This window comes from Phaethon aethereus (assembly GCF_964289735.1).
Source record: "Phaethon aethereus genome assembly, chromosome: 9".
NCBI classification, from domain to species: domain Eukaryota; kingdom Metazoa; phylum Chordata; class Aves; order Phaethontiformes; family Phaethontidae; genus Phaethon; species Phaethon aethereus.
In genome coordinates, this window is record NC_138585.1 from 9,197,092 (window position 1) to 9,268,995 (window position 71,904).

General features: G+C 42.1%; 2 protein-coding genes across 2 annotated transcripts; both read left to right on the forward strand.

Moving 5' to 3' along the window:
* Positions 1-9,183: 9,183 nt before the first annotated feature.
* Positions 9,184-41,640, forward strand: ACSL3 (acyl-CoA synthetase long chain family member 3; the record flags this gene model as incomplete). Its single annotated transcript, XM_082003617.1, has 14 exons — positions 9,184-9,546; positions 15,987-16,164; positions 23,299-23,408; positions 24,672-24,810; positions 26,658-26,808; positions 28,453-28,576; positions 28,854-28,925; positions 29,431-29,570; positions 30,300-30,472; positions 31,581-31,655; positions 32,707-32,898; positions 34,168-34,282; positions 38,988-39,145; positions 41,477-41,640. The coding sequence occupies exons 1-14, from the start codon at positions 9,196-9,198 to the stop codon at positions 41,638-41,640; spliced, it is 2,142 nt and encodes a 713-aa protein (XP_081859743.1). The 5' UTR covers positions 9,184-9,195.
* Positions 41,641-69,528: 27,888 nt separating this feature from the next.
* KCNE4 (potassium voltage-gated channel subfamily E regulatory subunit 4) lies at positions 69,529-70,092 on the forward strand (the record flags this gene model as incomplete). The annotated part of the gene is made up of 1 exon (XM_082003618.1): positions 69,529-70,092. The coding sequence occupies one exon, from the start codon at positions 69,529-69,531 to the stop codon at positions 70,018-70,020; it is 492 nt and encodes a 163-aa protein (XP_081859744.1). The 3' UTR covers positions 70,021-70,092.
* Between the last annotated feature and the right edge of the window lie 1,812 nt (positions 70,093-71,904).

Here is a 71,904-nt window from a genome sequence, read left to right on the forward strand (position 1 = left end):
CTCTTCAGTTTAGTTCTGTGCCATGACATTTGTTTCCCTGGTGTCTGCCACTACTAGGTGTCATTTCACACCCCCCCTTGGTGTAAATGGGCCTACTAAGAGGAAAAGAAAATGTTAATGTTTTGCAAACTGTTCTAGATAATAAAACTATTTCCTTTGTCTCAAGATTTAGTTAATATAGTAGAAAGTCTCTCCTTAGGGTCAAGGACCTCTTTGGTTCATGTAGTTCCTATCGTTATAGTATCTTGGTGTCTAACAAGTGCATAATAATATATTTATCCTAGTAACATGCCTTCTGGCTGCCTCCTAAGGAAATACGAGTATTATTTTACAACGGTAGCATTGATATGTGAAGGACATAAATCAAACTCTTTTGTATGTATAATAATGTTTAATAGCCTACATCCAAAGTTTAAAGGTATTTAGGCTATAGCATTTGAAATCAGCAAGGGTGAGCGCCAAAAAAAGTAGGTAGTGAGATCATTAGTGGTGAGAGCAGAAGGTTAATCCTCTGGACCACAGCTCTTCTCTGATCCCGCAGTGTGCTGGTGACGACCAAGTCACAAGGCTGTTTGCGTGTAGGTCTATGCTGATCGTGGTTCCCCCGCAGCTGAGTGGAGGGTTGATTTACAGCATGACTGCCAGGCTCCTTCCCTCTCCTCCAGCTGTGTGTTCCCTCTTTACAGTGGCATTAACGCCTATCTATTCATGGTTACCCAGTTTGAGGTAGCAGAAGAATAACTTCTTTTGTAGTGCTAATTTTCTGTTGATTTAGGTGCCTGCGTTGACTCACCCTAGGCTCAAGTGAGTACCAAAGTTGATACAAAGGAAAATCCACCCTTCTGCCCTGAGAAGGAGAGGGTTTAAACTGGATCAGCAAGCTAATCTGACTCGTTCCTAGTCACACAGGCACTCGTGTGTTGATACACTGGAGGGAAAGAGCTGGCGATGAACAGTCTGTTTTTATTAGCAGCCCAGCCTTAAACCTGCTTGAGCCAAACTTGAAACCATACCCTCAGGCCGTGCACTTCATGAGCAGCTTGGCCCAGTGGTCTGTTAAACACTTACCTTGGATACTGGTTTGTTCCAGGCCGTGATGTGTCCTTCCTAAAGGTCTGCGTGTGCTCTCGTGTCCTTTCCAGAAACACGCTCGTGCACAGAAGCGCCCGAGTTGCCATAGGGGCTGGAGTTGGTTGTGGATGTGCTTATGGTGAAGCCTCATGGGAGGCGAGTTGTGTGAGCAGGAGCGGGAGTGCTGGGGTGGCTCCGGCAACCTGCCTGCGTGCACTTGTGGTCCCCGGCAGAGCGGCTGGGAGCGCTGAAGGAGCCGAGTATTCACCGAAGGCTGTGCGAGAGGTGGGTCGCAGCTGGAGGCTACAGGGGCATCTGAACAAGGTAGCTGAAGATTACCCTAGATGTGCTTGCAGAGAGTAGTTACGCTCCCCAGGTCCAGAAAAATCTGCCTCCTTCTGAGAGAAAAAGCCATAATCGGTAGTAATTTTGGTCTCCCACCATACCTCTTTCTGCGCAAGCTAATAGCGGTTCACAACATATGTAGCGGCAAGGAGGGCGAAGTCCAGGGAGAGACAGATTATCGCTTGCTCAGGACTTGGAGTGAGAAATCAAGGACTGGTGATGTGGGTATTAATTGCATTCTGGGTCTGCCTCCTTGAAGAAGTTTCATGAAAACCTCTGGCTGAGTGTAGGTCAAACTGTAACAGCCATGCAGCCCCGTTCTCCTAGATCTTTCTTTAGCAAAGGCTATTTTAATAACTGTGACATCCCTGCGCGGTCAGGTAGAGCTGTTGAGGCTGGTACTGCTGCTGGGTTTGTTTCTGGTGGATGGTGGTGACCGAAGGGTTGCTGCACTGAGCAGTTTTCTTTTCCTCCCTGTTGCAAGCAGACGTCCTTTTGGACAGAGCTACAGATCTGTTCCCAACTTGACTTAATAGAGGCGGTCCATTTTGGAACAGGGTTTCAGGTCTGCCTGGTGAAGGGTTTTGTGGATGTTTGAGAGGCACGTGGAATGTCTCCCTTGCTCTAAAAGTGATGCTGAGACCCAGGCAGCAGCCTGGAGAAGGGTGGCATGGAGGTGCAGGGAGGCTGGAAAGTAAGCAAGCAGGGGTCAAGGACAGTGTTTGCACTTGCGTGGAAACCACCGGGCCTGGGGGAGAGGGGACCACCAGGGTGGCTTGGAGGGAGCTGGTCCCTGGGGAGCGACGCAGGTCCCGCGAGCAGTCCCGGGGCGGCAGCACTTGGGGGATGCGGGAGGTCGGGGGGAGAGGCTTGATGTGGGGGGTGAGCCGGGGAGCTGAGGTGGGTCCTTGCACTCACTCTGTTGTCACTTCAAATTCAGGAAAGCATGCTGAGCACCAGCTCTTCTCTAGGCACCCAAGACATCCATTTCCACCATTCTCTAGGGCTTGTTGGGATTTCCGTCCTCTCCATTTCAGGAAGTGTGTTAGATGAGTATATGTTTAGGATTCTTTCCTCAGCACCTTTCATTACCTCAGGCTCTACCTTGCTTCATAGTCAAGGGATTTTCCTTGTGAAGCATAGGCTGTTGCTTCTGTGTACATTTGGTTTTCTTTTCTGTTTTTATATAGATGAGCACATGAGTATTTATAAATGAAAAACAGGAATTTGGGTTTTTTAGAGATCTTTTTGTACAAGAAAAGCTCACTTGCTGAATGCTAGCAAAGAAACGTTTTCACTGGCAGCATTAATAGCAAATTCCAGACATAGTAAAAAATCTGCTTCCTTAGCGTTGTTAATGTTGCTTTTTAAGTCCAGATGTAAATTAGTAGAGACTATTTTCTGATACAGTTAAAATTCTATATTGTGGGCTTTGTTATATTGTCTTGTGTACTTGCCTTGTTAGCTTGTGTAGTGAAGATATCTGGCAATACATGAAGATACTTGGTTATTTTGTCCAGTAAAGCCTAACCCTGTAAATAACCTTTTAATCCTTTCTGTGGATGTTAACAAATCAGTTTCTTCTTGCAAGATTCACTGATAAGAGAAATCTCATGTATGTTCCTGCGCCTATAAATTGTTGAGGGAAATGTTTTTTTGAAAGGATATCTTGGGATCTCTGCGTTTGAGTTTGCTTTTGTTTAGTTAGTACACGTGAAATCATGGGAGTCAAGAAATGGGGCAGTGAGCACCCTGGGTCCTTACTTAAAGCAGCAAATAGTCAGACCACTGAAACTGTCCCAAAAAGTGGGATCGTGTACCTGGTGTGCAATGCTCCAGTATACACACAGAGCAGAGGTATTTTATTTATAGCATATTTGTGCAGATACGGGTGCTGGGGTGGTATTCCACAAAGCTAGCACACCACACAAAGGAATTGCCACCTATTTATCCCGTTACGGGATTAGTGAAAACAATAGAGAACCTCCCAAATTTATAGTCATTGGCTAGTAACGACCACATTGATTATTATTGGTTACACATATTTCAATTATCACGCACGCTCCTAGAAAGAGGGGGGGGTAATTCGCATAGTCCCTCAATTGAGTCGGTGGCCGCACTCTCCCCCTGCTGCCCTTACCCCAGTTACTGTGGATTCTGCTCATCTCATGACAGTTAACGTTTTTCATGAGTAAAAGAACAACTCAGTCTTCATGGCTTACTGCTTAAGTACAACTACTTCATCTTGACCACCAAATCTGGGTTCATTAACCTTTTTTAATTGTGATGTCTCCTGCTGAGCTGCCCCCCTACAGTCTTTGATTTGTCTTCGACAGAAGTGTTTCCTGGAAAAGATTATCCGCGTAAGAACTGGATAGCTGTGTAAATAATAATGTTTGCAGACAGGTAATAGGTATGAAATGTTTACATTTGCTGCATATTTTAAATGCGAATTGCTGGCACAGGTTTTTAAGTAAGAATTCTTTCTGCAAAGAGCAATAAATAAAACCTTGATGTAAAGTAGAGCGGAGTCAATAATTTGATTACTATTTTATGTAGTCTTTTTATACAGAGTCCAGGAATATTTATTACTCAGGCTGAAATACAGATATACAAAGATAGGTAAATTTTTTTCCACCCCAAATGGTAGAACCACTGTTATACTGTCAGGGGGGCAAGTAGCATGAGGTATTGAATTTAACTAATGCTCTTCCAGCCACCTTGATTATACTGGCCTTGAGTGCGAACCATGACTATGTTGTGTGTTACAGTTGGCTTTATTTTAACTTAGACGTAGTGGGCCTAGACTCTCCGAGGTGATACAGTGGAGTATTAGATGAGCAAAAGTTTTATTTGTTATAAAAGACAAGTGAAAGAACAGAGGATGTGTTTTATAACTGCCATATTTAATGGTGATTTTTCCATTTTTAGATTTCACGCAGTTGCCTGTGACAGCTCCTGTTGAGTAAACTGAGACGGGAACATCTTGTATCGGCTGTTGTACCTGTACCTGCCACGATGAGAAGTTGCATAAGGTTTCTTTTTCTTGTTAATTCATACTTTTATTGTAGAGTGATTATTATAAGCAGGTCAGTTAGTAAACACATTCCTTTAAGGATTTTTTTTCCTCATTTAGGAAGAGTATTCTTCTAAAACTAAAGAGTATAACAGTATTAGTGTAAGTAGTATATCAGGCCAAATCACTGATTATGTATTAAGCAGGATCAGTCCTGAAAACTGCTGTTTTACTTCTCCAGACTCATGAATGTGCTGGTTACTTCCTCTCTTTGCTGTTGAAAAGAGTTTATAACTTTCTACTTTGTGGTCTTACTCTTTCCTGTTTGGCGATTATTTCATGAAACAGAATTACATATAAACTGAACAGCTATTATGTGTGTGCAGAAACATTTGCTTGCACAGTTTTTTTATAAGTTGTATTCTTGCATAAAATAGCAGCTCTTTCCTCCAGGATTTAATCTGCCAACCTTTCCTGCATCACTAGTCAGGTTTTGAACACTGATTCCTCAAAAACCTCAGCGGGGTTATGGGAAACCAGAATGGATGCATGTTCTATAAGAACCTGAGTGTTTACAGCTAATCTGCAGACTGAACCACTGAGCTGAGATATTTTCATGTGTCATTTATTTGTATTTGTCAGTCATTAAGCAGCAGTTACCCAAGAACAAAATTCCAGTATTGTAAAGGCAGTGGACTTTGTCACAGTGTCATAGTTTGACTAACACTTTGAAAACTGCTTAGGATCCTGTTGTCCTCTGCTTTCAATTCCCTGTCCCAGAATGTTGGGTTTACTTACCCTCTTTTTATGGTCAAAAGCAGTCATATACTTCCAAAATTAAGAAGGTGACCGCAAATTGTATTTCAATGAAATCTTAAAGCCCCAGTATAGTATTCACTAAGTTTTTCAGAGGGTACTTTTTGTTTGGTACTTTCTTAAAGGCAGAGTATTAAAGAGCAAACAGTGCATCCCTTTCAGACCTTCCAATTTTGACATAACCTTGAAAGTTTCCCTAAAACTTTTCACTTTCAGATTAGTTCTGCAAATTGATTATTAACTATGTATTTTCATTTTGAGTTTTTAAAATACCATACATTAAATGTTCAAAATAGCAATTGTTACAGAGAAAAATGCACGTGCAAACATTGTATCTTAATTAAAACAATCTTTTTCTTTTACAATGTTGTTCAAATGTTTTGGGAGGTTAAACAACCTTTTATTAAAAAAAACCAAAAATTGTACTGTCATGTTCAGCTGCATTGGTTTTGCTTGTAGTAAAAGATAATTGTCTTACTGCTAGCACTCCAGTCTCAAGTTAGGGGTAAGTTTTGCTTCTAGATTGTCATCAAAATGATTTTTTTTTTTTTTTATGGGATGCTTAGTGGTCTGTTTAGCTGACTTCGATGTTCTTCTGCTGGAAATGGCAATGGTAAATCTGTTGGATGAAGGCATTTTAAACTGCATCTCCTTTGCTTACCTGGAATTTTTCTCTTCAGCTACATAGCAAACAAATAAATGAAATGATGAGTTAAAATGCATCTTTTGTATTCTTCAGCTATACAAGGAGAGAGGTGGAGCCTTTACACTGCCACTGAGCCACACAATCCTTTGTGCCGTGGCTCAGCTCTCTTTAGAACCACACCCTACAAAGATACTGGAACTTACCCTTCTACTGACAATAGTAGAATATATTTTTCTTGCTTATTCAAGAAGGGACTGCACTTCTCCTGCTCCCAGTTACAATGGTAATTACAATTGTAATTACAGTTAGTTAGAAGCATAGATAATCCTGTAAATATCACAGTCTGAAATCAATTGCCAAATTGTTAGACTTATCTCCTAATTATAAGATTCTAAATAAAGAAAAATGGAGTCTTATTTGGCCTTTAAGGCAAGAAAATACATTTGCAAAAGATACTTTTTTATCCTCAAAAAATTATATTTTAAGTGAAAAAATATTTTTGTATGTTTTAATTTTTAAAAGAAGCTGTATGAAGTAAATGATGTGTAATAGCCTCACTTTACTGAAGGAGGAACTGAAATAATTAGCAATTTACTCAGAGTAACAGATGAACATCAGAGTAGAGTTCTAGAGCTGGACGTTTACTTTTCTGAACCAAGGTGACATTCCAAAATATTTCCCCTTAGTCTGTCATGTTGGAGTGTTCCTTATATCCTTTCTTGCAATGCAGCCTTTATGAAATAGTGGGAATAGCACGATTTATGATTTGCAACTCAAAGCAAACATTTCCAGGTTTGGGGGTTATGTGCAAGGCTTCAGGTAAGAGAGAAGAGAGCTTCACATGAGACCTTGGCGTGGTTATTTTAGAAATGGTGGAAAAGGTTCCTTCCTTCTTCTGAGGTAGGAATAAAACTGTTGGGATAACTACAAAATCAAATGGGAAGCTGCTATTCTAGAAGGGCTCAGTGCCTCTCTAACCAAGGAAAGTTATGAAACCCAGAGAGAATATTTTTGGTCAGGCTTAACTGGTTGTCAGACAGAATTTTTGGGGGGAACAATTTTCCAGAAGGTATTAAATCAGTTGCCTTAATTTTTTCTAGTAACAGTGTTTGATTAAACTCCGTTTTTACTCTGTAGGCACAGAGAAGTTCTCCATCTTTATAAGGAGGAAAAAAAAAAGTGCCCGCCCCCCCAGTTGGGCCAGACAAAATCATAATACAACTTACAACTTCTTGAAAAATGGGTAAACTTCTATTGTGTGAGCTCTGGATTCAGCTTTAAAACATCATGTTCTATGCTGCTATCAACAACAGCATAATTTTTCTGGACAGCAGTAGCTTGTTGGCTGGTACATGATTATTTCCATTAAGTAGCCTTCAGTGGCAGCCTAAGAACATAAGTCTTTTAAACGATTACTGAATTTGCCCTTTAGCCTATTTAAGTTTTGGGTTTTTAAATTTGTCATTGCTTTTTGCCTTTGATCTGAAAATTAAAATATATATTCTTCCTTTTTTAATTTTATTTTTTTAGCTTTTTTTTTTTTTTTAGTTTTTAAATCCCTTTCTCCCTCTGCTGCTTGATCCAGTAAGTCCCTACTGTGAAGAGCTCCTGTAGTTTATTTGAATATATGTCTTTGTGTGCTTTGCAGAATAGACCTTGATGTTGCTTGGTTCCTTCAAACTGCTTGTAACGATGCAGTATTAACTATGAGGTTACAGCAGCTTGTTAGGGAAGAAGTTAGTGGTGCAGTCTTGTTGCTTGGAGTTTTAAGCAATTGTGTGGTTGAGAAAGATGGAATTAATCTCGTCCTACAAATGAAGGATATTGGGTTGATCTGTTCCCAAAAGGACCTACAAATCTAAGATTCATGAAGCAAGGTTTCTTTCCATTACTACTAAAGGATCTTATATGATTTAAACATTACTTTTTCAACTAAAATTTCTTTTCATTAGGGTTTTCAAAGTGTCAGTGAACGTAAGACAGCAGCAAAGAATAATGTGGTATTGGCACTGTATTTCATGAATGAAAATGTACTTAACTCAGAAAGAATTATCAAAGTTGTGCATCTTATGTCCGCGTCTTTATTAGTTGCTTGATTTATGGTGTTGCTTTTAAAACAGTTGTATCAATATTAACTTTGGTAAATTAACTGAGTGAAGTGTATTTATAGTTCATTTTGCTTTTATGTGCAAAATACTGATTTTTATAACTGGTACCTCATTCAGTGTTGCAGAAATTCACCTTCAGCCATTATGATGAGTGTCCCCGTTTTCCATAACTTTTTTAATTATTTTGTTAATTTTTTTGGATCTTTTGGATGGCATAATTTCTTGCCTCCACAGTAGAATACATTAGAAAGTTGCATCATTGTACTCTTTAGATATGATCAATGATGCTTTAAAAAAAGTCAAAGTGAACATCCTGGCATCATTAGGGACCCTGGAAAAAGTTACACATCTCTTCATAGCGCTGTTGCTAGGTTTTTGGGGACATTTCTAAGCCATTTTCCAGTATTCACTGAATGTTAGTTAACGCACTGTCCTGTCTATTTACATAACAAGTGTGCCAGCTGCATACTGGTTCTGAGGCTGAAATCCTGGGACTGATGGAAAGTCCCTGGGAATTAAAGAACCATCAAAGCTCCATCGCATGCAGGGCCTTCATGGAGGAGGGTTACAGCTTCCTCCTCTTATGTCGGTGTCCCGGTCTGTATGATGTTTGGAAAGCGTTTCAGCATTCCTAGTGGCTGGGGTTCCCATGTACAGGAGCGGTGGCATTACTTCTGTTCTCAGGGCTTGCGTGGGGGTTAATGGTTCACAGTCAAAGGCCGTGAAGGTTGCTAGCGGAGGCACGCATGTAGGTATTCTGATGGGGTTGGAGAGAATCTTTGAAACTGTATAATCATATAACATTCACAGATAAATACGTGCCACTCACACGTCATTTAGTTAAAAACCCAGGTCCTTAATTCCTTAGATTCTGTGTTTGAGTGTCGTAGTGTCCAAAGAAATAAAAATACTGTTAAGTACTGCAGTCTGTTAAATGGGGATGGAGGAGTTTTTCCTCGTGTATCAGTGTCTTGTTTTGCTTGTGCTAGGGGTTAAGACTTCTAGCCTAATTTCTGCATAAAAAGACCTACTGGGATATGGATTGTAATAATATGTTTGAAAATACCACCTCCCCCGCCAACAGTGGGAGTTTACCACTAACCTTTTCTTTTCTCTTTTCAGATCTCTTTGGATCCCTGTCTAATAGATCCATGTTTCTGAACTCTTCCTTGTAACCTTCACAAGCAGCCAAAATGAAGTTGAAGCATAACATCAACCCTGTTCTTCTACAGTTTATAAACTTTATAATCTTGGTGTACTCCTTTGTGACGTACATTCCGTGGTACATATTTTCAGGGTCAAGGCAGGCTATAGCAAAAGCCAAGCAGGTTAAAGCTAGACCTGTGAATAACAAGCCTGGGGGTGCATACAGATCTGTTAACAGTATACATTGCTTAGCTTCAGTTTTATATCCTGGGTGTGATACACTCGACAAAGTTTTTAAATATGCTAAAACTAAATATAAGGACAAAAAACTCTTGGGAACACGTGAAATCCTAAAAGAGGAAGATGAAATCCAGCCATCAGGAAAAGTTTTTAAGAAGGTAAGTCTTTTGCAGTCTGCCTTCATGAATTTTTTCAAAGTGTGTTTAGTTTCTTTTGCAATGCTTCTAATCCAGTAAAGCAAATTGGGGGGGGGGGGGGAAGTTTCTCTACTTAGATTAAGTAGTTGTGAAAAGAGTTAAATTATCCAATTCCCAATCTTTCATTACTCAGCCTTTAAAACAAATCTAAACCTTCTTGCATTCTTGAGTAGATGTCCTTTTTTATGATTTCAGCCAAAGAAAAAAACAAATGTGTTTTAGGTATTTGTTTTTAATATTCAGCGGATGATGAACCTGACTTTAAAGTTTTCATTTTAGGTGAATTAAAAAGAAGCCTCCTTTTGTCTTATTATGAACTATAATCAGATAAATATAGAAAAATTACTAGATGCCTATACTCAGATGTGCCCTTCTGGTAAACTTAATTGTAACTTAAGCATTTACTGTTTTGCTCTGTGAATTAAGGGCTTAAATGAAATTTTTGTTTGGAAAAGGATTGTACAGACTTTGATAGAAAAAGAAATAAATAAAAGACACTTCCTACTAATCTCCTTTAAGGTGAGCTACTTCTCTGCTAGTCTGTAATCGTGATGTGTGTGTGAGATGCAATTTCAATATAAAACTTGTTTCAAGGGAGTGACTTTTTATAGTCTTTTAAGTTCAAGCCTGTATTTTCAGTTGCTGCTTTATATTTGTTCAGAGGCATTTAAAAATGCAGTTTTGACTGAAGAAGCAAGTCAAGATACCATTAACAGGATTCGCGGATATGTGTTAAAGGTCTGCACTTCTATATTAGAAGTTGTTAACTACATGCTATAAAGACAATTTTTAGTTAAGAATAGTTTTCTTCCAGAAGAAAAATTTATCTCTTCATATACTAAAGGATTCTTTAAATGCTGTTAGTTTTAATTCTGATGTAGGAGTGTAATGTTTGAAGTAGGATTTGGTTAATATCACATGGCAAAGTTTAGTTCTGTTAAAATCTTTATAGAAGCTTTAATTGTTAGTGAAATTTCCTGCCAGCTATGGAGTTAATTTTTCAGTGTGAAGAAAATGCTGGGAGAAACTGGTACATAAAATCTCTCTTTGGTGCATGTTTTGCTGCCTCATTGCCCTACAAAGAAACAGAAAGTTCATGTTGTACAAAGTGGGCTTCTGAGCACAAATCAGAATTTTGGCTGCCCGTGTTCTGTGCTCTTGGTTTTTAAACATAATTAGTAATGTAAGACTTAAGAACTTAGGAGTTTTAGCCTTTTCCATTATGCAAGCAAAGTGTTCTGAATATTGGAAAGCTGAAGAATGTTAGTGTTGACCTACTTAAATTACTTATTTCTAAGTATTTAGACTTTGAAATTACTTAAGTTAGATAATTTTGTCTAAGCTTGACACAACAGTTCATTATGGTCGATTGCCATACTTGCCCTTGTCTTACTTTGTTCCAAGTTGTGGCATTATCACATAATTCTACTTTTCAGGGTTCTTTCCCATTAGGGAATACAGTGTTTCTTAATACCATATTGCATGCTTTAGCAAGCGAGGAAAATTTCGGAAGATACTTTGTTGATTCTAAATGTCAGGATTCTTTTCCTTTGATTTTTTTTTTTTTTTTTTTTTTTTTGGGTCTTTTATACCATGCATCTTTTTATTGCCCGGTTCACTTTAGTAAAGGCAGGTTGTTGAGGTTTATTTGGTGCAACTTTTGGAAAAGGTGCATGACAATTTTAATTCGTAGATATAATACATATAATTTCTGTACCTTACAGGAGTTGCAAAACCTGTCAATTATTTTTTCCCTTTCAGAAATTGAACACAGTGGGTAGGAATGATTGATGCATTTTTCTGAGGTCATCTGCAAGTCAGGGGCAGATCTGAATGTAGCTCGTGGGTCTGTGTGCTGAGTTGCATTACCTTTTAGAAGATGTCTTGCTGTGTAAATTGCAGTGGGATAGATTAGCCTGTGTACTGGTTCATTCATGGCCTCAAGTTGCACCAGGGGAGGTTTAGACTAGATATTAGGAAAAATTTCTTCACCGAGAGAGTGGCCAAGCATTGGCACAGGCTGCTCAGGGAGGTGGTGGAGTCACCATCACTGGAAATGTTAAAAAAAAAAATGTGGACGTGGCACTTCAGGACATGGTTTAGTGGGCATGGTGGTGTTGGGTTGATGGTTGGACTTGATGATCTTAAAGGTCTTTTCCAACCTTAATGATTCTGTGATTAATGGGGTAAATAAATATCTCAAAAACATAACATACTAAGCTTCTGATTCTTAGGAGAACTAACTGTTGAAATTATTTAAAGCTATTTAACATTTAAAAATATTTAACATCATTAAGATCATATAATACATTAATTTATTCTGAGAACAATGGTATCCCAGATAATCTGTAACTTCTTGAATTGTTACATCATACTGTTCAAAAGATTTACTTGTTCCTGTGTAGTTGCCAAAGTAGCAGAAATTAATAGATGTTAGTAAAATATAAATACTTGTTGCTTCTCACTTTGTTGCATTTTATAATATTTCATATGTAGTTTGTTTTTCTGTTTCCTTCCGTAGTGTCCTTTAATACATGGACAGCATACCTAATATTAATTTCATAAAATATGTATTTAAGTCAGGATGAAATAATGTTGAAAATAGTTCAGAGATTAAGATGTAATTAATTGGAAAAATTAATTTAAGCAGAGCTTAAATTCTATGATGCCCAAAAGATGAACTTCATTCTGCTGGTTGATTATTTTGTCATCTTAGTTATAGGTTATATTGTCATCTGCTTGCTTTTATGTATGTTGGTATATGGATTTTGCTTAGTGTGTGTGTGTTCTTTTGGTTGTTTTTGGCGGGGTGGTTGTTTTGGGGGGGTTGGTTGTTTTGGGGGTTGTTGCAAACTATTACTGTTCACAGTAATTTGCAGGAAGGAACTTGCCATGCCAAGTCATTGAGTAGTACAAGAGTAGCTTATGATGTTGAAAAGCATAGGGTGCTATCTAAATAATATTTTAGGGTGGGGTTTTCAGAAGTCTTCAGCTGCAATCCATGCTTTCGTGTGAAAAAGGCCAAAAATGGATATTTCAAATAACCTCCTTTGTATTATTTTTAATATACTTTCTACAAGGAAACATACGTAATTCGTGAACACAGGTTTCCAAATTGTAGTCAAGGTTCTTCAGACCTTATAAGCTACTTTTAGGAAGACCTTGAAAGGTAACAGGTCAGGTAGTTTAATGACTCCGTGTGTGCCTGCAGCTTTTTTGCGAACATTTTATGACACCTTCACACTAAAAAAATTAAATATGGTTGCCCTAAAATCCAGATTAAAGAAATGCTCACTGTGGAGCTAGTATTTAGTCTCTGTACTTAGCTGGATTTCCAAATACTAATACAGTACTAGTATTTAATAATATTTTCCAACGCATTAAATAGATAACTCAAGTATTTTTAATAACTTGCAGGTGAAGTGTGTTTAAAAGCTGCTGCACTAGAGGGCAGCATTTTTCTATTTAATGTAGTATTTCGAAGTAAAGTTCAGAGGTGCTGTCTTCTGAGTTAGTGTTTGGTTTCATGTGTCTGTTTAATCAATTCTCAATGATCTTGACTTCTTGGGCCCTCCTCTTGCAAAGTTACTTTCTTTAGACGTGTAAGTAGTTCTCTAGCAGAAAAAAGTTCTGGAAGTTGTAGAATTAAATGCTTGTGAACATTTAAAACATTATGGCACTTAACATCAGTCTTAGCAGCTGTTTACGGTAGAAACTGTGCATTGGAAAATATTAGCGAAAGCTACTCGGGGAAGGGCCGAGAAGGGAGGTGGATTTGGAGACATACTCGAACATAAGGAGTGTGTTTGCTCTGTGCCCTGCAAAAGGAGCACATGGGGAAATGCAGAAGGAAGGGACATACAGACAGAGGCCGTGTATTAATATGTCATAGAGAGGGAACAGAGAAGAAATGCTGGGCATGGGGAGGAAGGGAGCATGGGAATTTAAATAGGTGGAAGGCAGTAGGAAAAGTAAAACTCAAGAAAGCTTCATTGAAAAAGGTCTTCTCATCTGTTTTCACATGTCGGTGTTCTTCAGAAATATAACTGTTCCTATATATGGAAAAGTAACTATAACAGTGCTGTACTTCCTTTCTGTGGATTTTTAACCTTTTAAAAAAGGAAAACATCAATGAGGCATCCTTTTGCTACTTTATATCAAACTTGTTTAAACAGTGAGGATAAATTATTTAGGAGAATAAAAAAGGAAAAAATCAGAATCAGAAGTGTTACTTGGAAAAATCCGTTTTTGACCCTTTAATGATGTATTATTTCAATGGTGAGAAGTACCAAAACCTGTTCATTTACAGGTTGGTGGACTTAACAGAAACAGTAACAAGAATCTGCATGTATTTCTTGGCCTAATTACTTGAGAGCAGCATCCCTGAGGCCATGCTGTCGGCAGAGTATAACGGTGGAAAGGGTCTCCCCGGTTCATTCCTGTGAATTATTTCAACCGATGAGCTTGGCAGGAATTTCCATATCTGCCAGAAAGACTGCATGTGGGGGAACAATCTCCCGAATTGGAATTTAAATGCCAAATTACTGAAATTTGGATGGACAGGAAGAGCTGCACTATTTTCTTTGGAAGCAGTGAAAGTTTTCCACACCAGAAATATCTTGGTGCGTCGAAACCGAAAGGAGCTGTCAGGTCCTTCGCCCTGGGGGGCTGTAGCTGCGAGTGCAGGGAGCGGGTGAGCCCTCTGCCCCGCAGCGCTGCCGATGTGCTCAGGCATCAGTTCTACTGTCATCCTCTCGCCCGTCACAGCAGAGAAGTTCAGTGTCATCTTTCTCCTCCTGTAAGGTTTTTGGCTCTTACACTGCGTATTTGCCAGTGAAGCTGAGTTTCTGTAAACAAACCAGGAAAACCTGAGCAGATGCTTGTGTTAGAAATGCTTATTTTCTGGTGAAATTGCTAAGTATTGTTATTGTCGGCAAGTATTGTTTTCTGTGTTTGATAAATCATATTTACCCATGAAGACATTTGTGAAATTTCCAAGCAGCTGTGTATATACCTGTCCCAAGTTAAAAGGTTTTGTCCTGCAAAACAAGTAGGTTAATGAGCAATGTACAGTAGCAGGTACAACTCAGTTACCCAATAGTAACCTTCTGCAGTTTGAAAAAGTGTTTTGATAAATCTATTAGATTTTATTTTCTATTAGAGTTTGAGAGATATTTTAAAATTAATTTTATTAAGGAGGTGGATGTGGGAATACAGACTCATTAGAAACGTTACATGACAAGAAGTTGTTAGATTTTACAGCCCACAAGTTGGAAATTTATTTAAAGTTGATAAATGAAATCTGGAAAACAGAATTGGAGGGAGGAGGGAGAAGTTTGCTCTTCTAGCTTTTTATTTTGTCATTTGCTTGCATTTATTACTAATGCTATGTAGCCAAAGGAAATGTGCGAAACACCTGACTAAGAAAAAATAGTTTTCAAAATTGTCAAGGTGCTTGTATAACGAGGCAGGTAAAGTATAATAATTTGAGTCTGGATTTTCAGTGCAAAGCATCTTCTTAGTACTCTATCTGTATATGAAAATTTCTAGAATGTCATCAAAGAGATTACCTCACTCGGTGAGAAAATAGCACTGTAAGGTGCAAGTGTGTGCATAGAAATCTATGATAGATAGTGAGCTCTAAATTCAAGTCCAATTTTACTGTGCACCAGCTTTCCCATATAGAAGAAAAACGAGATTGCTTAACTTTTTCCACATGACTTTTCAGTACTGAGATTTGCCGGTAATTTCCAGTCCAATCTTCTGTCCCACTTCTGTTTAGCAGAAAAAAGGGCAAAAAGATTACTCTTCTTCTCCCTGACATTTGTTTTGGAACAAACGAAGAGAAGGGGATTTCACAATTTCTGAGGGCCCATTGATATACTGCTTTCTGGAGTCCAGTGCCCTCTTGCCCTGCACCTCACCCTTTTTTTTTTTTTAGTAAGAACTAACACTTAAGTATTGTATTTGTATAGGAGAATCCTAGCCCAAATATCCACGAAAGCAAATATAGAGTATGTATTGTACTAGCTAATGCTTGTCACCCTTTATTTAAAATAAAACAAACCTTTGTAAAAGTCTGAAGGCGTATGGGTCAGATAACCACGGCCTTTTGGAGGGCTTCTGAAGCTACAAAATACGGTGGGAATCATGTGCTTTCTTACTGTGAAAACAGAAACTGAGGTGATACCATGCGTGGAGATGTTACAGCATTTGTGTTGGAACTTCCACAGTCATCGTAGTTTTTGGCAAGAATATTATTCGTTATCTTGCATAAACTGCTTTTAGAATTTAAGCAACTTTTACTTCAAACATATGTGGTTTCTTCACATGGATAAAGATGTAGTAGGACATGTGTTAAGGATTTTCATTTTCTAAATTGAATTTATTATTCTTATTAGGTCATCCTTGGCAAGTACACCTGGCTTTCATATGAAGATGTATACATTAAAGCTGTTAATTTTGGAAATGGCTTAGCAGTGTTGGGTCAGCAACCAAAGACTAACATTGCTATCTTTTGTGAGACTAGAGCTGAGTGGATGATTGCAGCACAGGCCTGCTTTATGTGCAACTACCAGCGTAAGTATGCGTCTTTCCTAAAATATTTATGTCTCTTGATCTTACAACACAATCTGAAACCAAACCTTTCCCTTCACTTTACACACTAAGAAAACTTCATACAAAGTTTATGCAGAGTGTTTTAAAACTGCAAATAAAAAGTACTGCATAAGGTAGAGACTGTGCACTTTGTAGTGTTTTGCCTTACTGGATGGAGAAATGTGTATCTGTTTGCAGCTGGAGTATGTTTTCAGTAAGTAGGTCTTGCTCAATGAATTTGTGAGGGGGTTATTTTCTCCTAATCTCAAATCAGTATGATTCCCAAGTTTCTAAAAACAAACAAACAAAAGTCACGCATGAATTCGTTGACTCAGTTTCAGGAGTTCACTTCAAACCTTCCTCTGTGCCTGTAAGCTTTAAGTAGATATTTTGTCAACTCTTCAGTTGTGATTTTGGTTAGAATTTATCATGTTATCTCTAAAAAGCGAAAAGGAATGAATAAGTCCTGAACTTATTTTGGGCAGCTCTTTGGAATTAAAAAGTTGCTTAGTAACTTAACTCCTTTACCAAACTGTAAATTAACTTAAACCTTAGGCTTAGCCTGATAGATTTTTCATTATTATACTTTTCTTTCTTCTCTCTGCCTCTTGACTTTCTCATAGTCCATTGCATGTCATATAGTACATCGTATTAAGTCATGTACAGAGCCACAGCTGTGTCCAAGGTACATCTCTGCCGCAGTGGAAAACCTGCTGTATACCCTAACCTAGTCTGAGCCTAGGCACAAGGATATACACGGGAGCTCTAGGCCCATTTTTCTTCCAGAGAACTGTATTGAGTGCTGATGTCAACTTGGTATAGGGGTTGCTTTCAAATGTCTGTTTCATCATTACTCCTTAGTATGTCATTCATCTAACTGTAAGCCCAGCCTGACTAGGTTCATAAAATCATAGAATCTTTGGGTTGAAAGGGACCTTTAAAGGTCATCTAGTCCAATCCTCTGCAATGAGCAGGAACATACTCGGCTCGATTGGGTTGCTCAGAGCCCCGTCCAACCTGACCTGCAATGTTTCCAGGCGTGGGGAGTCTGCTACTTCTCTGGGCAACTGTTCCAGTGTTTTACCACCCTCACTGTAGAAATTTCTTCCTTATATCTCGTCTAAATCTACACCCTTTGAGTTTAAAACCATTACCTATCACAACAGGCCCTGCTAAAAAGTCTGTCCCCATCTTTCTTCTAAGCCTCCTTTAAGTACTGAAAGGCTGTGATGTTCTCAGAGGGACATTTCTTATTTTCCCCACACGTCACTCTAGAAGCTGCTGTTCCTTACAGGCTTTGGCCTCTTCTCTGCCACATTTACCCTCCTTCAATAAGAGATGGGCTATAAAAGCCAGATGTGCAGAAATTCCTGGTGTACTACCTACCTACATGAAAGATGTATATCAGTTAGACTATTTTCAGATTCTGGAAGCAAGCCTAACAAGAAAATTGTATCTTAAATGGTCCCTCTCTGCTCTAAGCATCAGGTTTCAGTTTGAGAAGCCATGCATTCATGAGTATATAACAGTTTTCATTTAAATAAGTCTTTACTGTGGGTCTCTGGTCATTTTGTGTCTACACCTATGCTGTAGTAGTCTCAGTTTTAAGGGTGGGGTTGATTACAAGATGTACTGCCCTAGCCCATACCATTTCAAAATGAGCCTGCTTGCTTTGTATGAGGACTGGCTCTGGGGGCAAGGAGAGAGTGGATGTTGTATACTGTGACTTCAGCAAGGCCTTTGACGTGGTTTCCCGTGGCATCTGTACATCCAAACCATTTAGACAGAGACTGGGTAAGTAGCTGGTAGGATGGATGGAAAATTCATTGGTCCACTGGCTGAAAGGATTGTGATCAGCAGGACAAAGTTAGCTGCCAGCCCTTGGGGACTGATACTGAGTCCAGTACGGTTTAATGGCTTTACTGAAGATCTGGATGATGGGACAGAGTGTAAACACAGCAGGTCACAGACTGTAGCAAGTTGGTGGGAGCAGCCAGTACACTGGCTGATGTTCAGAGTGGCCTGTCAGCTGGAAAAGTGGGCTGTTGGGAACCTCATGGAGTTCAACGAAGGCAGTTACAACTTCCTGTGTGTGTGCTGGAATAACCTCATGCACCAGTATAGGCTGGGGGACAGCTGGATAGAGAGCAGCTTTGCAGAAAAGGACCTGGTTGTCCTGGTGGATAGTGAGTCAACCAGGAGTACACAGCGCCTTCTTGCAGTGAAGGCCAACAGCATCCTGGCTGATAGTAGCATAAGTGTAGTAGGTAGGTCCAGGGAGGTGGTCCTTCTCCCTCCCTTTGGATGCTGGTGAGACCACATCTAGAGTACTGTGTCCAGTTTTCGGCTTCCCAGTAGAAAAGACGACCTTGACGTACTGCAGTGAGTCCAGTGGTGGGCTGCCAAGATGCTGAATGGGTTGGAGAACGTGACATACGAGAAGAGGCTAATAGAATGGAGTCTGTTCAGCATTAAAATGCGTGAGTTGAGATCTTGTTGCTGTCTAAAGCTATCTAGTGGGAGCGTACAGAGAGGATGAAGCCAGAGTCTGCTCAAAGATGTGTTTAGGTAAGACTGCACGCAACAGGCACAAGTTGAAACACAGGGAAATTTGATTAGATAATTAGGACAAACATCTTTGTTGTGACGGTGTTTAAATACCAGCTAAAACCAGACTGGCCATGGTCCTGAGCACTCTGCTCTAATGAACTGTTTTGTGCAGGTGATCTTCCCAGGTGCCTTCCAGCCTAGACTCAGTGATATTTTTGGTACTTTCTTCAGTGACTGACTGCAGCTAACTTGCCTGCCAGTGCAGACATCTGCACAGGCTGTTCTCAGTGAGATGTGTTGCTTTTAAGCTAAATGTCTCATAATACACTGTCAGTTCCCTTTTATCACTTCTGGGATCTGTTAGATTCCTAGTGACTATCCTGGGAATAAAATGCAAGTCTAGTATCAATATTTTTTTCTTTGTAAGTGAAGTACACTTAGAAATCCTAGGAAGATTTTGTAATTTGAGGGGAAAAAAAAAAAGTCTGAGATAGTGGATGGATGTCGTGTGTAGAATGGTATGCGTGTGTTTTTGGTTTTGTTGGATTAATGTTTTAAATTCCCTTACTGAGACGTGCTTCGGCACACTGTCTGACATGGTATTTAGCATCGAAGCCGTATGTCATCTTACGTGAACTTGGCTGACTTGGTGTTGGCAGATGATCATAATTATCATGCAGTATTCACGTAGTCGGTTTGCTGAATGAGTTATAAAATTCAGATGATGCTGAAGTAGTAGTGTGGCAAGACATTGCTAAATGACTTATATTAGCATTTTTCAGTTTACAAGTTTCACAACAGCTAACTGCTCTGGTAGTGTTGTGACATTCTTTCCGAATGTGAAATTTATTAAAACTGATGGTATATGCCCGGAACTGATGCCAAGAGAGCAGGTTCATCTGCTTCATACATAGTGTTGGAGAGAATGCCTTTTGTACTACGGAATTAAAATGGGGAGAGTAATTTTTATGTCATGGATTACTTGCAAAAACAAATGGTTTTATGATTAGAAATACTTGCTTCATTGTGTGAAGCTGTCTAACTCTTGTATTTGCAGGAAGTAGAATGGGATTGCTAGTTCAAAAATGAAAAAAAAAGTACGAACACAAAATCAGATTTTCTTCCAAAGTACCTTCTCTTCATCTGTGTGGAGAGCTTTTCACCAGTGTGGGGAGGTAAAACACCTGAGTATATAACCAAATAATGAAATAAATAGGAAAGGCTATGTTTCATTTTTCAATCATGCCTTCCTGAAGCTTGAGCAGAACTGGTTTTGTCAGAATTGGTTTGGCTGGAGCCTTTAAAGGTATATACTCTGCCTTTTTATTTTTTATGTATGATGAATGCTGAAATAGTCAGTTTAACATTTTAGTAACATTGAAATAAATGGTAAAAGTTCTATTTGTTTCTTTAGGGCAAGGCTTTGTTCTTGTATATTAGCTGGCAAATTTAGTGGTGTTGAGATTTTTCTTTTTGTCAGACTTTTAGAGCAATATTCCTAGCAGAAGTCCAGATACCAAAGATTCACTTGTACTGTTGCGTGTGTAAAGATGAACACAAAAGGTATATTCTCAGTATGTCTTCAGGAGAAAAAGGAGAGGAAAAAAATTATCTGCGCTTTCAGATTTGCCTGAAAAAGTTTCAGGTGCCAGTGTAGAGAAATGAGAATCTCACAGGTTGGAGTCCTTGCTCAGGTTTTTTTTCTCTCCGTGACATCAGTACACCATCATATAAATGCTGTTTCTCTCTTTCTCTTCGGCTCTGCCATATAGGTCTAAGTTGTCTTTGATGTACTTATTTGTAGAGGAGTAATTAACTACATAAATGGTTATTTCAGATACTATACTTTTCTATCTGGGCGGTGTGTCGTGTCGGGTGTGCTTGCTGGCTCGGGGAAGCTGAATTTCTGCTAGATGTTTATATAACAGGGGTCACTGCAGTAAGTAGAGAGAGCCCGTGGGAACTAGTAGAGGCACTCTGCTGGACTTTGCTCCCACCAAATTAAAGAAAACACAGTGCATGTGCATTTGCCCTGCAACAGTTCTGAACTATGATGGACTGTTTTAACAAGGAAAAAATAAGTAGAGGTCAACTATTTACTTTTCTGTGTAAGAAAACTGCTTTTGAGTTCTTCCTTTGTATGCTGCACAGGGTTAGTAACTCCTTAGATTTCAAATCTTAGAGTACAACAGATTTTGATTTTTTTTTGTTGTTGTTTTGTTTTGCTGCAGTGAACATAGTATAGCTACAGCCCTAACGTACAATGAGGTGTCTTGTTTTAGTAATTATGTTTTTTAAATATTCAGCTAAATCCAGACTAAAGTACAAAAGAAATTCAGATACCTAATGTGACAAAACTTCCAGCACTGATGTTGTAATTATTGACTGTATTGATTGACCTTACAAATTTTTTGAGATGCCCCTGTTTAGCATTCAGCTTGGAAAACAGAAATTTTGTATTTTTTTTGAGAGCAATATCTCTCTTCCTTGTTGAGCTGCCTTTTTCTTCCCCAGTCTCTTCCTGTCTTTTCTCATAAAAATGGCAGGAGATTAAATATAATATTAAAATTGTTAATATGAAATAATGGCAGTTTAACACTCCTATTGCTAAAAAGCCATCCTTAAATACAGGACATAGTGTTTCTAACAGTCAGTTTCCTAAATATTTTCTTTCCTTGTGTGGTGGGTTGACCCTGGCTGGACACCAGGTACCCACCAAAGCTGCTCCATCACTCCCCGCCTCAGCTGGATGGGGGAGAGAAAATGTAACGAAAGGCTCGTGGAGATGTCAGTACTTTGATTTGATTGGCAATAAATTAGATTCATTTTTCCCCAAGTTGAGTCTGTTTTGCCCATGACAGTAATTGCCGAGTGATCTCCCTGTCCTTATCTCAATAAGGAGAATTATTACCAATCAAATCAGAGTAGGATAATGTGTGATAAATGGAAACTTACAACCCCTTCCCCCCCTCCTCTCCCTTCTTCCCGGGCTCAATTTCACTCCCCATTTCTCTCCCTCCTCCCCGCCAGCGGTGCAGGGGGACGGGGAATGGAGGTTGTGGTCAGTTCGTCACAGGTTGTCTCTGCCGCTCCTTCCTCCTCAGGGGAGGACGCCTCACCCTCTGCCCTTCTCCAGTGTGGGGTCCCTCCCACGGGAGACCGTCCTCCACGGGCTTCTCCAACATGAGTCCTTCCCAAGGGCTGCAGTTCTTCACCAACTGCTCCAGCCTGGACCCCCCACGGGTGCCGTCCTTCAGGAACAGGCTGCTCCAGCCTGGGTCCCCCCACGGGTGCCGTCCTTCAGGAACTGGCTGCTCCAGCCTGGGTCCCCCCACGGGTGCCGTCCTTCAGGAACTGGCTGCTCCAGCCTGGGTCCCTTCCACAGGGTCCCAGGTCCTGCCAGCAAACCTGCTCCAGCCGGGGCTCCTCTCTCTCCCCACGGGCCCACAGGCCCTGCCAGGAGCCGGCCCCAGCACGGGCTGCCCACGGGGTCACGGCCTCCTTCGGGCATCCCCCTGCTCCGGCGTGGGACCCTCCCTGGGTGCGGGTGCAGATCTGCTCCCCTGTGGAGCTCCATGGCCGCAGGGGCACAGCCGGCCTCCCCGGGGGCTTCCCCGGGGGCTGCTGGGGACCCTCTGCCCCAGCGCCTGGAGCCCTTCCTGCTCTGGGCTGGGGGTCTGCAGGGCTGCTTTTCTCACATGTTCTCACTCCTTTTCCCAGCTGAAGTTGCCATTGCCCAGTTTTTTCCCTCCTTCTTAACTATGTTCTCCCGGAGGCGTGACCACCATTGCTAATGGGCTTGACTTCGGCCAGCGGCAGATCCGTCTTGGAGCCGGCCAGCACTGGCTCTGTCAGACACGGGAAGGTTCTAGCAGCTTCTCACAGAATCCACCCCTGCAGCCCCTCCACTACCAAAACCTTCCCACACAAACCCAGTACACGTTGCTGTTCTGTTCTCATGATGTCAGTTCAATGTCTAATGATCATGGCGATTAAACCTTGATTATGTTGTTTTAAATAGGAGAATATTATAGTCACAGATTTATTACTGAGTGTGAGAATTAATCTGTTGAAGATATATTACAATGTTATAATAATAATTTCTTATTAGCAGTCAATTGTAAAAGGCTAGTAACAGAGCACGTGGATTCTGAAAAGAGAAGTCATGTAAACCAAAGCTGTTTCTTTCCTGTGCACAAGGGAGCTGTTAAACAGCGTACTAAACTGAGAACAGATCCCTACTTTTGAAGTGGTAAAACTCACGAAGGTACAAGAGTGGATCTGGAAGAGAATTACGTAGGGTAATGTGGTTTTGGTACCTGTAGGTGAGACCTTGAAAAATGGTGAACGGTCACATGAACGGTGGTTGTTCTTTATTCCTTCTGGAAGTAACTGAAAATGATGCTGTGAAGCATGAAGCTATATCACCTTTATGTTAGTTGACAAATATTTTTACTGTGTTGCCTGACTTAGAATATGTTAATCTCAGCCCTTTATTGTAAACTATACTTGAAAGTGTAACACAGATACTCAGCACTTTTTTTTTCCCCCCATTTTCTGTTTCAGTTGTTACACTGTATGCTACTCTGGGAGGCCCAGCAATAGTACATGGGCTGAATGAAACAGAGGTGACCACCATCATTACTAGTAAAGAATTGATGCAAACAAAATTGAAGGTCAGTAAACTGTTCTTTGTCTATCTCTTCCCAGTGTATCTGTTCATTATTGTTAACAAAGGCCTGGTTCCATTGTATGCAACAATGATTTATTGCCTTTCTGTAGGGCAGACACTTATTTTAGAATAAGGTCTATGTATCTTGTCTTCATGGACAGAAAAAACTGTAGTTAGCCTTCAGTGGGATTTAGGCTCCTCAATCACTTTGGAGAACAGGATGAGCAATTTGTGCTATTGAAGAGCTGCAGTGCTGCCTGGACAACACCTTTACAAGAAACTGCTATGGTTTCTGGGTGGATTTAGTGCCTATAAATTTAACAGTTGAAGCAAATGGGAAGAACAGAAAAACGTATGAACTGTATATGATTAGCTAAATCTTATCATCCTCCTGATTTATTGTTGGATATTTTCCCAGCAGAGAATGGCTCTTAAATCTAAAGATGGGCGCTTGAAGAGTTAGAGCTGTTTTCCAGTGCAGGGAGGGAAGCTTTTTAAACATTAGTACAGTCAAAAAACTTTCTTGACTACTTGACGCAGATCAAATAAGCAAGTGGAACAACTAATCTGCATGAGTTCCATCATCATGTGTTTTGGGGGAACTAGGCCTTTCACATACAGGAATTCTTTTAATTAAAAACTGTGCACTGTTGCTGAATTTTGAATGAGAATTCCTCAAAACTTTAAGTTACTGGAATGACAGTGTACATACAACGCACATTTGCTTCAGCTTGTAGTATGAGAATGAATTTCTTCTAATGATCTCTTCTTCCACTGGAACACTGATAAATGCTTTAGAACTCACATTTTGCCTGAAATGCTTAATTAATGCTTAAGCCATATTTTTGCTAGCTGTTGCGTATTTTAAATAGTATAGTAAACAAGGAGCAACATAAGGTTTACTGTGAGCTCAGTGTTGCTAGTTTTTCTCAGTGTTTTATGCGAGTGGAAAGTCAATTATCTCTACAAATCATTGCAGTCTTATTTGTGGGCTTTTCTTGAAATAAGACCCAGATCAGTAAATGGTTGGAAAAGTTTCTGGACTTGTAAGTGGAAAGTTCAATCAGTCCTGCAAGTCTAAATGTGGAAAGTTTTAAGCTTTGCAATTGTTTGAGCTAGACGAGTTTATCCTCTGATATTTTAAATCCTTGTGTATTTTATATCAATGCTTTTTTTAATGTATACAGTAGATAGTTGGGTGGGTTTTTTTTCTTCTTGTTGGCACAGACCTCATGTTTGATTTCTGAACACACGTTCATTTCCGCAGGAAATTGTTTCTCAAGTTCCACTGCTGCGACATATTATTACAGTGGACGGCAAACCAACAACATGGTCAGAGTTTCCCAAGGGTGTCATTGTTCACACTATGGCTTCTGTGCAAGCTATGGGCGCCAAGGCAGATACTGGTAGGTTATCTCTTCTTTCTATTTGGATTGCCTCATTTGTTGTCCTACTTTTGACCCTGTTGAGTAAACTTGGGGAAATTGTAGATCTCAAAGTTGTGCAGTGATTAACCTTTTATCATCTGTTTTATTCTTTAAATAAAATCTGTGGGTTTTCTTTGGTTTGGTTGTGGTTGGATTTTGGGGGTGTGGGCGGGTGTTTTGTTTTGTTTTTCCACAGAGTAGGGTAAAATGCTTTTAATAAAAACTGTCTTCTTCACAACCAAGTGTCCCATGTTGAAGAATAATTTTTAGGATAAGCATTTAGGCCAGGATAGAAACTTAGAAAGCATTCTTATGATCAGACATATTAAAACCAGGTTATTCAGAGCGCACGAAGGAAAGTATTGTACATTTTATAGTAAAAGACAGCAGTAATTTGCTACCATTAAGTTTTGTTAAATTCACAAAGAACAAAATGTAAAATAGCTGTTTAAATCTCATAGAACTTGGTGACTTTTATTGAACTTCTGAAAGTATCAATCCAGTATGTAAATTTCTTAAAATCTATTTCCAATCTCTGTAATATTTTTAGAATTAGAATTCAGAATTTCAAAAGGTGTCTAACTCATAAGAAATTGTTATTCTGGGCTCTGAAGAGTTGTTAAACCTAGCATCTTAAGATTTCATTTATATTCAGCAGTTGCTTTCTTCTGTTCTTACTCTTTGTGTTTTCAGAATCTTTTAGCTGCTGAAGGCACATGAATGCTGGATTGAATTTTGTTTTAGGAGTAGGATGGGTGGTTAATCTATCTGCTGTTGATGTTCAGGGGAATGGCAGGTTTCCTCCCAACATCATGACCTCGCAATTTCTTTAAAAGATGCTTTTTCCTTTCTGATGTACCAGTTTTATGTACTACTAAAACCGTTTCAGACAACACCAACAGAAAAAATTATGGCTGTAATTCATTAGCTCCTTGAGATTTGTTAATCTATGTGCTAATCAGGTGTCTAATTCTCCTTTCTTCAGACTTTTAAATATGACATATTGTACGCTATAGTAAAGGAACATTATCTTTGTTGAGTTAACCATTCATAAATTGCAGAATACTGCAATGAATTGTTTATGGTCAAGCATGTTCAATTAATATTATATCAAGAAAATGAGCTGCTGCTTATGTATTTTTCATCATACAGGATCGACAGGATTCAGTGAGTGGGAAATCATTAAATATGCTTTCACTCTTCTCATTCAGCGTGTATGTTAAGCCGCATGTATTGTGCACTATGCTGCAGTTTTTCCTCTGAATAAACACAATTGTTTCTGTATTTTCTTGCTCTCAGTGCAAGTATTTTAAAAACACTTTAATCCTATTAAAGCTATTGGACTTCCTTTAAATACTTGTAGAAATGAGAGCTCGTGTTGTCTCAGCAGCGCCGTGCTGCAGGTGCTGCACATGGGGCGGTGCGGTGTTCTGCGGCCAGGCAGTGCGTGAGGAAGTGCCTTTGCAAAGGGGGGGTTGAGCCTGCAGCAGGGTGGAACCAGTGCAGCACACCTTCCCAGGGCTGTGGGGCTCGGTGGCGTTTTGGGGAAACCGCAGCTCTGCCCGTTTTTCTCTCCGCTGCAGGAATATGGGAAACGTAATAGAAAAAGTGTCGTCGTGGTAGAGTAGGGTAATCATTGAAAGTATTGCACAGCTTACACAAAGAAGTCCCTACTCTTTGTGAAGGCGCTTAAGCTTGACCACAACCTTTTTAACTGAAAGCAGTGTTACGTTGGAATGACTGCTGGACTGGGTTAGTGTATTAGCTCTCCCAGTCTGATAGGCTTTCCACACATGATACATTCTCTTTCTCAACACAACTTACAGGAAACAAACAGCAGGCCAGGCCTGTGCCCTCGGATATCGCCGTGATCATGTACACGAGTGGATCCACAGGAGTTCCCAAAGGAGTTATGATCTCCCATTGCAACATAATTGCTGGGATAACTGGAATGGCTGAGAGGATTCCAAATCTGGGGTACGTACCAACAGTTGCTTACCTGCAAATAAAGAAGTCATGTTGCTGCATGTGATTTTTAGATTAATCGCTGTGTAAAATATTAAGCGTTTTATATTGCTTTGTCTGTGACACATCATACTACGCACTTATGTCTGAGCATCTTCCAGTACCCCATTAAATGGCATGAATACTTCATGTGCTGTTTGTTCTGTGGTGGGTTGATCCTGGCTGGACATCAGGTGCCCACCGAAGCTGCTCTAACCCTCCCGTCCTCAGCTGGACGGGGAGAGAAAATGTAACGAAAGGCTCGTAAATTGAGGTAAGGACAGGGAGATCACTTGGCGACTACTGTCACGGGCAAACCAGACTGGATGTGGGGTAAAAATTAATCTAATTTATTACCGATCAAAGTAGAATAATGCAAAATGAAATGGAATCTTAAAACCCCTTCCCCCCCCTCCTCTCCCTTCTCCTGGGCTCAGTTTCACTCCTGAATTCTCTACCTTCTCCTTGCCAGCGGCGCAGGGGGACAGGGAATGGCGGTTGCAGTCAGTTCATCACAGGTTATCTCTGCTGCCCCTTCCTCCTTAGGGGGAGGACTCTTCACCCTCTGCCCTGCTCCAGCGTGGGGTCCTTCTGCCGTCCTTCAGGAACTGGCTGCTCCAGCCTGGGTCCCTTCCACAGGGTCCCAGGTCCTGCCAGCAAACCTGCTCCAGCCGGGGCTCCTCTCTCTCCCCACGGGGCCACAGGCCCTGCCAGGAGTCGGCCCCAGCACGGGCTGCCCACGGGGTCACGGCCTCCTTCGGGCATCCCCCTGCTCCGGCGTGGGGCCCTCCCCGGGTGCGGGTGCAGATCTGCTCCCCCGTGGAGCTCCATGGCCGCAGGGGCACAGCCGGCCTCCCCGGGGGCTTCCCCGGGGGCTGCCGGGGACCCTCTGCTCTGGTGCCTGGAACCCTCCTGCCCCTCCTTCTGTCTGCAGAGTTGTTCCTCTCACATATTCTCACTTCTCTCTCCAACTGCAGTTGCCTGTTGGGTTCCCCCCCCCCCCCCCGCTTCTTAACTACGCTCTCCCAGAGGTGCTACCACCCTCACCGATGGGCTCGTCCTTGGCCAGCGGCAGGTCCATCTTTGAGCTGGCTGGCACTGACTCTGTTGGATACAGGGAACGGTTCTAGCAGCTTCTCACAGAATCCACCCCTGCAGCCCCCCTGCTACCAAAACCTTCCTGTGCAAACCCAGTACATATTCTGTTGTCTCCTGTGTGTCGGCAAGACAAGGACACAAAAGCCTGTGCGGCCGCCTTGCACTAGCGTGGTTGAAAGCTTCCCTAAGCAGCACTTCCTTTGGTTACTGTTAAATTCCGTGGTTTCTTTCCGTTTGGTGCAGTTTTTAATCTTGTCCACAGGGTCGCCTTTGCAACCATAACACATGGTTAATTGGCTTGGGATGAGTAAACATCACCCTTTGTTCATGCCTTAAACCTGTAGTATGTGGTATGCAACTTTTGAAACAAAACTCAAATTATTTGAAATATGTTCTCAAGCTCAAAGGCATTTTTCTACTTTCTGTATTTCTGCAGTATGGTCCACGTAAATTTAGCTTAATGACTCATCTGAAGACTAATGGTACAACCTAAACCAATCCCGTAAAAATTCTTTACAGGGAAAAAGACATCTATATTGGCTATTTGCCTCTTGCCCATGTTCTGGAGCTGAGTGCTGAACTTGTGTGTCTGTCTCACGGATGCCGCGTTGGTTACTCTTCACCTCAGACGTTAGCTGACCAGGTATGTTGTTGATCTAAGCCCTTATGGTAAAAAAAAAAGAAGTATATAATTACATCACGTCTTTGTAATATTTCTTAAAAAATATTCTTAAAAAAATCTTCTTTTCTACAATTCATGAAACAGGGTATTGGTGGTTATGATTGGTACTCTGGACTAGTTTTAATTCTTAAAGTAGAATTTAAATGAAAATGATTGTTTGAAAGATGTGCTATGTCATTTTGTTTCTCATGTTAAAAATCTTGAATGTGTCTGCTAGTAAACTTGTTCTTTGCTTTAGTCCTCTAAAATAAAGAAAGGAAGCAAAGGCGATGTTACTACACTTAAGCCAACCCTAATGGCAGCTGTCCCGGTAAGTAACTGCAGAATAAATAATTTCAAAAATTATTGTAAAAATATTCATAATTCAAAATTTTAACAACAAAACTAATGCAATAATCGTTTAAATAAAAAAGATAGAACCTTTGATGTTAAGCTTGCTTAAAGTAATATTTTTGGTATTTATTGTGTTTGTTGGGGATAAACATTCATATGAGTGTCAACACTTTTCAGCATTTAAATAGCTATGGGGATTAGATTGCCATTTTAATTAGTCATATATTGTTCATCATGGTAGATTAATGGAATAAAGATAGCTGGCAGCAGGCAGCTTCACGTTAACTAGTGCTCCTGCTGAGATGTTTGCTTTCCTCTTTCTGTGAACATCTTGCAATCTCCTAGCAATGGAAGAGGAAGCCACCTGGGAGCAGGTTGTCATCTGAAATGTTCTAGAAATTCTAGAACATGTTTCCTTTTTGTTGCCCTGAATTCAGGATTTCTTTTACTTTGAGCTAAAGTTAATCTTTTTATGTAACTAGGAAATTATGGATCGGATCTACAAAAACGTCATGAATAAAGTGAATGAAATGACTAGTTTCCAGCGGAATCTATTTATATTGGCCTACAACTACAAAATGGAACAGATTTCCAAAGGTTACACTACCCCGCTCTGCGATAGGTAATTTTAATTTTATTTTTAATGGCACCAAAAAATGCTTATTGAAGTCTTAACCACATAAGCCGTGTCTGATTTTTTTGGTGCTTTGCTTTGTTTTAATGTTGACGCTTTGAACATGAACGAGTCTGTAATTAAGTGTAAATTGAAACAACAGATCAGTAGTGTGTGATGGTTTTAAATATTTACTGATATAATTTGAGTGTTATTTAACTTGAAACTGATTGGAGATTTATATACATTGTATTGTTTTCATCGGGACTTTAATAACGGATTTATACAATTCTTGGGTAAGATGGGAAGTCTATTCCTATAGGTGACCGTAGACTTAACATTTTCACAGAAGTGAATCATAGAATATCTCAAGTTGGAGGGAACCCATGAGGATCATCAAGTCCAACTCCCATCTTCAGTGAGACTGAAGGACAATATAATTGCAAAATGTATACAGCTTATTTAAATAATCTTTGAGGAGGAAATCACTGAACTTTACTGTCTTACTAAATCTATATTCTCAAAACACTTAACCCGTCATCAAATTAGAATGTGGAAACAAGCTTAAAAATCTGTGCCTGTGTTTTTGAAAACTTAAATGCGCTTCTTCAAGTTTTTCCTTGAATGCCATAAAAGTTTATTTGAAGATAGTGGAAACTTTCAGTTCAGACACAAAATTAGGTACTCTCTTGATCTGTTTTTAAGCAACAGATATATACTCTTATCTTTGCATTTTAGCCTTATTTTCCGGAAAGTACGAATGCTGCTAGGTGGAAAAATTCGCATCCTGCTTTGTGGAGGAGCTCCACTCTCTGCAGCAACTCAGCGGTTTATGAACATTTGTTTCTGTTGCCCTGTAGGACAGGGGTATGGACTAACTGAATCGGCCGGAGCTGGAACAATCACAGAAGGTTGGTGTCGGTGCATCCCACTGAGTGCAGTGATCCGTGCTGAGCGCTCCCCGTGTACCATCTTTGACAGTCAATTCCTTTGGTGTACACCACCAGACATAATTGGGGAATCCTGGGAATTACTTGTAATCATAAATGCGTAAAAGAGTAGGAGTACTAATTTTGACACGGAGTGTAAAGCTGGTGACCTACCTACAAAACGAATGTTCTAGATAGAGATAACCTATAATAGTGATAGAGGAATCTATAATGGTGTGATTGGGATCTTGGCATTACTGCACTTACCAGTCAAACTGAATAAATTATTTCTAATTTTGGTGAGTATATTGAGACGTTAGGAAAATAAAAAATGGTATGCAAAAGCCTGCACCAGATTTTAATTTCATATAACAGAACTTTCTGGTTTCAGTTGCCTTTTAGTCCTAAAATTTCACTCATATTCAGTGGTGGCAGAAACAGTCAGAGCTGCTATTTTTTGGCAATAGTGTAATCTACCAAGGAATCATTTGAGGAGTACCTAAGGTTCATTGCTAGATTATGCTGGATTGTAGAACTTGTATTATGTTCCTTGGTGACGACAAACTGCTGTGATTGTGTTTTTATTCCAAGAGGTCTTTGGTAATGGCTTCTTTGGTAGCTTGGGTGGAAAAACAAATACAAATGATATACTCTCCAGTGATACTCTTTTGGGAAGGTGCTTGGATGCAGAAGTGTTTGGGATTTGAGACTTCAGGAAAGTGAATCAAAATATAGAATCCCTGAATTGTTGTGAAATATTGCTACTTATTTCAGAGTCCAGCAAACACTATTTAAAGTTATTGTGCCTCTTCTGAAGCATGATCCACGTGGACAGCTTACTGTCAAAGCTGTGTTGATGTGACTGGAGGTATCTGTAAATAGAGCCATCTATTCTTTTTGCGGGATAAAGATTTTGTCTGCGTTACCTTGATAGATCCATTGGTTTTCTTGGAAGTTCTGCTCAATGAATTAAAGTTCAGAAATAAGTAGCAGTTGATTTTAACTAAATGAGATACATGACAACAAAGATTTTTTCTAATCAGTTTTGGAAGATTTTTTTTCTGAAAAATGCTCTTTGTTTATATTTTAGTTTGGGACTACACTACAGGGAGAGTGGGAGCACCTTTGGTCTGTTGTGAAATCAAGTTAATGAACTGGGAAGAAGGTGAGAGTTTCTGTGTGTGATGAAATTGTAGTGTGTTTGTAAGAACTTTATATAGCTACGTTTCTATTGGGCTTTACTCAGTGGTAGTAATTAGAAGGCTATTTCCTGGTGTTTTAAATTTTAAATGCTACTTATTTCTAAATGCTACCAAGTTCGATCTTGGGGGAGAAAAAAGGTAAAATAAATTCCTCGGTGGTTTTTCAACTTACAAATATCTAGACAGAAGCTATCAATGCAAGTGGCATTTGGCTAGGTTGTATTATGACTCTTTGGCTATGCTATTTCTTTTATTCCAGTCATTATGATTGTGTATGCATATTGTGTAAATGTATAGAGCGTTGTACCTAAATCAGAGCATTTCTGATTTAGAGAAGTATTCTTGCAGGACAGGGTGCAGGTCCTGTATGTTGTGTCTCAGAGGTGCTGGATTCAGGAGACTTCAGCTGAAGTGCATGTGTGATACTTTCTTTTGCCATTAAGAAATAATTTTAAAATAGTCTTCATAATATTATTATTCATAAAATAATTTAAAAATTGGCATATGGAATGGAAGCTTAATGGATGCTATGTAAAATATATTCAATGAAGTTTGAAAAGTATTTAGGTGATTTCCTTTCAATGTAGGCTTTTATGTCTTGTAGAGTAGAAATACGTAATACTTAAGGGTGTTTTGGGCTGATGGGAAACCTTATAATTTTTTCTTTCCTAAAATGAGGCAAAATTTTATCTTTTTTTCTTGATCCGACCCTGTATGAAACTGAGGGATAGAGCATGTTAGTGGTGGCAGAAAGATTGCATAGAGGTGGCATTTACCCTCTGCATGAGTGTGAATTTCACTGTTTGTAAATACAGATGTTAAATAGCTGTTTGTATGCTGAAAAGAACTGGAACCACCTCTTCTCTTACTGAACTATTTAGGCAAGTGATAACTTTGGCTAAGGGCTTACTGAAGTGTTTACTTCTGTATTTAAATAATGTAAAAAAAAAATAGGAATTCTTTATTTGGAATCTATTTTAATTCATGTTAACTTAATAAACCCCATACTTCTAGGTGGATATTACAACACTGATAAACCATATCCTAGAGGTGAGATTCTTATTGGAGGGCAAAATGTGACTGTGGGCTACTACAAAAATGAAGTACGAACCAAAAAAGATTTCACTGTTGATGAGAATGGGCAGAGGTGGCTCCATACTGGAGACATTGGAGAGTTTCATCAAGATGGATGTCTAAAAATTATTGGTGAGTTAATAAATTCAGGTGAACATACAGGTACATTTTTGCAGGGCTGTTAAATACTGTAATAAACAAAAAAAAAACACTCTGCATTTTGACATGCAGTCTGAAGCTCTACTGTGTATCTCAGGGCAATTCTGATATGTTAACATAAACTTGATTGTGAGTTTTAAAAGCTGATCTTTAAAACAATTGCTTTTTTCTAAAACAGTCTTAGCACTCACTCCACTCTGTTAGTGAGACTGGGTAGTAATTAGAGTTAAGTGTAGGCTGATTGAGCTAAATAAGCTGCCTTAGATTTTATAATTTTCTAAGTATGGAATTTGATTCATTGAAAGGGCTCTTTGGTAATATGTGCTCAGGAATTAGATAAGCCTTTTTTTTAATCTTGCTGTTCTTTATAATAAGAATATTCCTTTATCATAGAGGAGCTAGGGGAAAAATATACTAAGGAAAAGGCAGTATACATAAGCCCGTGGTAGGCTTATAATTCTTGACACCTGTAGGTACAAAAATAGGTGCCATATAAACTACCAGGTGTCTCTCTTGAAGTCAGTGGGTGATTCAGGGTACTCTTTAATCCTGAAAAGTAAGCTTATTTGGTTTATTATATGAGAAAGGTCTTGGGTCCCATCGCAGCTGCCTTGCACTGGTCAAACGGGTCAGATGGCTACAAAACTACCTTGCCTGGTTGCACGAAGCAGCATGAAGGCATATAGCAAAGGAGGGGTACTCCTGGCTGCCATCACAGCTGGGTGGGTAAGGCCCTGTAGTCACCTTTGCCTTCTTTGGGCTACATATAATAAACTCAAGTAATTTGGGCTTAATTTTCAATTCCTATTGTTGTGTTTCAAATAACAGATAGACAGTTACTCTTTAAATGTGGATTTAGCCTGGGAAAAATAACAAAATGTCAGCAAAGGCTGCATTTCCTGCCATAAGCGTCTGGACTAGACAGCATGAAAGGTGTGCTTCTAGCCGAACACTGGCTTTTGCATAATCCCCGTTGTCTTCCATTTGCATGCCAGTGCAGTCATAGAGGAGATGCTGTTCTAAAGGCAGAAAATGTATGGGATTGAAATGGCTCTCGTGTCTGAGTGTGGGGCAGGTTGATAAAACGCCAAGTTTGGAAACCCGTTATTAAATGTTCCTGGTACATTCACCAAACATGAGTCCGCGTACCTTTTGGCACTAATACATTTCCAAAAAGTATACAATCAATGTCTAAAGTTTTGTGTTCTGTAATTAATGTTTAATTTCTTTTTTCCTCAATAGATCGTAAAAAAGATCTTGTAAAACTCCAGGCAGGAGAATACGTTTCTCTTGGCAAAGTAGAAGCAGCTCTAAAGAATCTTCCACTGGTAGATAATATTTGTGTGTATGCAAGCAGGTAAGAGGCAGCTGATATTTTGTTATTGCTGTATTCTTTGTCTGTCCTGCTGAAGCCATAAGCAAATTTTTTTGACACTTAATGTGCGGAATTTTTTTAAACCTGTTAAAAAAGGATTTTGCTTATAATACAATGGAGTAACTTTATTAAAACTAAAACATCTGAAATGTATGCTTTTATTTTTCCTTTCACATTTTTTTCATAATTTGTTGGAAAATGACAAGAATGAGTCTTTCATTCCCTTTTCCCCCAATCTGAAAAGCATCTAAGCTCTGACTGCATTCATAACAGACATCATTCAAGCACGTTAGAGATTATTACCTATAAAGCCGTAGGACACCTTGTTCCTTGCTGTATTTAGCTGTGATCTGTTCTTCAGAGGACGTACTGTTGTACTTCAGAGGAAGCGGGGGGAGAAACCACCAACAGCTCAGAAGCTGGTTTGTGCATTAAAAATACTTTAACCCCTGCAATACACCAGCAAATGCCTTTAAAGCTTGAGAGAAAACACTCTGTAAATACTATCCAAACACACAATTAATAGAAAGGACACGATCATTGTTTATTTGCTTTCTACATGTACTACTGAATTAGGCATATAAGGGCTCAAACATGTCTTAAGTTTCTATTTCTAGAATTTCCTAACTGTGCATAATATAGACTTGCATGTATAGATAAACTTCAGGTGGTCTTTGCTTCCTGTTGTCATTTTGACATTTGGAAAGTCATTTTGGAGCTTCTGAATGACCAGAAATATTCTGATTTCCAGTATGGCCAAAAAAAGCCCCACTTGATAACTTTGAAGGAAGCTAGGACAAGCATACCAGAGAATTGCTCAGTGGTAATAAATAGAAAATTAACTTTGGGTTTGTTCACCTGGTTCTCTGTGGTATTTTTTTGTGTTAACTAATGGTAGTCATCCTGTAACTTCAGTTTTGACAGTTTTGGATCAATAGGCTAAGGTGCATTGGGCATTGGCCACTGCTGAGACAACTTCCATTACATTAGGCTTTATCTGTGGTTTTGACCTGTTGGGTGACTCTCATGTTTGCTTGCCTTGACTGCCTGAGGTTGTGTGCCTGTTCTGAGCATCCTCTGTAGTCTCTGGAGGAAGAGACTCCTACAGGTGGTGATTTCTGCTGTTTTAGGATTGAAGTTCAGTACTGGCATTGTACTATCAAATTTGTGTTAATTTTGCCAGGTCAACATAATGTTTGAGACTAAAATATGCTTGTTAGGCAGGCACTTGGCTCTGATAGTTCATATCTTGCCTAGTCCTTAAAAATAGGAAAACCTATAAGCAATTTTTAAAGGTAATTTACAAACAGAGTCCAAGTACATTCCAGATTGTTTTTCTGCTGTTGCTGTATTTCTTCTTAATACTTTCAAGTGTGTAATTTGGCATCAGTAGCCATGTAATACAGATTCTCTGAATGATTGTCAATATGCACATTTCATTGTGGGTATATAGTCACCTCTACAGTGTGAGCTCAGGGACTTTTTGGTAGCAGTGCCTATGACTTCTCTTGTATCCTGTCTCTCCTTATACTTTGCTTGGGTGATCTCATATGCAGGAGTCGTCCTTCGTTTGTAGATGTTTTATCTCCCACATGCAAAAGGACAAGGAGGGCAGACTTCTACAAGTGGGTTAAATCTGTGATTTGACCTTAGATCTTGGAGTGCAAAGCTCCTCTGAACATGGTAGCAGAGAATCAAAAGTGTTTGCACGGTATCACTGCTTCAAAAGCTATATTCATTGACCACTTCAGACAAAATACTCAGTGTGATAAGGAATAAAATGTTTGCTGAAAGGAATCATGATTAGTGCTCCTTCAGAGGAGACTCCTACTGCTTTATCAGCGCTTCACCCGTCCAAGATGCATTCAGTAGATCTCAAGCATCACATCAGGAAAATGAATAGTTTAGTTACCTGAGGAATGAGCAAACATGGCAAAAAACCCAGGGGACTTCTCATCAGGAAGGTCAAGGAGAGCTGATAAGGACCAGACTTAACAGAATAGAAATGATGATTTCAACATGTAGTGCCACTGTAGATGTCTCATCATAGGTCTGAGGGCTGTACTCAGGTAGGATCTCAAGCACAGCAAGTCAATGAGGATGCCTAGTGTAGGAGAAACGTTGTGGCAAAATCTCTTGGCAAAAATCTCTTAGCCTGGAGGAGATGATTAAGGAGCTCCTGAGGACGAAATTCTGAAAATTTCTTCCTTCCTGCTGTCATTATGACCTCCAAGACTGAAGAAACTAGCAAATTCAAAAGATCTGCAGAAGAAACAGTAGTGGAGGGGGAAGTAGCTGCTCCAGTGAGAAGATGTTTTTTAGGATACATCTCAAGACAAACTGCTTTAGCATTTGAACTGCAATAAGTGAAGATTTAACTAGTGGTACAGAATGAAAAGCTGTATGTTGTGGAGCTGTGAGCTCCAAGGTGCTCTTTCCAGGAAAAAGCATAGTTGGATGATCCCGTTTGTCCAGAGGAAGTGTGCTGCCATTCAAGAGGCTGAACTTTAGATGAACTGAAAGCTTGAGGCTTACCCAGCCAACTGATTACCTCTATATGCTGTTTATCCCTGGAGACACTGGTGGTGATGCTGGATATGACGTTAAGCCTGTCAAAAGACTACAGGAACCAGGGATGAAAGTGCCAGAGTCCTGTGGTTCTCTGATTCCAAGTTTTTCCAAGTTACGTTCCAACTTCGTTCCAAGTTACGAAGTTCTGGGTGCCTTCGTACGTAATATATATAGACGAAGTTACGAGGGTTGAATACAGAGTATAGCACAACTGTGGGGGGAGGAAAAATCAGAGAGGCAAAGGCAGAAGGTGAGATGCAAGCAGTAAGTGATACTGAGGCTAATCTGAAGTCTTGCTGTAAGTACATTCTTAGCAAGAAAAAAATGAGAACAGTTTTGAGTCGGACAACAGGCCAAGCTTGTCAACAGATGAAGCCTGTGTTTGTAATGGACTTTGCAGACTTCACAATTGCTGTCAGATGCCCATTATAATTCATACCAGGAACAAGGGAGAAAATTGCAATGTACAGTAACCAAAAGGGTATTTAGAGTTAGTATTTTAAAATTTTCTTGGAGACCTTAAAGGATAAGCTGAAGTAATCTCTGTACTGATGTTAAGGTTCCGTAATCTGTCTGGTGAGAGTTAAAAAGATCTAATAAATCTGTAGGTGTCTAAGATGGGACAGGACTGAAGGTACAGTGGAGGACAGGATGAGAATTCATAGCAATCTTGACTAGATGGAGATTTGCTTGAAAACAGCAATCAATTTAAAGGGGGGGAATGTAAATTGTACTTAGACCTAAATAAAACTACAAAAATTCAGGATGAGGAAACACCGGCTGGTGGTAGTTCTGTAGGAGCTGACATGAGTCAACAAGTGCCATGCTGTTAGAAGAAGGTAAATAATATGGCATAATCAGATGTATGGCTTACAAGATGCACGATGATCTTTTTGCTCTACCAAGCATTACAGGGTCAGAAAAGGTGGACCCTTCAGAAAAGGTGGACCTCTTGAAAAGAGTCCAGGAGAAAAATGGGAACATCTGGGCAGAGATCTGTGATGCATGACTTGGGAGGAAAGGGCATTGCTTAAATTCCTAAAGAAACTTAAGAAAGGAAGGAAGACTAGACAAGTGAGAAGGAAAAAAAAAAAATAGTAACAGTCTGTGAATGAATAAATGGCTCCTGTGGAAAGGAGAGGAACGTCTGACTATTGGCTTGCATGAAAATACAACTGACGTAAACTGCAGAGAGGAAGAGTCAAAAATAGCCATCAAGAACAGCTTACCAATGCTAAGAGTAATGAAGCACTAGCATTAGTGTTTGCCTGATGTTTAAGAACGGGTTAGACAAACATCTGTTAGATGTAGCTGACCTTGCTTCAAGGCAAGTGAATGAATTAGATGATCTTGCGAGATCACCTTCAGCTCCCTGATTCTGTGATCTGCTTTGTTAGAATGTGCGGAGTTGCTATGTGAGGTTCTGTTCATGCTTTCTCTAAACTTTACACCATCTGAAAAATCTCAAATACCTGTTTCAGGGCAAATTGTGCTTCAGTGTTTTCCAAAGACTTTGAGATCACAGCTTCATATGTTCTAGGCATATCAGGAGCAGACAAAGATTGCCAACAGTAGAGTTGAGTGTATGGACAATTGCTTGAAAGAGAAAGAGAAGTCACTTCCCTTACAGAAGCAGGCGTTCTTTGAGATGTGTTGTGCATATGCTCATTCCACAACCTGCTCTCCAACCCCTCTTCACTGCAGTCCTCTACTCCTCTACAGTAACTGGATTCTGCAGTTGAGAGGAAACTGAGGTAGGGAAGCCGCACACCAGTCTTCATACCGGGCTGCAAAACATGAGGAGAGGCAGGGCGCATTGACATCGTATGGGTACTGCTTCCCCAAAGCTTTGAGCATGAGGCACAGTGGAATATGCATATGGACAGCACACCTTGAAGCAATACAGTTGCTGTAAGGTAAGTAGCTTCTCTTGCTACTTATTTTTAAGCAGGCAAAGGTAATTTGTCTACTATTTCAGAAAGATTATCAGGTGAACAAAAGCCAACTGTTACGAGCAATATCTCTGTATGAAGTGCAAACTGCTCAACTTGAAATGTTATTTTTGAAGCCTTGTTAACTTGACAAAATTCATACTAAAGTACGTTATACTTCTCAGTTTCCATTCTTATGTCATTGGATTTGTTGTGCCAAATCAAAAGGAGCTCACAGAACTAGCTCGAAAGAAAGGATTTAAAGGAGCCTGGGAAGAGATCTGTAACAGTCCTGAGATGGAAAAAGAGGTACTGAAGGTGCTAGCTGAGGCTGCCATGGCAGGTGAGTAGCTGGGTAGAAGATAGTTTTAGCCTTGTGGACAGTAATGTCTGTGAAACAGATGAGTATATGCCCTAAAAATATTTCCTTGTGCATATATATTTCATTATGTATTCATAGAACATATACGAAGTGAAATTTTCATACCAAAAAACCCAACAACAAAACATGAGTTGGATCAGTCCTTTTGGTTTTTGTAGTCTTGTAACTTTTTTTTTTGACCATGGCCAATAATTGAAAGAATATAAGAGTAGGGCAAACTTAGCAAGCTCAATTTAGTTCCAAATACATATATATATATATATATGTCTGGTGCTATTTAAGATGTCCTGTGGTATCTTCTTGGCATTCAGCTGCTGGTCCAAAAGAATGCGGGTCGTCTGCAGATCCATGATACATCTGTGTTGGGCATCATACAGTCTCACATGCTGTGTGTCTATGAGTAGGTGATTGAAATAAGCCCGTGGTGGTAGGGGCTCCCCTAGCTTCCAGTGACTCGCATCCGAGGGATTTCCTAAACTGAAAGCGGTGTCTTTGTAGTTAATAATTTTCTTCCATTAACTCATCTAGTCGCGTTTCAAGGTTACGTAAATATTCTGTGTGAGTATCCATACTGTCCTGTGGCGGAGTTGCACAGCTCAGCTATGTCCATGTGAAGAAACGCCTCGTGTGTTTTAACCCTGCCTTCTGCTAGTTCAGTTTGGTTCTACCAAGCTCTTGAATGGCAAGAGGCAGTGAACAGTCACAATGGTGGTCGTGACTTTTTTTGACTTGTCTGTTTTGACTGTCTCTTCCCCCTCAGCTGTATCTTTGTCATGCTAATTGGTCACAGTCTATTTAGCTATTCTGGTACAGAAGTAAACAGTGGCACAGTGATACTGTGTTTGTTCTTTCCTAATAAATTCTGCTTTGTTTTTGCTTTTGACCATTGCTAAGCACTGAGCTTTTTTCATAAAGGTATCAGTTATGCCCACAGAATGTTTCTTAAATGGTCATTGTGGATGTTGAATTTTTCATACGCATTCACTTTTACAGTGCTCTGCAATGAAAGATTCCACTGTCTGTTTTGTGATCGCTCAGTATCGTGATGTCCTTCTGCACCTCTTTGCAGTTTGCCCCCATCTTTTCTACCTTGGATAACTTTATGCTTCCAATAATCTTTGCCGTGTTAATCTTAATTTCTTCTCCATATTACTTGCAAATATCTTAAACTCTGTGATTAGTGTAATTGCAGACTTCTGTTACAGGAGCATACTCATATGATGAGTGCAGTTTCAATACTGCAGCAGAATCTTTTTGTTTGTTTGTTTTTCTCCTTTTTCCTTGCCCCCTTGTCTCTTGCCTGTTTTTCTTCACTGCATGGAGCATATGGGCAAAGTTGTTCTAAGAAGCTGCTGTGGTGGAGAGTGTGTACAAAGTCCCCTTCCTTTTCTCTTTTGTGCAGCCCTAACTATTCTGTTGTTAAAATTGATGAAACAGAATAATTTCATTCTGAGGCATTTTTGCACATTTTGGTGTTATTTTATGTTTGTGTGTGTTCTTCCCTTTGGTGGCACAGGCTTTACTTTTAAAGTAATGCTACGATTTTTTTAGTGCTAAATTGCAAAAAACCCACCCAGTGATTTAATGTCAAGGGAAGTAAAACGTGCAGGAAAATCTAAATGTAAAGTTGCACAGGATAATTACATATTTGTGGATTATTTTTTAATTTAACCTTAAAATAGGTGGTTATTTTTTTAATACTGCCCATCTCTTGATTACTTTTCTGAGTTATTTGGGTTTTTTTTCTCTTATGTCTGAAACCATAGCAGAAGCTCTTGGAAATAGTGTTTTGTGCTAAAGGTATAACATGCAGAGCGCTGTTCTGTTTCAGTAAGGGGAATGACTAGCATACAAAGTTAACTTTCCTTGAACAATTTAGGACTACCAGGAAAAAACACATTCCTCCTCTTTTTTTCAAGCATAACTAGTATTGATTTTTATTACTTTTATCTCCAGAAGGTAAGTATCATGACACTGATAAAACAGTGTATATTCTGAGGATGTAATTTCGGTGCACTGAGGCTTTTATGACGTTAGGGAGCAGCACAGATACCTGAAAACCTGGGGTTTATTTCAACATTTCTGTGGGAACTGGAGAATAATTATTGGGGGATCCTGTCACTCTACTTGTGAACACACTGGGGTTTTCACAGCTAACCATAGGGGGTTGAGGAGCTTTTCTTCATTCATGTCATGTGCTTTTCTGTGTAAAAATATGGTTCCCCTTTTTGTGCTTAATTGCAGAAAAATGACTGCATTTACATTTTGTATTAAAAATGTTTATTTTTACAGCTAATCTGGAGAAGTTTGAAATACCCGTTAAAATTCGCTTGAGCCCTGATCCTTGGACCCCTGAGACTGGTCTAGTGACAGATGCGTTCAAACTAAAACGCAAAGAGCTTACAGCATACTATCAAATGGACATTGATCGAATGTATGGAAAAAATGTAAAGTAATTCTTTTCCTGCACCACTTTGCTACAATGAGCTTGGATCAAATAGGAAATACTTGAATTGCCTGTCTCGGCACTTGAGATCAACACACAAAACCACCATTCCTCATTTGCAGCTTAAACTGTTACTTCTGATAACATCACCGTGATGACTGGCAAGTTTAGTAAAATGTTACGGCAGCAAACTCGTGTCTGTCTCCTTTTTTTCCAGTTTTCTCTGCTACCTTCTCAGTCTGTGGATTTTCCCGAGTCTTTTTGGGAAACCGTGATTCTGAAGCCTCAAGTTTTTAAACATTTATAAATCCTGTATAATGTTTTATTTGTATCTTTAAAATTTGGATGTATATAGAGAGAACTCGGGTATATAAGAAATGGTTATACTGGGGGCCTTTTTTTACCTAATTATTTAAAGATAAGCAGGTATTGATGTTGTGACATTATGTACATTGAAAATGCTTGTAACGAGATCATTGTTGAACAGAGGACCAGGTTATTTGCTGCTGTGCTGTTTTTCTGTGTAAATCTTGAGGGACAAAACGTTTGACATTCCAGCTTGTGTAATACACCTTCAATTATGTGCCTAACGGTTACTTTTCTTTTTACCTGAAAATGAAAAGCTGGTCATGGCACAGCTCTGCATAAAGGCAAGTTACTCTTGCAGGTATTAGTTAACGCTTATTTAACACAAAGGACGCTGTTAACAGAGCAGAAGTTAAACCTAAGAATAAGCTCTCGAATACAGAAACTCCTTTTTAAAATAGCTCATGACGGTTTCATCCAGTTGCGTACAGCTAATAACTCTCAGCATTAATTTCATGTAACTTTGTAAGTCGGACAGTGCCCTCTTAGCAGAGGGACTGTAACAACTTTTGTCTTTTCTCATTAGGTTTCTCGTTAGGTTTGGACATCACACTGGGTTTGCTCTTCCATTGTTTGCGAAAGCCTGCCAAGACCCCTGTTCTGCCCTAGCTGCAACCCAAATCTTACTGGGGGGATTTTTAAAGTCATAATGACAGTTATGTTCTCAGCTCACACAGTGCCTAGCTGCCCTTTGTGCCATTAAAAATCTCCCTTTAATTTTGTGTTCTTTTTGTTTAGCTTTTTTTGCTTTAAAAACGGATGTTTGAAGTATTTGTCAGCCAGAGTTATTTATGTCGCTTGGTTTGTTACACCCAGTTCTTCCTTTGGGGAGGAGTCTCAATTTCTGTTTTACTATGGCTTATGTGAATACTGTTTGAAGAATTATGGGGGATCTTTTTGTCTTCAGTGAGAGTGGCTAGATCTTGTTTCAGATGTGAATTTTATTTTCAAAATATTTCTAGAAAGAATATTTTAATTGGGGTTACATGACAATGTGAAAAGGCATACATCAGTCAACTTTGTGATGGAGCAAATATTAAAATTGCTTTAATTTGGAGATCATTCTTTCGTGTATCATTTACTTGTAGTACTAAAAGTCAAGGCCTGGATGCGCACGTAGCACCCTACTGTGGCAGCTTGCAGCAGTCCTGAGCGGCGGCGAAGCTCTGCTTAGGGGAGGGAATGCTTGCTGGTAGCATTTGTGACATGGGAGTTTTGGGAGATGTTTGATACACAAAGTCTCATTAAAAAAAAATCTGAAATGTTATTTAACGCTTCCCATTGATTATAGAAAGCAGTTTCATAAGAGTGGAAAGGTATCGAGTAGGTTCCCTGTACTTTAGTTTTGATGAAAGGATGAGAAGGTTTGTGCTGTATTTTATGGTACGTTACCATCTCTCCCACTATTCATGGATTTCCCCAGCTGCTGTCTATGAAAAGCTGTTACTGTTTGGTGAATTTTGGTGTCACGAGTCAAACGGAAGCGAAAGCGAGGAAGAGAAGTCAGAAGCACCTTGATGAGAGAAATGGCTTCAGATATCTAGATCAGATGTAAAACCTTCTGGCAAATAGCTAGAGATAAGGCTAATGTTGGAAAATGGCTGGAGAATCGGAATGTGGAAATTGCCAACTGTAGGGAGTTGTCACACCATATGTTAGATGATGATAATACATAAATATGTATCTGTGCTCCATCAACACACTCCTAAATAGTTTGCATTCACATTGTTCACATTTTTGGGGGTAATTTTTAGTGAAAATTAATAAATTGCTATGTATAGCAGTTGGTGCATTGTGCGGCAGATTTAAGAAAATAAATCTGCCTTTGATTAGTTCAGAAGGAATCTGAATTTAGTATTTTATTCTACTAAGGGTTTAAATCCACTTTTGGATAAATTGCATAAATGAAATTTTTAAAATGGTTTGGAAATAGTAGTTTCAATTTCTCTTACAATCCAATTGCAAGATTGGGTTGCAGTCTAACTGTACATTTGATTTTACAGCTCAGTTTTTTCTATTTAAAATTGATATTGATATATACAGTTCCTCCTTCTTTAGACATCAGATTCACTGTGGACATTTATTTCAGAATGTGAAAATACAGCAGTTTATTAATTTTAGCTTCAGTGTTGTGGATAGAAAGTCTTTTAAAATACTTGTATGGGCTTAAAATATCTGTGATGAGTCAGGCTTTTGGCTGCCACCGTATTCGCACCCTGTGCGCTTGCATTGCTGAGCAGAAAGGCAGCTGCAGGGCAGTTTTGTTGAAACCCTGTGTAGATGCGCTACCTGGGGTGTCTCCTGTTTTTTATTTTGTCTTCCCATGCCCAGTGTGACGAGAACAACAAAAGTCCCTGCTGGAATGTGGTGCACTTGCCCCGAAGGCTGCGGACAGCTGTAGAGTAAATCAGGAAAAGTACCTGGTTGGAAGGTGATGGTCTCCATTACGTGGGGAATTCTGTAGTGGGAAGAGCTGTTTAAACAGTTTTTTCTGAGTTCAAACTAAGAACAAGAGGCGTAAACCTCACCTGTGGAGCCCCCCAAAAGCGGGGGGGGGGGGATTTTTAACCAAGCTTTTGTAAATATAAACTTCCCTGGACTCTGAATAATTGAAAATTGTAACTACTGCTTCTGTTGTGAAAATCTACATATTTCATTATTAAAAAAATGACTGACCAACAAATTCCAAGGATGCTGTGAATCTCCTTTAAATTCTTACAGTTATTTAAAAATATTTCAGGACTTCAGGTCAAATTCAGTCAAGATGTCATAAGTGTTCTTCGCGGAGAGTAGTGTTTCTGGAGTAGGTTAGGAAATGAAAAAAGTACATGTGAGAAAAGATCTTGCAAGTTCACCAATGCTGCTGCTGCTGCAGCTCGCACACAAGCAGGGCCATACCTCAATGGCAAGCTGTAGCTTAGCAGTAAAATATTTTGCTGAAATGAAAGTGAAAAACAACGTGCAACTGAAACTCAAGAACATAAAGCGTACCTACGTCCTACTGGTTTCATAGAGGGGATGCAGAGAAGGGTGTGGAATTGAATCCATACATTAAAAGCGTCCTGTAAAGCTTGTAAGTTTATGCAGAAATTGCTATAGGACATAAGACTCCTTTGCAATAACCTTTATCCTGCTAAAATTCACAGGCTTTTATTCTGTACTAAAACTACATTTAGGCGATGCAATGCAGCGGTTTTGATTTTTATTAATGGGATGTATTAACTACTTTGGACTCGGTATGAAATTGTGTACGTCTGTTTCTTTACTGGTAAGAGGAACAATCCTCAACTTGCATACACCTTGGACCAGGCAAGTCAACTGAATGACCAGTTGTATATTGTAATTGGTTATTTAATGTCGGCTCCTTTTCAATGTGATTTTGGTTGTTGCTATGAACTGCCTGAGCATTGTATATCCGAATGGAGTTATATTGTATGAATTATTTATTTGTAATTGGATACCATGTTTCAAAAATAAAATTAATTTCACAAATCGGGCCCCATATGTCCATTTTTTTAAGTGGCGTTTCGTTTTGCGCTGAGCCTAGATAACGTACGGTTGTAAATGAGTGAACGTCAATCGCTTTAGTTGAGTACGTGGCAATTTAAGAAGGGGGGTGGGTTAGGGCAGTTCAAAATGTTCTGTCACCAGGGAAGCCTGTTGGATGTTGGCACGTCCTTTTGCTTTGCTCCCTGCCTCACCTTGCTGGTGACTGCGTGCAGAATGCTCCGTCCCTGCAGCGCTCATGTTTGGTATCGTGGCGGTTTTCTATGCTAACAGCCGTGTGCTTTGCAGGGGGTGAATTTTCTGGTTGTCGCCTTGGCCGTTCGTGCTATACAGACAGGGCCGACGTGTCTTTCTGTACGTTAATGTTGGTAGTGCGTTTCTGTATCTGGACCGGGTAGTAATCTCCCTTACGTGTGAGGCTTGCGAACCCGGGAGTAGGAATGCTACCCGATACAGTGGGCATCTAGCCAGCTCCTGTCTTCTGAAACTTGTAATTTCAAGTCTTGTCAAATATTCAAAATAAATGTGACTATTTCAAGATGAATGCAGCAACACTAGTTACCAGGTTAGCCTGGTTTTCCACTACCGGAAGCTACCATCCGGCATCTCAACCTACCAGGTGCCTCCTTTTCTTCTTTTTTTGGGGTCTTTATCTACAAGTTCCCCAGATGCCTGGGGTTGTGGTGCTGGTACATGTCAGGCCTTCCCTGCTGCATAGCTGATCTTTATTTTTATCCCTTTATCAGCCGTGAGAAGGCTCTAGCTTCTTCCTGATTTTGTTATATTCAAGGTAGTTGTTTTTTTTCTTTCCTTCAAGAATAGTGGTTTTTTTAAGACTGAAAACTTTTTTATTTTGAATTAATTTAGCATGATATGACACACTTTAATTGATCTTTTTGTTGGGTGGTAGTTTCCTCCCCCCCCCCCCCCGCCCCAGGTATCCACAGCTGCTAAAATGCCTTTAGGGGGCTCTTTATTAAAGTAAAGAGAAGTAAACAAGTTCTGAACTATTATAGGAAGTAATTCATTATAGCAGCTAATTTCAGAAAGGGTAAACATGTAACCGTTTCAGGAGCCTTAGTTTCCAGAAAATATTTTCAGGAAAACATTACAGAGGCAGAGGATCCAAAATATTGGATACAATAAAATTATGAATAAAAAAAAAATAAATAAAATTGGAAGTCCTGAGTTGCTATTGTTGTCTACACCAGAAAACCCTAGGGGAGACGGCAGGGAAAGGGAGTACCCAAATAGTTGAAAGATCTGTTAAAAAAAAAAAAAAAAAATTTGGTACTCGGGGATCATAGTTTTGAAAACCTTTTCGTATTTCTCGGTATATACAATTTCTCTGGCAGTAGAACTTAAGCCAAGAACAATGCCTGTGCCACGCTTGCACCGCTGTCCCCGTTCTTGCACGCGCCACAGTTTAGATGCGGCCTCGCCCTTCACCGCGCGGGGGCTGCAGCCGGGCTTCCTGCCTTGGACATCAGGGCGGACAAAACCGGCAAGTTTGTGAAAGTAAATGGTTTTAATGGCAAAGTTGGTACGGCTTTCCGCTGACACGATCACGGTAACGGTGTCTGGCAAACGGGCCTGGCGGGCGGCGTCCTTAACCCCTCCGGAACGGCGAGCTCTTGGCACGGAGCCTTATGCTTCCATAGAGTTTCTGCCGCTTCAGGCTGCTAGAGCGGGAGGTGGAGCAAGTAGCATCATTTTGAAATACGAAAATGTTAACGGCAGAGGAGAGTGTCTCTAGTATCAAATTCCCAGGAGATTCACTGCATCCCAACCTGGGGTAAAAAGTGCAGGGTGCTTAGCTAATCAATGCAGCTTTGATTTAGATTTACCTTAATGACACTGATCGGCTGCAGTTCATTTTTTTCCTAAATAAGATTTGCATCAGGGCTCTTGCCGCAAACTTGCTCTTTTTGATACCGTTCCTAGTGACCATGAACTGGTGGCCGTTTCCCCAGCCGAAGCGGATGCATTGCAGAATGGCGTAGCAGGGTTGCGGTTATTCGGTGGAGCCACCGGACGGGCTGTGGATGCTTGGGGAGCTGTAAGGAGCATGCACGTGCGCTCGTGCCCTCCGAGGTGCCCGGGCAAATGCTGTGTCTTGCGAGAGGGCAGGAGGGTGGAGCGGACCCCGAATTTAGGACCAGAAGACTTTGGGTTGTCCCCGCCTGGTGCAGACCAGCACGGAGCTCCTGGGGGACAGTGGTTTCTGGGAGGCGACTTGTGGTCCGTCTGCCCGCTCGGAGAGTGGGGGTTTCTGCCTATGTCTTTACGTCTCGCCGAGGATGTTACGAGCAAAATGTGCTAATGCTTCTTTCAGAAACCTGTTCTTATTTGCTTGAAGTCTTGATGAACTTGGCAAATACTTCTTTGAGAACATCGCCCATGTAGTTACTCCTCCGTGTGTCTAGTAATGGACTACGTGATGTTTTCCAGAAACGGCAGGTGATGAGTCTCGTTGCGTGGCTGTGAGGGTGTGCTTCCCCAGGGATCCGACACCCAGAGAGCCGCTGTGGGCCCCGGACAGCCCGACTTCAGCTGGCTCACGTCCAGTTGTCCTTCAAGTGACAATTACTGTGTTCCCACTGAGCTTGTGGAAAAGTTTCTGTGCCCTTGTGTGCTCTCCGATACCCAGCTCTGCCTGTTTTGCATTTGCTTCTGTTTATACTCATCAGTGGGCCATTGATAAAGTGTTTTGCAGTACTTTTCCTAATGTTTTCATAAATAGATGAGATTTGGGATTCTCTCCAGCATTTTTCCCAGTGGTAGGAAAAGATACTTGCTCTTAAACCATTTTTCCATTTACTTCTATCAGCTTTATTTTCTGCCGCTAACTTTTCATTCTACCCCATGTTGACTGAATCTTTCTGATGTGGTCTTTTCTATAACTGATATTTTATCCTTATTGTTTCACCAAAGTTGGGCTATGTTAGCTGTAGATACAGCGGATTGCTTGCAAAGGAGGTGTGATGCTCTCCAAGTCTTGACTGGTGGAGCATTCCAGGCCAGTTTTGCTAAAACCCTGGAGCGGCGAGCCTGCCCTTTGTTCCGTGCGGAAGGGTGGGCCCGCTGCGAGGTTGGGTGGGGGGAAAGGCCCCTTTGGGAAGCGCCTGCACTGGCAGCCGAGGCTCGCTGTCCTCGGCCCCTGCCTGGGGGAGCTGTGAGCAGCCGGCCCCCCTTCAGGGCGAAACGGAAAACCCCATTTCAGAAAATTAAATAAATTTAAAAAAAATCAAGTTTTACATTATCCTGACTCCTTTCTTTTTACTTTAGTCTAGATACTCTGTCGTTAAAACGTAACGAGGGACCGCATAGTTCAGCTGGCCCCAGGCTGTTTTTGATGAAGGCGCTGCCCCCGTCTCCCTTATCCCCCGCACCAGCCGCGAGGGCCGCCAGCTGCCCCCGCCGCTGCTTACAGCGGCAGCCGGACGGCTCCGTGAACCGCCGCTCCTGCCCGCGGCCCGGCCCCGCGGCGCTCCGCGCTCGGCGACTCGCCCCTGGCAGCGCCGCTCGGCGAGGGCCTGCGCCGTGCTCCCGGGGCCCTGCCGGCCCGTGGGTCTCGCCTCGCCCGTGTATTTTTCTCCCCCTGGCCTAGGGCCCTCCCTTGCTCCCAGCGCCGCCGCGCAACGTACGCCCTTCACGGAGCGCGGCGCTGCGGGCCCGGCCCAGCGCGCCAGCGGCGGCGCAGCGAGCGGCGCGCGCCCCGGCCCCAGCGCTTCGCCGGCCGAGGCCGGGCCTCGACCGCACACGGGCCGCGGCTCGCGCGCCTCGGCGGCGGGGCAGGGGCCGTCCCCGCGCCCGGCCCGGGCTGTCCCGGCGGGTCGCCAGCCGGGCTGCCCCCGCACCGCGCCCCCCTCCGCGCAGGGCGGCGGCCGCCGGCTCCGGCGCCGTGGAAGCGCCCGAAGGCCCAGGCCCGTGTTTTGCGGCCCTCTCCGCAGGGCACGCCTGTGGCCAGCGGCGCTGACGCCGGTGTTTCGCTCCGCTGAGCTCTCGTGAAAAGCCTTTTCGGTTCGTCCCCCGGCCCGTGGCGCTGGCGGCGTGGGCTGGGACGCGCTGCCGTCCGTGCCGGGAGCCGGGGTCGAAAACGGCTGGGCACCCCCCCCGTGAATCACACGCCCTGGGCAGGAGGAGCTGCTGATCCACCCCAGGTGGGAGCGGCTGTTGCCATCTCTCCGTAACGAACTTTTTTTCTTCCTCCTCCAGCCAAAAAGGGCATATGGGGAACGCCGCTGTGCTCTGAAGCTCTGGGCCCGCTGTCGCGGGGTGCAGTCTGCTCAAGTTTCTGTAACGTGACGGGCTCTTGCAAGAGAACGGTGTGGGCAGATCGGAAAATACCAGGTAGGCAAAATATCTGAAATTATTAAGTTGCAGTAAGTAGTCAGTGTATGGTGGTAAACCAGACCACCTTACGCCATGCCTCCACCCTATCTTTCAGAGCTTCCCTGTGTTTTCCCACTGGAAAATATGCCTAAATAAACCTTTCAAGATTTATAATTAGATCAGCTACAGATTTTTTTCTTTTTTTCTTTTTTTAAAGAAAGAGAGAGTTAACAGAAGATAGACTTATCCCATCTTAGGTAGCTTGGAAATTACGCACCCTGACAGAGCCCTTTGAATGGAAGGGGTTGGCCAAGGTGCAAGAAGAAATGTATTTTTACATCAACTCCCTTTTCCTTAGGGAAGAAGAAGCCGAGATACTTTGCATAATAGACAAATCTATCTAATGCCACCCGCTGGGCACGTGCGTGCGGGACACCCGTGTGCCCCGGCCCAGAGACCTGTGCGGTGGCTCGGCTGTGGCGTGGGGCAGGGCCGCCCTCGAGTGTGGGGATGCTGCGGGGGGATGCTGAGCCAGGGCTGAGCTTTGTGGGGGCTCGTGGGCATCGTGCTCCTCAGAGCTTCGGGCGTGGGGAGCTGCGGGGCCGGTGGCACCGGCTGGCTCTTGGGGGTTGAGGACTCGGAGCGGGACAGCTCTGCTCATCTGGTGCTGCGCACGGGTTTTGGTTTACCACGAAACAAAACCCCCACCCCGGTACTGACCACCAGCAAGCCCACGGCTGTCGGGCACGTGTCTGGCTGTGCTTCAGGGTTACTCGCCACCTGATGGTACCTGTGGCTTTGTGGGAATGCCACACAAAATCGCTCCTGGCTCAGGTGGCTTTTGCAACCGGTGTGATTAGCAACAGCAGTGGGCACCCTGGAGGTGACCGGTTTGGGTGAGAAGTTGGCAACACAAGGATTTTTTTTCTCTTAGGCCGACCTGGGATAATCGAAAACTGCACTCCAACAATTTCAAGCATTTGGATTATAATTATTTCCATCTGTCTGTCTGTGTTTATTTGCTTTTGCAAGAAAGCTCCAGTAGTACTCAGAACAGCTTTATTGTGCTAGAAATTTCCAGCCCACTGTGATTCGCAGATTCCTGTGCTTACTCGGTGCAGTAAAGCCTTAGAAAGTCTATTCGAGACTGCAGGCTGACACCCTTTGATGTTTCCTTTCCCACCTCCAGCTGGGACTATGGCGTAGTCCCCAGTTCTTTCAGCTTTTGTTTAATCAGGACTTAATTTTAAAGGCGTTTGGTTGTTTCTCTTCCACGCTCTTACTTTTCTCCTTGCGCCTGGCTGTACCTCCAGGTTCCTATGGTATCCCCTTCACCTTCCAGGTGCGACCGGAGCCATCTGCACTGGCGAAGTCACGGGGGACACCGGCCGTGGATGGACTCCCAATCCTCTCTTTTCAAGAAGCTTGCCCGTATGTTTGCCCTCCATCGCTGCCGAGAGCGGCTGCGTGCGGTGACGCCGGCCTGCTGGCAGGGAGAGCGCAGCCGTGGCGTGCTTTCCCATCCAAAGCGCTGCAGTCCGCGCCGCCGCGTGCAGCCAGCTGCTGAGTCAGGACTTGCGTCAGAGCCCAGCAAGGCGAAGAGAACTTCTCCTGACACCGGGAGCCTTTGGATTAAGCTCTGTAAGGGCTCCTTACTTGTAAACAATGACTACGTACAGTGAAGGACACTGCTGTGGTGACCTTTAGAAGAGGCTTCAGAAAATCATACATGGCTTCCACTGTTAAATAGTCCATCTTTGGTTTTCATCCCGACTCCACTTAAGAAACCCATTAGTGTTGTCTTTGTCCTGGTTTTTTCGTGTCACGATTTTTCGATTTTGTTGCTAAGGCCTTTCTCATAGCTTTCAGAGACAAACAAATAGCTTTAAGGATTGATACATCTCAAACACTTGTAGCATCCCCACATCTGGTATCTTACCCATAATTTATAAATCTTTTGAAATTAGGAAGCACGTGTCAACTGCAGCAAAAGACTTTCTGTACTAGCTGAGTAGACAGAACTCTTGTCAACATTTTTTTGTAAGTATAGTGAAACAATTCTTTTCATTACCCCCTCTTTTCATCTGCTGGCCCATTTTATTCCAGACCTGACACCTCAAGCCGTCTCTGGGAGTGTTTTGGTATAACCAGGCGTTACTTCTGGAGGTGGCTGCGGAGGCGGGAGCCGTGGGCTGGAGCAGCCCAGCTCCTCCACACCTGCAGAGGCTGCCCGCCTCAGGCGTGGGGTGCCCAGCTGGCGCGTGGTGCTGGAGAGATCAGCAAGTAAGTGTCACGGAGCCCCTTGGCACTGCAGCTCCTCTGGGGTGAATGCTCATCTAGCACTGGAGGGAATCGATAACGCAGCCCATGTGAGGCTGGGCTAGTTAGCTTGAAATTTTTTTTTTTTTTTTATTTCCCAGGCTAATAAACTGAAGTGTTGGTAGTTTCAAAGCAAAGATGTCTACTGATTTTTCTCTACTGGTCCATGTCATGACCTTAAAAGGGAGCTGTATGAACATCTTGGGGCACAATCTGAGTGTGTTCATACCCTGAAACTGCAGTGTAGGAAAATGAGGCTGGCAGCAGGTATGAAGGGTGGCAATGGATATTTATACTATTTAAATATAATTTAAGTGATATTTAAGATGTTACTGGGGGAGGTAATTTTCATGCTGCTTTCTTCACAGCTTTGTCTTGATTTTAGCCTCAGCTGTGTGAGCAGAGATGTGTGCGCAGTGGGCAGCGGGACGTCCCGCTGTCCCTGTGATGGGGCTGGCAGCCCAGGGAACCCCTCGCTTCGCTGACTGGCTTCGCTCTGCTCCTGTGCACAGCACAGCGCTCAGCGTTTCTCTCCCGCTTTCTTTGTTCTGGTTTGTTTTACTTTTAAGGACGCTGTCTGTCCTGCTTTCACCTTGCAGTGCTGCCCGGCTGCGTGGCCGTGCCCGGGAGCGTGGTGGCTGCGTGGCAGAGCGGGGTCCGTGCCCTGGCCCCAGCCCACGCCGCAGCCTTGCCGCAGGTCCTGCCATCCGCCCGGACCCTTGCAGGCAGGAGCTCTGCCGCGTCCCACCCGCCTCTGGAGCCCTGCTGCTGAGTGCGATGCCTGCTTTCGTTGTAGACCTGTTTGAATAATACATGCTTTGCTTCTGAGTGAGATCTCAGTTCCTTTGCTAATGTTACTTTGGGGTAGGCTTTTTGTGAATTATTTATTTATATATTAATACGTTGACACACACAGACTGTGCTTAGGATCCTGAACAACTCATTTTCAAGGTTGAGGTGGCCTTATGCGTATGTAAATTTTAGTGGGCATGGTGGTGTTGAGTTGATGGTTGGACTTGATGATCTTAAAGGTCTTTTCCAACCTTAACGATTCTGTGATTCTGTAAATAAGAAGAAATTGTCTTTGTATTCAACTTAGCTTAAAACGTCAGTAAACTAAATACGCCAATGGTTGCAAGTGACCCACGAGACAGAGCCCTCGGGAGCCAGCAGTCCTCCTTGGGGCACCTCTGGGAAGACCTGGGTGTGGAGCATAACCAGCGCTGCTGCAGGTGAGACTTCTGCTGGAGGAAGGGAGCCTGGGTGGCACAGGCTTGGAGAAGGACATGTTTGTCTGGGGGGCAAAGGAAAATGCTTGTGCCGGCCACACCGAGCGCTCAGGGAACTGGCTAGTGGGGTTGTATAAACTGGGATATGGGAGTTATTTTTAACCAGTGATGCCTGAGAGTGCAGGAGAACCCATGTGGGAGGCTGAATCATAACTGTGATAGGGAAGGGAAAGGGTGGCCAAGGCTGGTGAGCTGCTTGCTCCCCAGGCATAAAAAACACTCCCAAGTGCCTAAACCCTTCAAACCAGCCATCTTCCCGCTATCCCGCCAAGTGTGCTCTTGGGGGTGGAAGAATGTATCTAAATATTAAATGTACATCAACGTCAAAAAAATAGAAAATACCTTGACAAGTTCTGGATGATCCTGAGTCTCGTGGGGAAACAGCTGAGCAAGAAAGGCTGCTAACTACACAGACAACTTAATTGCTTCTAGAAAAATCAGCTTTAAGAATTGCCATCAAAGCGAGTAGAATGTATCCAGGGTCAAAGGAGATTCCCACCCGTGGAGCGTGATTCTCTCTCCACCGCTGGTGGAAACCATGCCCACTGAACCACGTCCTGAAGTGCCACATCCACATGTTTTTTGAACAATTCTAGTGATGGTGACTCCACCACCTCCCTGGGCACCCTGTTCCCGTGGTTCTGACCCACTTCCCTTACATTTTGGATCTAGAAAAAAGCAATACCTCGAAGTATTATAAAGAATTATCTCCCTGGTCCTACTATTTATTTTGAAAATATTTTGAGTATTCACAATTTTTTTTTGCTGTTCTTCACAACAGCGAAATAAAGTAAAAATCTTTCTCTCTTTTTGATTCAGCCTTTGTGGTTTTCCTGCTGTAGGGGGGAACTTCTGACCTCCCTGGAGGCCAACTCCCTCCCGGGCAGTGACCCAGTCCTGCTCTGTTTTTCAATCCTGGAGCAAGTGACTTGCCCAGAGGCAGGATGAAGGGCACAAATAAGAAATCTCTACTTATCATGCCCATGTATCTACACACCAACCCCAGAACAAAATGTATTGGCTTGTGGTTCTCATACTTTCTTCATTTGTCTGCAGCATTTTTTTCATATATGCAAGGTTTTGTTTTTTTAAACTGTTTTGAAGGCTAGTATCAACTTAAGCTGAAATAAGATCTGAAACACATCTCTACCTGAGGGTAAGGATAGTCTTTTTCTACAGCAGAGGTTGGGCAGTTGGACATTTATTGTGTCGTTAGCTTCCAGTTAGCCTTGGTGTTCATCTTTCTCTGCCAAAGTTACCTTCCTTGCCGAGTGGTAAACACCTGTATCGAGTGTTACAGCAATGCCAAGCCTAGAATGTACAGCCCTATAAACGTGGTGATTGTTAAATGTGTTTAGCTTTTGCTCAGGCTCCGAGACCTGCGGGACCAATTTCCCCACTATGGATTTACTCTTGCAGAAGCAGCAGCATTTCAGAAGGGCTTTGACTGCATCCTCGAAGGAGAGTAGGGTCAAAGAGAACACCGTCTCTGTTTCAGTCAGAGCAAAATAATGGGGTGAGATTAGGCTGGCTGGAATTTTTCAGCGTCTCTGACCTTGTCCATGCCAACCCCACCGTCTGCACCATGCCAACCCCCACCGGCTGGCCTCTGCAGCAGGGCTTCCCCCAACCCCGGCGCGGGGACGCGCTTCCCCGAAGCTGTGCCCGGGATGAACGTCTGCTCGAATCATCTCCGTTTTGAATAACATGGGAAAGGGGCTGAGAAGTGTGGGGGCTGTGTTGTGGGCTTCCAGGGGAGCAGGAGGGACGCAGCTGTGGATGCAAGCAGAGAGAAAGCTTGCTTAATGCTTGAGGGAGGAGAGGGTGGAAACGGGGGAACTTGTGGTCACACCTGCATTTTCAAAGTTTTATTACTCTGCCAACTCCAATCAGAAATCCCAACTCAGATCCCCAAATGATTAGGCTTAAGAAAGTAAAGGATTTGAGGTTTTATTTTCTGGTTTTCTGGTTATCTGAGGCATGCAAAAGCCATGGGCTGAACTTCTTCCTTTGACTGCAAGAGCAAGCAGCTTGTCTCTCTTGCCTTGTTCTTCTTCTTGCAGCAGCCTTGAATCCTTCTGGAGCGCTTTGAAAACCAGCCAGCAGAAGATTATTAGCTGATGCTAACGGGGAATCAGAAGCGTGAACGGTGTCTTGGCAACAACCGAATCGCATGAGATGAGCATCTCCGCACCGTAAGGTACCTAGTTAAATGGAGAGAGCTGATACCACGGGTCCTGCTTAAGGGTGCTTGTGGATCACACAGGCTGAGTCCTGTACACCCCCTCTTATGGACAGATTTCCGATATTAAAAACCCTGGTACAGAGGAGTTTGCTTCTTTGTTTCTCTTGCGCTATAACTGCCTCCTGGGAAGCCTTTACCCTTCATCTTTAGACAGGCAGTAATATGTAGTTAACATAGATGCAAGGGATCCTCATTTGGTTTTCACTTACATTTCATGCATATTAATTGTTTTCACTTTATTGTTATAACAATAGAAATCCAATATATTTTGTCTGTAACTTGTTTTATGAACAAGACCTTGCATTTTTGCCATCTGTTTTTCCAGCTACATTAAAACCTCTCCTAAGTTTAATTCAACAGAAACGCTACTCAAGTTCTGCATTATCTACCTGTAAGTGACTACATTATATTCCCTTATTAATGAAAATGATGACATCTGGTATTCAGAGTGTATTACCTGCCCAGCGTAGCCTCCCGCTTGCCTCGGTGTCATGGCAATCTCATCTCCGTGGCAGCGCTGGTTTCTGAGCATCGCTTGTAGCCATGGCAACGTGGGGTGACAGGGATGCCCGAGCTGGCGTTAGGGATGTGGCAGCTCACTCCTGCTGTAGTTGTTATGTTTAAGGGCTCTAGTGCGGTCTATAGCACTAGCCTAGCACGCGGGTTTTTCCATGTGATAGTGAACCCGCTTGGTTGAAACTTGACCGGTTCTGAAATGAAGGGTTGAGGAAGACAAGAGAAATGAAATGAAACTGCTCATAAATCAGGGGGCAAAGCCCAGGCTCGCTTTACTCATAAGACTTCTAAAATCTTTAATTTAGGAAATTGGCTGCTTTCCTGAGCTAAATTACAGAGAGGAGCCAGGCAATTTATTTGAAGTGTCTAAGCACTGGATACCTGAATCAATATCTGTATCTTTTATTCCTTTTTGAGATTGATCAGATCCTGAAACCAGTCATGAGGCGGAAGGGAAAAAAAACCAAACCCAAACACCAAAAAACCTAAAAGGACGACTGTTTTGGGGATGACCTGGGCTTCCCCCCACTGAGCTTTCCAACGGTGAGATAGGACCGTATACAACTTTCCTCTGTACAACGTATTGAAGCCTGTTGTTGTTTGCTGGGTACCAAAGAGAGGGTCCGGATGAGTTGTGTTTCAGAGGGAGGTGATGGCAGGGTTGTACCAGAGACTGGCAAAAATTAAACTGTGAGACCTGGAGGTGCTACAGCGATGTCTGCAAAGGGGACAGATTTGTAGCAACACAAATACGGTGTTTTGGGGCACTGTGAAGAGGTGACCAACCCTCACTGCTATTGGTGTCGATGGGATACAAGGTTATGCGGCTGGCAACTTACAGAGCCGAGTTAGTGAGGATCTTATCTAGAAAAGTGTTTAGGTATTATGCCCAAAGGGCAGCATGTGATTCACCTTACAGAAAAACAAACAAGCCCAGAGACTTCAGCGGGAAATGACCCCTGTGAGGATTTGCCGTGTCTCACGGACACGAGCAGTTCACAGGCTGAGCCTGCGCTTGTTGACCGGCCGTTAACTTCTTTCCTGAAGTCGAGCGTAGCGGGAGTCTGCGAGAGCCCAGGGGCTGTCAGCTTCCTGCCAGGAGCTTTCAGGATCCAGGAAGGCCCACCGGCCCGGCCCTGCCTCCAGCGCGAGCCGTGGGAGCCGCGCGGGCTGCGGCGGAGGCAGGGCAGCGCCTCGCCAGCGCCGAGGGCGGTCGGCCTCTGCACCGGCCATTAAACCTGCTGCTTCTCTAGCAACGGAGCTCCGGGTTTGGTAGCCGGCTTTTTGAGTTCAACAGCCAGCCACGACAACGGCCTGACCCCTGCAGAATTTCTAGAAACTCTGACTCAAAAACAGTGGTGTGGCATCCGCGGGGGCTTCCGATCTGTGCCCTGTCCTGAATGATTTTGCAGCTGCTTGTTATCCTTCTCAGCTGAACAGATTATTTTTGTTTTATTCACTCGCACATCGCACAAGAGACCAGAACAAGGTTCTTCTGCCCTCGCTGCCTCAAACTTGCAGCCTGGCGCAGCTCATCACCCAGTTTTGTGGCGATTTTGTGCTGCCTACTCTGCAGTTACCTTCTGCTGTAGTCTTCAGAGAGTCAGCTTGATATTTAAAAACATACTTTATAATAGACAAAAACATTGAGGGGAATTTGTTTTGGTTTATCTCATTAGTCCTTGGGTTTAGGAAAAAATAATGTTGTATTTTAGACATGTTGGTTGGTTCAGGGGAAAATCATAAAGCTTAATCGTCAAGACTGCTTAATCGCAGATAACTTTTTTTTTGTTTTGTGGTTTTTTTTAGGTTTTTTTGCTTATGCTGCTAGCTAATCCTAATACTGCGATTATTATACCCACAGCAATTAAATCTGCATGCAGTTTTTCATTTTAGTCTGTTATTTACAAACACAAATGATTTCAGATTAATTTTCTAGGTCTGGGCTATAATCCAAATAAGATCTATCAGGCGATGAGGACGTGGGCAGGGAGCCTTCCGGGATAGATGCACCCGTCTCTGCTCGAGAACGAGTAACTATTTAAAAAAAAAAATAAACAAATCTGTCTCAACCATGGCTGAACGTTTAGGAAAAGGAGGAGAGTTAGGAGCACAGGGTGCACTGGCTGGAAGCATTCCTGGAACGTGCCTTGCACCAGCCCCAGCGCCGCTGCTGGCGGGGGCAAGGGGCTGAGCTGCACCCCCAGGGAGTTGTGGCAAAGGGAGTTTATCTTTTGGGAGAAGGAAGGAGCCATTTCTGGCAGCTTTTTCTTGGAGGGAGATATTGGGAAACCCCTCGGAGCTTTGCAGAGCTGTCGCAGCTGAGCCTGCATCACACATGTGTGGGGTGTGACTGCTAGTTCAGGGCCCAGGAAAACGCGAGATACCTCGCTGAAGACACAGTCCTGCCCCAGCAAAAGCACAGCAGTGTGGTTTGGTATGACACGGTAAGTACGTTTATAGACAGAAATGTCAGAGAAAAACTAGAAGGGGGCATGGACAAGTAGTATGAATGTGTGGTGCTGAGTAACATGTGCATGTGGTTGTTTTTCATTGTCTTTTATTTAGACTTTCCTTAAAATGTCTTTCCTATCTCCCTTCCCCCTTCCCCCTATAGCCAAGCAGGTGGGTTTTAGAGGGCTTTGAAGGAGATGCTTTGGCAGCCTGGTTTGTGAAGGACGCTGATGGTGAAAATGAGACAACATGGGAGAAATCAAAGGAGAGGGACAAGAGTCATGGATAGAGAAAGTGATGGGAGCTTTACCTCAGGAGGAGATAAACCTTGAAATGTAGGTAGGGACTACAGGAGTTCCAGCTTTCAAAGCAACAGCTTCTAGTTTGCATTTTCATTTCCCAGATGAAGGACTTGATATGAGAGTAGCCCGTGTCCTCTTGCCTGTGTGATACACAGAGCATGGAGCTGAGCCCATGGGGCAGAGGGAGCCAGCAAAACTAGGTGGAGGTAGCAAACCTTTCCTGGGTTTTGGCTGAGCTGGACTGAATGGCTTGGCGGGTTGGAGGTCAAGACCCTGCGGAGGAAGAGTCGGAGAGAAGGGGACATGGATGGGTCGTGTGGAAGAGTTGTGTGGCAGGGAAAGGGAGGAAAACACGCTGAGTAAATGGTTTGCATGCGTCCCCTGCCATGGTGTAGGCAGGCTGCGCTGGGGTCGAGTGAGCAAGTGACGGTTAAGAAAACCACAAGACGAACTTTCCATTCCCCATATTCATTTGAAAGTGGGTAGCAGTGTGTTAAACAGTCATCATTCTTCAGGATCCTTGCCTGGAGTGCAACAGCAAAGGGAACACAGACCCTGCTGCGCTGAGCCCTTTCATCTGCTGGAGCTCTATTTCTCTTCCCTAAGTGGATGATTTATGTGAGCAACCACCGCACACCATGAACTGTATTTACAAATAACACAGCAGTTATGTTGCTTTCAGGAGCTCCTTTAACACTCCAGTTGAAGAATCGATTAGTACTCCATTGATGCGTGAACATTCAGATGCTTCTGAAAGAGTCGGGAAATTTTGTGAATATAGCTGCATCAAAATTCTTTAGTTATGTGACTCAAAGGACTATTAATTCATCCTATGTGTCTAGATGTATTTTTTTTTGTATTTCCCATCTGGAACAGCAATATTTTTTCCCCAAACATGCTGCATTTCCAGAGCTTGTTAGCAAAGTGCAGGATCTCCTGTAACTGTGCAGAATTCCCCAGTTCGTGTAGCTTCCTAGATTTGCGTGAAACACCAGCCTCATACTGAGAGCAAAAAGACCACACAAGACCACATGTTGTTTACTTTGGGCTGATTATTCACATGGTATGAACAGCCAAGAGAGGAGACTGTTTTACCCTAAGTTCTAAAAGTGTAATTCCATCAAACCAATGGTTGTCTGCTTTAACAAAATGCATTCAAGAAGGGATGATGTCTCCCCACTGAGATATAAATGCCTGCACTTGAAAAATACATCCCCTGCAGTTTCTTTTATCATTTGCAAGTCAGCCACCCCTGCTTAAAGTAGGCATTTACGTGATACTAAGTTTCTATTCTTTGGTATCACTTTTAAAAAATAAATTTGGGAAGTTAATTCTGATTCCTTTGATCAACCTTATTGTTTGACTGTCAAAGTGGGCTCCCTCCTCTCTTCTTGTTCAGCACACGGCACCGGGAGAGTTTTCCATGGGGTGGTGCGGCTGTGGACCCCGTGGGGAACACGGCAGTGGTTCCCAGAGGGCTGCACGCTTTCTGTCTGTTCCGCTTGATGCCATGTGCGCCCACGGGGTGCACCTAATCTGCAGGGTGCCAACTTGCTGCGCTGAGGAGGGAAATGTCGGGAGGGCTTCTCCCACCAGGCTTCTCCTTGGGCTTTTCCAGGTCTCTTGGAGCTCTTTTGAAATTTCTTTCGTGCAGGAGGTATGGGAAGGTGTGTGTGGCTCTTACATCAGTTGGGGTCCTGGTAACAGACATCATTTGAGCTCCATCAGTTGTCCACGCAAGGCTGGATTGCGAGTGCTTGTGTTAACTGAAAGAAATGAAACATTTCTATCAGTTGATAAGGAAGAAATCCTGTTCTGTTAAAGCTGGCATGACCCTGCATTGTGTACAACCCGTTCTCTGCATTGTGCGTTCAGGGACTCATCCTCTGCGTACTCACATCTGTGGCTCCGTGGACTGATACTGAAACACAGAAATAACAGGAATAGATCTCGGCTCATTTTCAGGAATCATCTTAACTTCTCGTATCCAGGCACTAAAGGGGGAAATCTGGACCTTACAGGAACCAAAGGCAAACTGCAGATGGGTTCATCATTTGAGACTGGGAGTTGGGCCTCGGGTTTCGGAAATCACAGCTTCGTCTTTCCCTCCTTTGCCATGCAGAATCCCTCCCTTCGGAGAGGGTGCAGGTGCTGCTGCTGCCTCTTTTGTATACTTTCTGTCCTCTTTGCTGTACACCTGAGGTTCATCCAACTGATGCTATTTACACCCCGGATCGCTATTTTGTGCCTTGTGTTGTGTTTTCCAAAGCAGACTTTTGGAATAAGAATACAAATAGCTGTTCTGAGTATTATATTCTCTAAAAGTGAGTACAGTCAACAGCTGCCAAGATGTAATAAATCAAACTGAAGTGCTGTCTTACTTGCTTCAGCTTGAAAGGGGACTGCTGTAGAAAAAAGGCAGTGATGAAATCTAAACTGCATTTGCAATCCTGTGAAGATTCAGGTCAACAGGGTTGAGAGCAGAAATTAATGGAGTGTGATGTTTTCTGCAACAGTTACAGTAAATGTGGAGGTTTCACAACAAAAACTCAAAGAGTGTTACGAGCACACATGATGCTTAGTGCCTGATGTTGTACAAAAGTCCGAAGGCCTTGAACATCAGAGGGAGAGAGGGCTCAACATCTGGCATCCATGTGAAAGTGAAAAATCCTGTATGCGCTGAAGGTCACAGTGACCTGGGATGCTACGCTGACATGGCTGTGAAACAGCACCGGCTGCTTTTTACTTTGTGAACAAATTTTCCAGGATTGGAAAAAATAATAATGAAGAGAAATGTGGCTTGTTCCTCTAAGGCTTTGCAAGTGCTTCCACTTCAGCTGGACTGGACGTGTGCCACCGAGAAAGCACTATCTGTCCCTTTCATCTCTGCTGCACACCGATTTCTGGGAGAGGAGAGTGAACTTACCTCTGCGTGTGTTTTCTCTCCTTGGGAGAGATGGAAGATGACTCTGACACTCGTGTTATCATCTTTATTGCATGCTGTCGTGAGTTCCTAAAGGGGTAGAATTGCTTCTGTGGTAAATGCCGTGATGGTCTGCCTCCGTTTTTCAATCTCTTTTGAACACTGTGTATTCAACCCTGTCCTCAAGAGCAGTGTTAGTAGAGATTAATATGAAATGGCCATTATATACTGGCAGATACTTTAGCCTCAAGGCAGCAGACTTGACCATGTAGGCAGCCAGACTGGTACCTTGCTCTGTATTAGCAGTTGTATTCTTCACACTCACCAAAATCTGCGGGGTTCAGCGGGAGTTCTAGGCATGTACCTGAAGAAGAACTCACTCACTCACTCACCTAAATGTTGAGGTCTTTACCATTTCTTGATGTATGAAGATGAAAACCGCAATGCTGCAGTTTCATAAGACTAAGCAACAATTCTCTCCTTGACTTCGGAGTCTGCGGTTTCCTCAGTGGTTAAACTTTTGTCTGTTTTTCTTCTCAAACTCTTCCAGGTGTGGTGGACTTTGAGAACTGTTACACCTCTGTGCCAGTGCAGGGGAGGTCACTGGGCAGGTGAGCCCTGCCCCATTCATGTCATGAACGGCATCCTGCTCCCCTGTTCTTCTTCGTTTCCAAATGTTATTTTCAAAAAAGCCCAAGGCAAAATGGCTGAACCGTGCTGGCCTTCCATATAGCCAGCAGAGCTGAGCAGCAGAAAGAGGAACAAGAGGGAGGCATGAAGTTGCGTGAGTGACAGTAGGTAGTGAGTAGCTGCTCCTTGTGAAGAAGGCAGCAAAGCCCCACTAAAGTAAATGCAACCTAACGAAGTGTTTTCTGGCACGAGGGAGTGAGTGCGTGCTTTTGTATTTAAGCACATTTTACTGGGTAGCCAGACGTTTATCAATGTCTCTATAAGCTTTCTGCCTCATGTTGTGCAAGCACCTCTTAACTTTTCCCAAGGATCTTTGATTTCTGATCTGTAGTCAGGTGAGGGTTCAAGTCAGGCACTTGTATGTTTTCAGTGTTTTTGTCCCCTTTATTTCTTGTGCTTCTCAATTACTGGCATATGCTGAATTTCTCAGATCATGAAGAATCTTAAAATGAACAAAAAAGAAAACTGAGGAGAGATCTTCATGCTGTGTGCAGAGGAATTTTTCAGAAACCCTCCAAATACTCGTTCATATCCCTTCACCTACAATTTGTTTGTTAGAAGCCTTCTCTAATGTAAATCAAAGTGCTAATTCTGAGCTGATTAGAGTCAGAATCAGTTCAGAGAGAAGACGAATGGTCCTTCATAAAGCATCTTTCCATAGTTGGAAGAGTAAGCACTGTCTGTTCACTGAAGAAACAGAAATGCGTGTTTGGATTTGTCAGTTAATTTCTTCTAAATATTGCTAATCAAATTTAGAGGTTTTTTATTTATTTTTAATGCCATCCAAAATTTGGTATGTTGCTAGCTTTTAAATCCCAGATAGAGGTAAATATGTCGAACACGGTTGATTTCATACAGTGTAACTGAATCTAGCATTTCACGCTGAGAGCAAAGAAAGCTTTTGATTTATTTTGTCTTTAAAGGTAGTGCCTCCAACAGATAATTCTGTTTGGGGAAAAAAAAGGGAAAAAGAAAAGAAAAAGCATTTTCAAATCAAACATACCTACATCCTTTGTGCCACATCAAAGAGAAAAGTTAAGGTAATATGAAGTATTTCATTTTATTGTATAGAAATACATATTGATAAAATAACTTTGCAACATGTCTCAGCTACAGGAAAGAGAATTGAGGATGCGATGACTTTGGACTCAGATTCTCATATCAGCCACTGAAAAATCTTTATTTTTAAAATGTAATTTCTTGTTATTGCTGTCATGAGAGTTACCTGTTTCTACTCTGTTTGTTTCCAGTCACTCATAGCTTTCTGAAATTCAGTTTAAGGGTTGAAAAGAAACGCCTGTCCCAAAACCCCAAGACTCCCATAACACATGCCTTACAGTAAATGCTAGATTTAGGGTGACCTGTTATTACAGATATTAGGATTTTCTGTTACTTATCATCTCTCAGGATCAGAAACCAATTTGCTCTACAGATCTTCGTTGTGTGCTCAGAGGGCAATGGCAATGCTCTGGGCGTGACTTTTGGGAAACCTCTTGCCGCTGTTAGGAGAGCGCTGGGACACCTCAGCTGTGAGGTGCTTCTGAACCCTGTATTTGCTACTGTTGATAAAGACAGAGAGTTTTTCCCACTCTGGGTGCAGGGGACACCTGAGAACTTTGAAGTTTCATGGTATGCTATGGGGATCTGCTACGAAGGTTAAATAAAATTTGAATTCAAGCAAACTGAAAGCTGAAGTTGGGTAGAAGGCTGATGCATGCATCTTCTAGACTTAGGTTTGCATGTTTTCACTAGTGAAGGCAGAGCTGAGCATTTTACTAAGTTTTTCGCAGTTAATACCTAGGCAGAGTGTTACTTCTGTTCGGTATCCAGATGGTAATATGGTATGTTATGGATGACACTGAGAAAATTGCACCTTCCTCTAGAAATTGCTTGCATGAAGTATATAAAAAATGTCATCTATTTCTGCAGTATGAAAAATAAAGAAGAGTGATGGAAAATGACACCAAACCTAGAGCTGTGTGAGAATTGCTCAGATGCCAGTCCAGCCGTGTGGTAATGCTGTTGTGCTTACAAGCACAGCCATTACTACCTTTTCAGGTAGGGATCTGCAAGTGCAGTACCCTGCTGTACCCTTACAGCATGTGTAATCTGTAGGTATTATTAGATTCATTTTACAAGTGAGTAAACTGAGGTGTAGAAGTGCTAAGAGCACACAGGAAAGCTCATAAATTTCATACTATGAGTAGGCTTGTTAGTGAGGAGGCATGTGGCTTGTGTTGCGCTGCTACTCATTCCCTACTCCGGGAACGAGTGCATGACTTGCTTGGTGCTTTTGAAGTAGCTCTTGTATTCCAACACACTCACAAGCTTCACTGAATATTGACTCCAATTTGCAGAAAACTTGAACGGAGCAGGTGCCGTTCCTGATCTGACACTTGCTTGAGGCGAGGCACTGCCATTAACTTTAAGGGGCGTTGACTTCAAGGAGCTTTGGATCAGGTCTTCTGTGAGGCTTGTGTTTTGCAGCAGGACCGAAAGTCAGTATGTACATCTCAGCATAGCAGGTCGTTAAACGCAGGACCAAATCAAGAGCACAAACATCCCTTTTCCTTGTGTCTTCCTTTATGGTGTCAAACCCAGCGCTTGATCTCTAGTTTCACTTTAATTGAAATCATATATGTGAGCAAAAAATATATGATCACCTTTGCTGTTCTTTTCCAACTCCAGTGTCTGGAAGATCTAAGTCATAACTAAGTAAATTTTTGCATAGCGAAACTCTCCCCCCTTTTTCTCCCTAGTTGTAAATTCCCAACCATTACGTCCATTAAAGGTTCCACGTGCAGGAAGAAAAAAAACCCCACCGCCTCTGTTATTCCTATTTCTCTTTCCATTTTTTTCAGATTTTCAGATGATTACTTCCAAAAATGCACATGCTCAGATACTCTTTAAAGTCATACTGTTAGCATACACTTACCAAACAAGCTCAGGTTCCTATAGGAGCTAGCCCTTTAATAGTTGTGTCTTGTATTTTCAGTCTTACTAACTCACGAAGTGGAAAAAGAAAGATAAATGCAACATCGGACCACAGATTATGCCTGTAATGAAGGGTTAGGCATATATTTTCCATGGCAGCCTGCAGAGAGTCATCTGAGTCTCTAAGGACGTTTCATGTTGTCTTCATAATGGATTCTGTCTTTGTTCAGTTTTCTGACTGTCCTCAAATTTTTATTTGGAGAAAGGGTTCACATTATACTACCCCTTAAGCCATGTTGTGAAGAACTCCTGCCCCATGGGATGCCTCAAGCCTCAACTTCTGCGTCCTTTGGTGACGGAGGTTGCTGCCACAAAAGGCTCTCTAGGAGACAGGGACCTTGAGAAAAAAAATCTGGCATCAGCAGCTACGTTGTGACCTTTTCATCGTTGAAGTGCCTGGCTGTTGCTCTGCTTTATTAGTCTGAACGTTTTCCAAAAGGGGAATCTGGAAGGTGGAAGCAACAGCATGAAGATTATTCTTAAATGTTACAGCTTAGATTGAGAGTGATGCAAAGGTGAAGAGGAACACGTGAGAGGCAATTGCTGAAAGCATAAGAGACCTGTAAGTCAAATTTCAGGGGAAATGTTGTGAAGTTTGGGGAAAAAAAATTGATCTGAAAGGAAGAAAGAAGTCTCAAACAAGAAATAGCTGGAAATCTTAGCTCCAGAAAATTAATTACTTCAAAATAAGCAAATGTTTTTGCCATGATCAATGGTTTTACATTATGCAATGTGTAATATAATTTGCAACAAAAGTAATTTTGAAATACAAAATTAAAAGGCTCCAATTTTCAATTTTCTAGATCTTGTTTTTAGATGAAAATACAGTTTCTACAGGGTACAGCTTGAGAAAGCTGACTTATGGCACCAGTATGCAAGTGGCATATGTCTTTCAGGTGATTATTTCTTATCCCTCCTCTTCATGTCTGTAGAAGGCTCAGGGATTCCTTCCAGGCGTTTTTAAATTAAACTGTTTTTCAGAATCATGGACTAACAGATGGAGAAGAGTTGTTGTCATCAACTAGCCAAAGTAAATATAGTTACAATGAGTTTTCATCAATAATTATGCATAATTATGCAATTCAGTCATATTTCAATTGAACTTCAGGGGATTGCATAAGTCAGTGGAGGTACCTGACCATTCTGCCTGTGCTCTTGTTGGGTGCTGCAGTTCATCTTGGTAACTTTGTACAGAGCTTCACCTACATGAAAAATATGAGACTTTGGAGCAAATAAGAGACCCTGTTGGCACCTTCAGGCACCTGCAGAGAAGCCAGTCTGCCTCTGCTCTGCCGGCTCACCGGTGGGAGCTGTGGGGTGTCGGTGCCTCTCGATGCTTGAAAGTGCTCTTTGTGTCGAGGTGGGTGATGACCTGTATATAGCACTGACAACAGGAGGCAGCAGGACAGGCTTTATGTCTTCTTGTTCCCAGCTTCAGAGCTGGTTTCCTAGGGTGACATGAGAAAGGGTTTCTCCTTGTACTGAACCAATTTTCATTGACCTAACAATGCTGCACATTCCCTCAGCATTCTGTGAACGTCCTGCATAAAAGGGTGTTGGTAAAGCCTGACACATTGTCTTTAATTTTTCAAATTCCAAATTTCTGGAGCTGAATGGGGGAGAAAATGTCGCATGGAGCTGAGAAAGATGTGAAATAAAAATTCCCCATGGTTATCTAGAAAATCCAGAGACTTGCTCTGGGTTATGCTTTAGCCTACTAGTTAATATGCTCTTGCTGCCTGCTCAGTAATTTGTCGGGAAAAGGGAAGAAGAATCCAGACTTGGCAAGCTGGTGCTGCAGACAGATTTTGTCAGATGAAATCCCAGTAGACATTAGTCCAACATCAACAGCTCCTGAGCTCACATGGGAATGCGTAAGGAGATAAAATGAACATCCGAAAGGGTGGGTCCTCTATTTTAAGGGGCAAAGAAGGGAATCTGGTTAATGTAATTTTTTTTTCTTTGTGGAGTTGTTCAGAGAAATGATGGAAAATGCTGGTTCCAAACACAGATACAATTCTGTCTTTTCTTGAATTCTTCACTTAAAGTTGCTTAACTCGTCTCTCTCGCTTTTTCCTACATGTGAAGAGAGGTTAATCCTATCTGCCTTTACCTCAAGAGGGATTGTGAGAGCAGAGTTTGGAAAAGAATTTGATGTCTATGCAAAGAATCCACAAGTGGCTGCAGGGGAAAAAAACCCAGACCTACGGTTGGGAAACTCTAGCACCAGTTGACTACTTTCTGGAAGTGGAGTGTTCTGTTACATAAACATCCTTGAAGCTTTGCAGGAGGGGTGACATTCACATCACATGTGGGGCCTGACTAATTGGGCTTTGTGTGTGAAGAATGGGGATGGAGAGGATAAGGAAGTGAAATCCCCAAGGTGCAAGCTGGGCCTCCTTCTTCCCATGGCCTGTACTGTTGCTTACGTGTTGAAAAGGGGTCTCAGAGCCGCCTGTACCACTGAGCCGATGACTGGGAACTCTGCGGGCCCCGCGACCCAGCCCGCATCCTAACTCTACCCTCCCCAGTGGTCTGGGAGGCATCCTGCTCAGCCCAGCAGCCAGCTGCTACAGCCTCCAGCAGCCACGCGGAGAGCATCCCTCTGCCCAGAAGTTGTTAATGTCCCTTCATACTAAAATTTGCATTAACTCACTGGTCCTGGTCTATGTATAAACAGCATGAAGACCACGTAACTCTCGGCTGCTTCTACAAACAGTGGCAGAAGGGAGCTGCTAACTTCAGGAGCTCCAAGTTGCCCCCTGGAGGAGCCTGCACCTTTCCGCAGATTACGTGGGGAACAAAAATCCCATAGTTGCTCTTTTGATGGCTGAAATGAGGTGGCACTGGCATCCCTCCATCCAAAACTCACTTGAGACCCAGGGCCCAGCTCTCCACAGCCCCACACCTTGTGGCAAAGTGGAGCTGCAGCATGAGTTGAAAGTCACTACTTTGTTTTACACACACTGTAAAGCTTTGTTACTAGTCCCAGGTAAAGAAAATAACGTGTTTATTCCCCCATCTCTTCAGGGAAAATATGTGTAGCGGCCATGTAAATAATTTGATAGTGTCTACTATAAAATGCACATGTATATTTTTCTATATTTTATGATGGACACAGAATAATGGTTTGCAGGTTTTCCATTCTGCACAGCAGCTCTCAGGGTAACAGGTCAGATTTAGCAGCTGGGATGGCAGTGGAAGGAATAGATTCGCAAGCAGAAAGAGGCAGTGCTGAACTGGTTAGGAAAGAGTAAAATCTGAATTCCCAACTCTTTTTCTTTTCACAGCTGTTAAGAGTTCAGTGGGTTGAACTGCAATCCTTCAAGTTCATCTGTTGACTCCAACACAAAACTATTATAAACTGTGCCTCTAAAACACGTGATGAAACATTTCTTGAGAGCTATTTATTCCAACTGCAGCAGAGGAAAGTTTTCAGAACACCCGGCATTTGGTAGAGGAAAGGTCTCTTGAGCTTTGCAAAGAAGGAATTATTTGCATACCGACGTAAGTTGCTTTTTGATTTTTTTCCCCCCGCACCATTGAATAAAATAATACTTCTAACTTCTTTCCTCCCTGTTGAAATACGGTCAAGTAGCACAAAACTATGTTTAAGTGCCTAGCAGAGTATTTCTATATAGTTTTCTTTCTTTGATCATGTGGATTGGGGGTTTTATAATTCAGCACAGAACTCAACATGATTTAATATTACGTATTTTCTTTCCTCTGATGTTTTCTGTATCTGAATAACAGTTCATTCAGTTACAATATTAATGCAGAAGTATGATAGGCTGCAAGCTTCAATCAAGTGTGTCCTGCAAGCTTACAATTTGCAAGTAGCAAGGAGTAGTTAGGGTATCTTTTTTCGGATGTTTCTTTTACATCTTTGATCTGAAGTTTGATCTTATGTATACATGCACATTTTCCTCCAGGCTTTAGCTGTGGTAAAACACTTTCCATGCTGAAAATGGACCATGCAAACATGACCCAAGCCATGCTTGATGCTGAATCCCACAACACAGAGAAGAACAGCAGCAATGAATATTTTTACATTCTGATCGTCATGTCTTTCTACGGGATCTTCCTGATAGGGATAATGCTGGGCTACATGAAATCCAAAAGAAAAGAAAAGAAGTCCAATTTGCTTCTGCTCTACAAAGATGAGGAGAGAGAATGGGGGGAAGCTGTGAAGCCTCTACCAACCATTTCGGGGCTGAAATCTGTCCAGATCCCCATGATGCTGAACATGCTGCAGGAGAGCATGGTGCCGTCCCTGTCCTGCGCCATCTGCTCGATGGAAGGCAGCAGTGTGAGCTCTGAATCCTCCTCCCCAGATGTGCACTTCACCATCCAGGAGGAAGTGCTGGATGCTGAACTGGGGGAAGTGTCAGAAACGCTCCTCAACGAGAGCAGCGAGGGATCTGTGGAAAACATCCACAAGAACTCCTAGCACTTGCAGGGCTCCCTTGATCAGCTGCCAAAGCATGAGTGGAGCTCCCACTAAGAACTTGTGATTCTACTTTCCTGCTCTGCAATGAACTCGCAACAGGTATCTGTGCCCCCAGGCCCGAGGTGTTCCTGAGAGCTGGCAGGACAAGGAAGCAGTGGTACCCAACTCCAAAGTGTAACTTGCACATAATTGGGATGCTTAATTTAATTTTTCCATTGTTATTTCTTACCATAAGAGCTAAGAACAAGGAGAGTGTATATATATATTCTAACAAGGTAACTATTACTGGCATGTCTCTGCATATTTCAGAATGCTGCAAGTATCTGGGAAATGTTTAGGGAAGTTACCCTACTGCAAGTGCCTGGTTGTTAAAGACGATGGGTAATGCTCATTCACGCAAAACTGTGATAGACTAGAAGTATTTTTACTGTGTTTTTCTTACAACGAACCACAGCCAACAGCAGATTTGTTCAATGAGGCCTCAAAAGCTGAAAATTTGTTGATGCTGTAGTTGAAGGGAGATTGCAGCATGGCTGGAGACTGATTTAGGCACAGAAAGAATGAAAGAAAAACAAAAAGAAAAAAAAAAAGCAGCATCAAATTTCTAGGAGCTTTGTAAATCCCAGTTTCAGATCCGTGCCACTATATCTATCTTTGCTTAAGTTGTACCTGTACTGGCCGGGTCAGGTTCACTAACTTCTTCTGCAATCCAGCCTTTGACTGAGGTACTAGTAGGAAAAGTGGTTTTGTTTTTTGCTTTTGTATTTTTTAAGGACATATACATTTGATCACTAAAGGCAAAGATCTGTAAGTTATAAAAAGACCTTAGAAGATCTTTGTTACAAGGTGTAAGACGTAGAAAGGCTTGAACAAATGCTGCTCTGTTACGCCCCCTTGAAAAATAGGTGGAATTCAGAATAGAATTTAACCTAGCAAGGGCGAAATCCTGAGTCCTCCTGACTTCAGGGGACATGCACAAAATTTTGTGCTTCTTTGTTGGAGTTAAATTCTCCATCTGAGGTCAGTAAAACTGTATCCATTTACATCATTGAAGAATCTGGCCTTTCTGCTCTAAGCCAGATGTACCTTAATGTAGGTAAACGTTGCATTACATCCTTTTTTTTCGCCAGATCAGCTCGGATGCGACACATGCATTTCTATAAAGTCATCAGTAACTAGTTTTTAAAACCACCACAAACTTCCCTCCTAATTTAATGGTACTGTGATTTTTTTCAAATACTCATGAAATTAGTTACTAAATTATTGCACTGTTAAAAGAAGTATTGTTTATATTATAGAATCATAGAATTGTTTAGGTTGGAAAAGACCTGCAAGATCATGGAGTCCAACTGTTATTGTAGCAATGTATGATTATTTCAATCATACCTTATATTTTATAATAACTTATTACAATGTTTGCATTAATTCTGAACCATGAGGGCTAAAGAGCCTGAAACTACAGCATTGCACAGCAAAATGTTTGCAAAATGTCTCCACATACTTCCTGCGCTAAAATAGCTCTGTGATTTATCCACTGGCATTAGAGCTTGAGAGACAGCTTGAAAAATATGAACGCTGAACAGCAGAAAGGAGCTGAGGCAAGAGTCTGCCGTACTTCTGCCATTTAGAAGGGAGAACGCTGGTTTTGGCTGGGAGGATTGGTACAATGTGGTGTAGCCTGCAGAGGTATCGCTGCCTGTCTCTCAGCGCAGCAGAACAAAGGCTCCGTTGTGCTCAGAAAGGGCCCGATTCAGTTCAGACTGAAGGCAGTGGGAGTTTTTCCATCGACTTCAGTGAACTTTGGATCAGACCATATAAAGCTTTTTGGTCGATTTACTCCAAAAGGGGCTGTTTTAAGTTTGAAAGAAGCCAAATTAAGTTTGG